At 41.8% G+C, this 72,089-nt stretch overlaps 1 pseudogene; it reads right to left on the bottom strand.

Annotated features, from left to right (window-relative positions):
- Nucleotides 1–35,283: 35,283 nt before the first annotated feature.
- On the bottom strand, nt 35,284–36,740 carry LOC123408440 (annotated as a pseudogene).
- Between the last annotated feature and the right edge of the window lie 35,349 nt (nt 36,741–72,089).

Below are 72,089 nucleotides of genomic sequence, written 5' to 3'. Positions count from 1 at the left end.
TCCCCGAAAAGATTTTTTCCGTAACGGAAGAAGATCAGGAGACTTGAGAGCCAAGGCAGGGGGTCCCCAGGGGCCCCACAAGCCCCCACCCCGCGGCCAGGGGGGAGGCCGTGGCCCTCAGGATTGTGGGACCCCTGGACCTCCTTTTCCCTGGGTTTTGCGCCTATATATGCCTAAAAATTCCACAAAAAACTCAGGAGATCATCGAAAGTACTTTTCCGCCGCCGCAAGCTTCTATCTCTGCAAGATCCCATCTAGGGCACGTTCTGGTGCCCTCCCGGAGGGGGGATTCGGATACGGAGGGCTTCTTCATCAACACCATGACCTCTCCGATGATGCGTGAGTAGTCCACCATAGACCTACGGGTCCATAGCTAGTAACTAGATGGCTTCTTCTCTCTCTTGGATCTTCAATACAAAGTTCTCCATGATCTTCATGGAGATCTATCCGATGTAATCTTATTTTGCGGTGTGTTTGTCGAGATCCGATGAATTGTGGATTTATGATCAAATTATCTATGAATCTTATTTGAGTTTCTCCTGATCTCTCTTATGCATGATTTCATATCCTTGTAATTCTCTTCGAGTTGTGGGTTTTGTCTGGCCAACTAGATCTATGATTCTTGCAATGGGAGAAGTGATTGGTTTTGGGTTCATACTGTGCGGTGACCTCACCCAGTGGCAGAAGGGGCAGCGAGGCACGTATCATGTTGTTGCCATCAAGGGTAAAAAGATGGGGTTTTCATCATTGGTTTGAGATTATCCCTCTACATCATGTCATCTTGCTTAAGGCGTTACTCTGTTCGTCATGAACTCAATACACTAGATGCATGCCGGATAGCGGTCGATGTGTGGAGTAATAGTAGTAGATGCAGAAAGTATCGGTCTACTTGTCTCGGACGTGATGCCTATATGTATGATCATTCCCTTAGATATCGTCATGACTTTGCGCGGTTCTATCAATTGCTCGACAATAATTTGTTCACCCACCGTAATACTTGCTATTTTGAGAGAAGCCTCTAGTGAACACTATGGCCCCAAGGGTCTACTCGACACCATATTTTCAGCCTTACACTTTTTACTTCGTTGCACTTTCCGCCTTCAGATCTCACTTTGCAAACAATCTTGAAGGGATTAAAAACCCCTTTATAGTGTTGGGTGCAAGCTCTTTTGTGTTTGTGCAGGTACTCTGGACTTGACGAGATTTTCCTACTGTATTGATACCTTAGTTCTCAAACTGAGGGAAATACTTACCGCTCCTGTGCTGCATCACCCTTTCCTCTTCAAGGGAAAAACCAACGCAAGCTCAAGAGACGACAGAAGGATCTCTGGCACCATTGCCAGGGAAGTACTTTTGTTGACGTAGCACAAGGATTTCTGGCGCCGTTGTCGGGGAGGAGGATCAAGTCAAGAATAGTCTCCCCTCAACGTGCCAATTTCAGGTGCCGTTGCCGGGGAGGATCAAGTCAAGAACTCATCCAAGTAGGTGTCGCAAACTCATCTCTTGCATTTACTTTGTTTGTCAGTTGCCTCTCGTTTTCCTCTCCCCCACTTCACCAATTTGCCTTTTTCGTTTGCCTTTTTTGTTTGCCTTTTCGTTCGCCTTTTTCTCTTGCTCTTTGTTCGCTTGTGTGCTTGCTTGCTTGCCTAAGTCACCATGAATGAAAACACCAAACTTTGTGACTTCTCGAATACTAATAATAATGATTTTATTAGTACTCCGATTGCTCCCGCCACTAGTGCGGAGTCATATGAAATCAATGCCGCTTTGCTGAATCTTGTTATGAAAGAGCAATTCTCCGGCCTTCCTAGTGAAGATGTCGCAACCCATCTCAATACCTTCATTGAGCTTTGCTATATGCAAAAGAAGAAATATGTGGATAATGACGTGATTAAATTGAAGCTTTTTTCCTTTCTCGTTGCGAGATCGCGCAAAAACTTGGTTTTCTTCTTTGCCCAAAAATAGTATCGATTCTTGGGATAAGTGCAAAGATGCTTATATATCCAAGTATTTTCCGTCGGCTAAGATTATCTCTCTCCGTATTGATATCATGAATTTCAAGAAACTTGATCAAGAACATGTTGCATAATCTTGGGAGAGAATGAAATTAATGATTAGAAATTGTCCCGCTCATGGCTTGAGTCTTTGGATGGTTATAGAAATCTTTTACGCTGGCTTGAATTTCGCTTCTAGAAATATCTTGGACTCCACCTCAGGTGGAACGTTCATGGAAATCACATTAGGGGAGGCCACAAAACTCCTAGACAATATCATGACGAACTACTTTCAGTGGTACACTGGAAGGTCACCTACTAGTAAGAAGGTACACGCTATAGAAGAAATTAACTCGTTGAGTGCTCAGATGGATGAGTAAATGAATTTGGTTGCTAGTAGAAGTGCTCCTTTAGATCCTAATGATATGCCCTTGTCTTCTTTGATTGAGAGTAGCAACGCTAGCTTGGACGTTAATTTTGTTGGTAGGAACAATTTGGCAACAATAATGCTTTTAGAGGAAACTATGTTCCTAGGCCTTTTCCTAGAAACTCCTCTAATAACTTTGGCAACTCCTACAACAATGTGACGGCCCGATGCCGACGTTCCAGAAGATTCCCCTTCTATTCCGTTTCCTTCATGTGATTATTTTTATTTGCCGCGTCATCATCGCATCATGCGCATCATCCGCATTGCATCGGCATCTCCGTTGCCGCCAATTTTCAAAACTTGCATCCGTTGTTAGTTGCCGGTTCTCGTCGTTGTCCATTATGAGCCCGACGACACTCGCACGCGCCCGCGGCATCGTCGAAATCTTGTTTTCTAAAGTGTGTATAAGACTTTCTCCGATTGGGTTGGAACTTGGCGTGCGGTCTTAATTAGTGGTAGCTAGGCCGCCTGTCAAATTTCGTCGCAATCGGAGTCCGTTTGGTAACCGAACGGTCGACCGTAGCAGCACCGTATTCGGTCTATCGTCGGACGTTTGTCAGTATTTAAAAAAAAACCCGATGCCGGGCTGCCCGTTTTCCCCTCTCTTTCCTGCCTAGCCCCTCTACACACTGCACCGACCTGCGCACAGACTAGTTCGAAAACCTCTCGGAACCCGGACCGGGCGGTCGTGACCGTTGGGTCCGGATCAACCCCGTTTTACCGCAAACAGTCATCAGTTTGTCCATTGGACTCCCTAGCCTATTCGTTCTCGACCGTCCGATTTATATCAGAGGGTTCAAATAACCCCTAATCTAACCCTAGCCAAAACAGTCAAGCCCTGAATTCTAGGAGATTTGTCCCCCTGCCGCCGCCGAGTCACTCTTCTTCCTCGGGATCCTTTCCTCCCTCCGTTTCAACCACCAGCCGATCCCCAGATCCACTGCAGCCAGACGAAGCCAGCCACCCAAATCCATCCATCCATCCAAGCGTCGGCCTCCCGTGCTCGACCTCGTCTCCAAGCCTCCTCCCATGCTTCAATCCATGGGGATCGGGAGCAGCAGTTGGAGGTCCTCCCGTGCCCGAGCTCCATGCCCGAAGCCACCTCCTTATCAGCCACCGGAGCTCCAGTTCGTCCCAGGCTCATCTCGTGCGTCTAGCGTGGCACCGGCATGCAGCAACATTAGCGCATCCAGGCCAGTGCCCCGCCATGCTGTTCTCTCCTCCTTCCTCCTTTTCTTTCCTATGCTCTGAAACTCCTCTTGCTGGTTTCCTGTTTGTCAACAGCCCATGTGTTGGTGCGCAAGCTGTGGCCGCCGGAGCTTTGTTGAGCGCCCCCAGCACCGGGAACGGGACTCCCTCGCCATCCCTCTCCTCACGTGCTCTCGTCTCTCCCTCTGGTTCTCACCCTCTCTCTCTCTTGTTTCCTCTCGCAGGGAATCGACCATGGCCTTAGCGTCTCCACCAGGAGGAGCTCGTCGACAGGCCGGATAGGCCCCTCCTCGACCGGATCCGGACTCCGGTGCTTGTCCCGAAGGAGCCCCACGACATCCCCTACCTCCAGCCTCGCCATGCGCCTCGTCCCCGTAAGGAAATCGCGCCGCCTTAACCTGCATCCCCGGCCTGGCAGCTCTGTTTTGTGTTTCAGGTTCGTCAGATTCGCCAGGGGGTATAGTTCATCTTGTGCAAACCCTTTCTTTTTTGCATCACTGTTCGTTTGTATCCCAATGGTCAGCGCGCTCGGTAGCAACCGTGAGGTCCAGGGATCAAATCCCGCCGGCGCCCCCTTTTGTTTATTTCGTTTTCCCCCCTGTTGCAGTAGCAGTAGAGTTAGTTTAGCTATGTTGGAGTTGTGCATAGGGTACCCTAGGTTCAGGGTTCGATTCCCCTGCACCCCATTTTATTTTTTCTTTTAGGTGTGTGCTGCAGTAATTGGGGTGTGTGTGTATTGTGGGGGTATGGCCCACTTGCATACACCCATTAGGGGCCCTGGTGAGTATGACCAGTGGGACCCCCTGTTTTTTGTATGATTTTTGTTTTGTGTAGTTTTGAGAAGAGGAATATGCCAAATCTGGCATATCAAGAACATCCCCTGTTCTTGTTATTAGCGTAGTTTGATCGTGTGTAGTTTTTCCTTTGCTGTTTCTGGTGTTTTTCCGCACGCATTTATAGCAGTGTTATATATGGATTTGGGGTAGAAGAACCCAATGAATCCAATGGTGGCACTGGATTCCAGTTGTGAGCAGTTACGCAGAAGTGTCACTTTGTGATGAGGTGGCACTTGTTGACCTCGTAGGTTGGTGTAAGTGCATAGTTAGGGATTGAGCATACATGCGTCATTTTAGGTAGTGCTTCGTGTTGTGCATGTCTATGGAAACGTAGCTCCGTTCTAAGTCCCGTGTGTTAAACGACTAGGATAACTTGTAGAATCACCGCTTCACCCCTTGCCATGTGAAACAACATTTAATATTGCCGTGTAAATTAACGGGAGTGAACTAAACAATTAAATGTGGAGTTTCGTCGATATGCAACTCGTTGCATATCGAGCTTCACTTAATGTGTAGTGTTTGTGTGAGGTGAATTGTCATGCCATGTCGTGCATATTTGATCTGATCATGCATCATATTAGGTTGTGCTTCATGTCATGCATTTGTCGTGGTGAATACGTGTGTTGATGCTTGTTTTTGGTTTGCTTCGTCTCGATAGAGTTCCGACCGCTTCGGAGTGTGAGGATACGTTCGACTACTTCGGTTCGTCTGCTTCACGGAGTCATTCTTCTTCCAAGCGGGATCTCAGGCAAGAAGACCATTTCCCTAGATACCATTGCTATCATTGCCATGCTAGTATTATCGTTTTTATCGTTATGTCTCGTTGCCTACCACATGTTAACTATTAGCCTCCCAACATTGCCATGAAAACCTTCAACCTGTTCAACCTAGCAAACCACTGAATGGCTATGTTACCGCTTGCTTAACCACGTTGTTAGCATTGCTAGTTGCAGGTGCAGTTGCTTCCATGTGATAACATGGGTTCCTTGATATATCACCCTATTAAATGATATTTATTTTAATGCACCTATATACTTGGTAAAAGGTGGAAGGCTCGGCCTTTCTAGCCTGGTGTTTTGTTCCACCTTTGCCCCCTTAGTTTCGGCTACCGGTGTTATGTTCCATAAATGAGCGCTCCTAACATGATCGGGGTTGTTATGGGGACCCCCTTGATAGTTCGTTTTAGATTAAAGCTGGTCCGGAAAGGCCCAACATTGGTTTGACATTTGTATAATAACCTAATAAAATTGCATAGGGACTTTCCGGACCCCAAGGATAATTAATCAACCCCTGGGCGAGTGCTCCTCATGAGTGTTGGTCCCACCTAAGCGATGTCCGGCGCCCCTCTAGTCACCCAGAGGTTTAACGATCCCGACGTCTAGCTCATCCGTCGTGTCCTGAGAACGAGATACGCGGCTCCTATCGGAATCATTGACACGTCGGGCGGCCTTGCTGGATTAGTTTTACCTTTGACGGATTATCTTGTGCATCGGGATTCCGGTGATGCTTTGGGTAATCTCAGAGTTGAGGTTTCCCACTAAGCAATCCGACGAGATCGCGAGTGTCGTGATCGAGGTTTCCATGCGGCTTGTGGTAATTTGGATGGACTAGTTGGAGCACCCCTGCAGGGTTAAATCTTTTCGAAAAGCCGTGCCCGCGGTTATGTGGCAACGTGGAAACTTTGTTTAACACTGGTTCTAGATAACTTGAAGTTAACTTGTTTAAAATATGCCTACTGTGTGCGTAACCGTGACTGTCTCTTTCGTGAGTTCCTTCTCCGATCGAGGACACGGTGGGGTTATGTCTGACGTAGGTAGGTGTTCAGGATCATTCATTTGATCAACCGTAGTTCACGTCCGCTATGCGTAGATCTTTCCCCCTCTTATTTCTTGTACTCGTAAGTTTAGCCACCAAATATATGCTTAGCCGCTGCTGCAGCCTCACCACTTAACCTTGTCTCACCTATTAAGCTTTGCTAGTCTTGATACCTTTGGAAATGAGATTGCTGAGTCCCCTGTGGCTCACAGATTACTACAACACCAGTTGCAGGTACAGGTAAAGGTTACTTGACGCGAGCGCGTGGATTGTTCATTTGGAGTTGCTTCTTGTTCTTCTTCTTCTTCTTCTTCATCATCATCATCGATCTAGGATGGGTTCCAGGCCGACAACCTGGGATAGCAAGGATGGACGTCGTTCTTCTTTTCTCGTTTGTTTTCGTCCGTAGTTGGACCCTGCTCTTCTTCTTGATGATTATGTATTGTACTGTTGTGACTCTGATGTAGCTTGTGGCGAGTGTAAGCCAATTCTATATATATCTCTCTTCTTTTGAGTACATGTATTTGTAGCGATATCCATTCTCGCGGCACGACGAGATGCGCTTCTATCCCTGAGGAGGCCCTCGTGCCAAATTGAGGATAGGGTCGCATCTTGGGCGTGACAAGTTGGTATCAGAGCAGTACCGACCTAGGAGCCCCCTTTATTGATCAAACTTGGCCGAGTCGAGTCTAGTGAAAAATTGCTTTGAGTCTAGTTATATATCGGAGAGTAGGATTCTTTTTTCTCCTCTTCTATGCTCTGGTGAGGAATCTTGACGTAATATTTTAATTCTACTCCTCTTCTCACTCAATTTTTTTTTAGGATCACGCGGATATTTTTGGAATCTATATGATGTCGATGTGATGGAGTTCTGTCTTGGTGCCTCCTGTCTGACTTGATTTCTTCCGGGGAGTTGAGCTCCAGGGGATTCTCGAGCACATCGTCATCATTCAGATTTCTTAGTATCTCAGAACGAAGGATGTTCGTAATTGCTTCAATACTAGTAGTGGCGAGATAACCCCGATGTCCCCAATACTAGTGCAGATTGTTCGGGAGTACTGCCATACTTTGTATCGTTGTGATCATGAGGGTCTGTTGTAGATGAAGGTCCGAGATTCTGGTTGTGTGTTGACGGATGTGATACAGTTGACGGGTTAGTATAGGAGTTGTGTGATATTACTCCTTGTATCCGTGTACCAGATTGCATGACCAGATATTTTGGGAATTCTTAGGTGGGAATTCAAGTAGTTACTTATAGGACATTCTTCCAACAAATGCATAATGTTAGGTTGGGGTTCGACATCTAGTGGATTCATTTGTTGACGGTCGACTTACAGCGGTTCTCGTTGGCTCTTAAAGAGTCCTTGTATCTTGCTATGACTCGGGGACGCTTCGTATGTCGGGTGCACTGCCTTGCACTTGATGGCTACTATAAGATCGAGCCCGTGCGATCCCGTCCACGAAAATATCGGACGAAATCTTTCTCATGAGTTTGTTCTGGCTTGTTTCATAAGCCTCATCCCTTTGTTTTGTTGAATATGGTAATTCAAGTTGCTTGGATGTCAAATGGTGATTTCATATCTTTTCTAAGACGTGTTCTCATATTCTTATGAGGATGCAAATTCTGTTGCTCAAATCAACTTGTCTTTTAATTTCTTGTCAACCGGAGTTGTCATATTAATTCTTTTTCAACCGGTGTGCTTCTCTTCAAGTTATTCTATCCTCTCCAATTTTTGCAAGGCCAATCATCATTTCTTTCCGGAGTTTGTCTCATCTGTCCCATGTTGTCTTTGTTTTCCCCGCCCTCCCGCCCTTTTTCTTCAGTGATTGGATTTCATCCAAGCGCATTTCATTTCATTGCTGCTTCCGCTATTTTTTCTTCCGTGTCCTATCCAGTGATTCATTGTGAAGATTCTCAGGAGCTTCATGTTCATCCTTATTCAGTCTTGTTATCTTTTCCGGTGAATTCAATTTAGTTGTCCGTGTTCATTATATCCTATTCATCCTTGTAATTCTTTCCTATGTTGGGAATTGTTATCAGCCTATCCTGTTATTCATTCATCTCATTCCTATCCGGAGTGCTGAAGATATCTCTGAGTTTCGTGTTTTCAATTCTTTTAATTATTTCGAGGTGCCAACCTCATGTGGTTCTCTTCATACCGGTGCAATACCTCTCTTCTAATCAATCCTTTCTAATGGTGGTTTCTTTGAGTGGGCCCATAACCCACAGGTTCTTTCCGAGGATCTTTCCTGGCTCTTTTAATATTTTCTCGGAGATCATTAATTCTTTTCAACTATGACGTAAGTATGATTTCCATCAGTCATATTACTTCTTCAAGATCTATCTGAATTAACTCTCATATTGGCTCAACCTTTCATTCTTCTTTATTCCAGAGTGCCTCGGTATTCTTGGTGTTGTTTCTCGTCATCTTTTTCAGCTTGGAAGACCGAAGGAGTGTTTCTCTCAAATCTTGGTCCATTCTCTTGGAGAGTCGTCATTTCAGCTTTGTGCGTCATCTGGATTTGTTCCTAATCATGAGTAATTCCTTTCTTGCTATCCGGTGCATTCTGAGTTGTTTTCATTCTCGATCCTCCGAAGGCCATCATTTCAGAAGATTCTTCGGTCTCAGCTTTCAGCTTTCATCCTCAATTCTTCTCAATTGTTGTCTCTTCGTTCGTCTCTCGATTATCCGGTGCCTTGTGCTAGTGTTCTCTCAAGTGGCTCATGATCTCTTCATTTTCATGTATGTCCATTAATTCTTGGTATTCCCATTCTATTGTGAATTCTTACCGGTGCTTCCTTCAATTTTGCTTCAAGTGGTGCTTATCTTTTTGTCTCTTCAAGATTCTTTCTAGAAGAATAAGTGCTACGCTAAATCCATTGCTTGTCATCAATTAAACTTGATGAAGGATGAGCATAACATAATTCTTATTCCTGTTTCATAGTGATTTCAATCTTTCTTCGAGAGTGCCTCATGATATCAATTCCTTTTTCTCAAAGTGTTCTTATCTTTTCTTTTCCGAAGTTCCAAGTTTTCTCAAGTATCTCTTCGTGAAGCTTCATCGAAGTCTTTGCAAGGCTTCAATCTTATTCTTTCATCCTTCATATCTTGCATAATCCTTTTGATATAGAGGCTCGTCTTGGTGGTTCTTCAAGGATGTGATTTTTTCTCAAAGTGTTCTTCAAGATTCCTGTTGGAGTACCTCAAGTATTATTTCTCTTGCATTTCCAATGCGTTTGTTCTCCTTTATCCTTTGAGGTGGTATTAGAGCATTCTTGTTAGTGTAGGAGCCTCGAAGAGTTTTCCTTTCAAGAATAAGATAATTAAATCCACCAATTCTTTGATCATGAGATATTTTAACCCATGATTTCTTCATTGAGCTATCTTGGTTTGGACTTGACCTAAAGCTTTTCCTATGGATTGTTGCTATCATGGTGCTTGTCATTAATTCTAGTTCTGAAGGTATCCTCTTGGGGTAAGAAGTTTTGCTTATCTTGTTGCTCCCAAACTATCCTTGTTTATTTTAGTGGTTGGTTGTCACCTCATAAATGTTGAGATGATTTTCATAAGTCCACTACTATCTTGTTTTTTTCGTTGTTGGTTTTCCAACTACTACGTCAATTCTTCTGTCCGGAGGCTCTTCAATTCTATTGTGATAGTAGTTGTCATTCTTTTCTTCGTTCTCTTCTTCCGCTTGAGCTAGTTCATATTCTCTGGTTCCGAAGGCATTGTGATGTTGCTCTTTTGGGTCTAGCTTCTTGTTCTGTCAAGATCATGGTGTTCCCTTGTTCTATTTAGTTGTTTGTTATGAATATTGTCTAATTCTTCCATCTTATCGAATTTTTTTGTCCCATTTTCCTACCGAAGTGCTGCCGAAATTTTCCGTGAATTCTTGCTTGTTTCTCATATCATTCCTCATCACTTTGCAACCTTCAAGGATCGTTGGTTTCACTCGTTTGTCAAAGAAGCGACTAAGTTTTTACCTCTTCTTCTTTCTCATCCTCTCCCCCTTTCACTCTTGGATCTCGGGGCGAGATCCTCTTGTAGTGTAGGAGAGTTGTGACAGCCCGGTGCCGACGTTACAGAATATTCCCCTTCTATTCCGTTTCCGTCGTGTGATTATTTTTATTTGTCGCATCATCATCGCATCATGCGCATCATCCGCATTGCATTGGCATCTCCGTTGCCGCCAGTTTTCAAAACTTGCATCCGTTGTTAGTTGCCGGTTCTCGTCGTTGTCCGTTCTGAGCCCGACCACACTCGCATGCGCCCGCGACATCGTCGAAATCTTGTTTTCTAAAGTGTGTATAAAACTTTCTCCGATAGGGTTGGAACTTGGCGTGCGGTCTTAATTAGTGGTAGCTAGGCCGCCTGTCAAATTTCTCGCAATCGGAATCCATCTGGTAACCGAACGATCGACCGTAGCGGCACCGTATTCGGTCTATCGTCGGACGTTTGTTGGTGTTTTAAAAAAAAACCAATGCCAGGCTGCCCGTTTTTCCCTCTCTTTCCTGGCTAGCCCCTCTACACACTGCACCGACCTGCGCGCAGACTAGTTCGAAAACCTCTCGGAACCTGGACCGGGCAGTCGTGACCGTTGGGTCCGGATCAACCCCGTTTTACCGCAAAGAGTCATCAGTTTGTCCATTGGACTCCCTAGCCTATTCGTTCTCGACCGTCCGATTTATATCGGAGGGTCCAAATAACCCCTAATCTAACCCTAGCCAAAACAGTCAAGCCGTGAATTCTAGGAGATTTGTCCCCTGCCGCCGCCGAGTCACTCTTCTTCCTCGGGATCCTTTCCTCCCTCAGTTTCAACCACCAGCCAATCCCCAGATCCACTGCAGCCAGACGAAGCCAGCCACCCAAATCCATCCATCCATCGAAGTGTCGGCCTCCCGCGCTCGACCTCGTCTCCAAGCCTCCTCCCGTGCTTCAATCCACGGGGATCGGGAGCAGCAGTTGGAGGTCCTCCCGTGCCCGAGCTCCATGCCCCAAGCCACCTCCTTCTCAGCCACCGGAGCTCGAGTTCGTCCCAGGCTCATCTCGTGCGTCTAGCGTGGCGCCGGCATGCAGCACCATCAGCGCATCCAGGCGAGTGCCCCGCCATGCTGTTCTCTCCTCCTTCCTCCTTTTCTTTCCTCTGCTCTGAAACTCCTCTTGTTGGTTTCCTGTTTGTCAGCAGCCCATGTGTTGGTGCGCAAGTTGTGGCCGCCGGAGCTTCGTTGAGCGCCCCCAGCACCGGGAACGGGACTCCCTCGCCATCCCTCTCCTCACGTGCTCTCGTCTCTCCCTCTGGTTCTCACCCTCTCTCTCTCTCTTGTTTCCTCTCGCAGGGAATCGACCATCGCCTTTGCGTCTCTACCAGGAGGAGCTCGTCGGCAGTCCGGATCGGCCCCTCCTCGACCGGATCCGGACTCCGGTGCTTGTCCCGAAGGAGCCCCACGACATCCGCTACCTCCAGCCTCGCCATGCGCCTCGTCCCTGTAAGGAAATCGCGCCGCCGCAACCTGCATCCCCGGCCTGGCAGCTCTGTTTCGTGTTTCAGGTTCGTCAGATTCACCAGGGGGTATAGTTCATCTTGTGCAAACCCTTTATTTTTTGCATCACTGTTCGCTTGTATCCCAATGGTCAGCGTGCTCGGTAGCAACCGTGAGGTCCAGGGATCAAATCCCGCCGGCGCCCCCTTTTGTTTATTTCGTTTCCCCCCTGTTGCAGTAGTAGTTGAGTTAGTTTAGCTATGTTAAGTCCCCATCTATGGTCAGCTGCACTGCAGTAGCGTAGTGGTGTGGAGTTGTGCATAGGGTACCCTAGGTTCAGGGTTCGATTCCCCTGCACCCCATTTTATTTTTTCTTTTAGGTGTGTGGTGCAGTAGTTGGGGTGTGTGTGTATTGTGGGGGTATGGCCCACTTGCATACACCCATTAGGGGCCCTGGTGAGTATGACTAGTGGTACCCCCTGATGTTTATATGATTTTTGTTTTGTTTAGTTTTGTGATGTATTTCCAAATCTGGGATATTCCAGAAGAGGAATATGCCAAATCTGGCATATCAAGAACAACCCCTGTTCTTGTTATTAGCGTAGTTTGATCGTGTGTAGTTTTTCCTTTGCTGTTTCTGGTGTTTTTCAGCACGCATTTATAGCAATGTTATATATGGATTTGGGGTAGAAGAACCCAATGAATCCAATGGTCGCACTGGATTCCAGTTGTGAGCAGTTATGCAGAAGTGTCACTTTGTGATGTGGTGGCACTTGTTGACCTCGTAGGTTAGTGTAAGTGCATAGTTAGGGATTGAGCATACATGCATCATTTTAGTTAGTGCTTCGTGTTGTGCATGTCTCTGGAAACGTAGCCCCGTTCTAAGTCCCGTGTGTTAAGCGACTAGGATGACTTGTAGAATCACCGCTTCACCCCTTGCCATGTGAAACAACATTTAATATTGCCGTGTAAGTTAACGGGAATGAACTAAACAATTAAATGTGGAGTTTCGTCGATATGCAACTCGTTACTTATCGAGCTTCACTTAATGTGTAGTTTTTGTGTGAGGTGAATTGTCATGCCATGCCGTGCATATTTGATCTGATCATGCATCATATTAGGTTGTGCTTCATGTCGTGCAGTTGCCGTGGTGAATACCTGTGTTGATGCTTGTTTTCGGTTTGCTTCGTCTCGATAGAGTTCCGACCGCTTCGGAGTGTGAGGATACATTTGACTACTTTGGTTCGTCTGCTTCACGGAGTCATTCTTCTTCCAAGCGGATCTCAGGCAAGATGACCATTTACCTAGATACCATTGCTATCATTGCCATGCTAGTATTATCGTTTCTATCGTTATGTCTCGTTGCCTACCACATGTTAAATATTAGCCTCCCAACATTGCCATGAAAACCTTCAACCTGTTCAACCTAGCAAATCACTAATTGGCTATGTTACCGCTTGCTTAACCACGTTGTTAGCATTGCTAGTTGCAGGTGCAGTTGCTTCCATGTGATAACATGGGTTCCTTGATATATCACCCTATTAAATGATATTTATTTTAATGCACCTATATACTTGGTAAAAGGTGGAAGGCTCGGCCTTTCTAGCCTGGTGTTTTGTTCCACCTTTGCCCCCTTAGTTTCGGCTACCGGTGTTATGTTCCATAAATGAGCGCTCCTAACATGATCGGGGTTGTTATGGGGACCCCCTTGATAGTTCGTTTTAGATTAAAGCTGGTCCGGAAAGGCCCAACATTGGTTTGACATTTGTATAATAACCTAATAAAATTGCATAGGGACTTTCCGGACCCCAAGGATAATTAATCAACCCCTGGGCGAGTGCTCCTCATGAGTGTTGGTCCCACCTAAGCGATGTCCGGCGCCCCTCTAGTCACCCAGAGGTTTAACGATCCCGACGTCTAGCTCATCCGTCGTGTCCTGAGAACGAGATACGCGGCTCCTATCGGAATCATTGACACGTCGGGCGGCCTTGCTGGATTAGTTTTACCTTTGACGGATTATCTTGTGCATCGGGATTCCGGTGATGCTTTGGGTAATCTCAGAGTTGAGGTTTCCCACTAAGCAATCCGACGAGATCGCGAGTGTCGTGATCGAGGTTTCCATGCGGCTTGTGGTAATTTGGATGGACTAGTTGGAGCACCCCTGCAGGGTTAAATCTTTTCGAAAAGCCGTGCCCGCGGTTATGTGGCAACGTGGAAACTTTGTTTAACACTGGTTCTAGATAACTTGAAGTTAACTTGTTTAAAATATGCCTACTGTGTGCGTAACCGTGACTGTCTCTTTCGTGAGTTCCTTCTCCGATCGAGGACACGGTGGGGTTATGTCTGACGTAGGTAGGTGTTCAGGATCATTCATTTGATCAACCGTAGTTCACGTCCGCTATGCGTAGATCTTTCCCCCTCTTATTTCTTGTACTCGTAAGTTTAGCCACCAAATATATGCTTAGCCGCTGCTGCAGCCTCACCACTTAACCTTGTCTCACCTATTAAGCTTTGCTAGTCTTGATACCTTTGGAAATGAGATTGCCGAGTCCCCTGTGGCTCACGGATTACTACAACACCAGTTGCAGGTACAGGTAAAGGTTACTTGACGCGAGCGCGTTAATTGTTCATTTGGAGTTGCTTCTTCTTGTTCTTCATCGATCTAGGATGGGTTCCAGGCCTACAGCCTGGGATAGCAAGGATGGACGTCGGTCTTCTTTTCTCGTTTGTTTTCCTCCGTAGTCGGACCCTGCTCTTCTTCTTGATGATTATGTATTGTACTGCTGTGACTCTGATGTAGCTTGTGGCGAATGTAAGCCAATTCTATATATATCTCTCTCTTCTTTTCAGTACATGTACTTGTAGCAATATCCATTCTTGCGACACGACGAGATGCGCTTCTATCCCTGACGAGGCCCTCGTGCCAAATTGAGGATAGGGTCGCATCTTGGGCGTGACAAACAATACTCATGGAAATTACAATAGATTACGCTCTGATCTAGAGAGTAATATCAAAGAGTTTATCAACTCACAAAAAAATTTCAATGCGTCCATAGAGGAAAAACTACTCAAAATTGATGATTTGGCTAAGAGCGTTGATAGAATGTCTAGTGATGTTGATGCTTTGAAAGTTAGATGTGCTCCTCCCAAGATCAACATGGATGAAACTTTGAAAGCTATGCGTGTTTCTATGATTGAGAGCCAAGAAAGAACCGCCCAAATTCATGCTAGACATGAATCTCCCCTAATAATAAAGCGCGCAGCGCTTCTGCCGTCCGTCATGGCGTTTTGGCAAAAAAGCCCCTGACATTTTGTGTATTTAACCCGCACTCCCTTTTTAAGTTGAAAAGCGAAAAACGGTTCGTTGTAATTTGGTATATATAAAGTCCCGTCTCAATTTGATCACATTATTGGACCTAGCTCAGTGGCAGACGCTCCGACGCCTTACTGCACCACTAGCAAGAGACGTGAGTTCGACCCCGGCTCTTGCCTTATTTTTTTTATTGCTTCATTTTTTGTGTAAATTCAAATGCTTTTAAAACATTCATATCTTTTAAATCCTAACTCCAAATCTAACATGTTATATATGAAAATCGCTCAAAAAAGTGAAGATTTCAAATATGCTATTATTTTGCATGTTACTTTCTACAATAAAATTTATTGTGTAATATTAATTAATACCTTTTTTTGTGTAAATTCTAATGCTTTTAAAACATTCATATCTTTTAAATCCTAACTCCAAATCTAACATGTTATATATGAAAATCGCTCAGAAAAAAGTGAAGATTTCAAATATGCTATTACTTTGCATGTTAATTTCTACAATAAAGCTTATTGTGCAATATTAATTAATAACTTTTCTATATTGGTTATTTTGGAAATGCCTATTACACATGTTTCTTGTCCCATTTAACTTGAGTAGATATAACAGTTTAATGCTCTCATAAAAGATAGAGTTGACACTATAACGGATGTTGATTCCTACTAGCTACCGTATGCTAAAGGTTACAATATGTACATAGTCATCGTATTTTCCATCATGCACAATAGCCAATCAATATACGATGATGTATACTAAACTGTTGATACGAGGTTTATGTAAACAAGTGAATGAATGTTGACCTTCATATTTATTTAAATCGTGCTCATAAAGATTTTTAAAAACAAATTGAGTACACTAAAAAATTATGCAGTCATTACATTTTTATGTAACACTATTCATCATGTTGTTTATTGTCAAAGAGTTTACAAATATCGTCCAATATGTATAAGGGGGTGATTTTTTTTCCGTTGCAACGCACGGGCATATTTGCTAGTGGCTTAAAAAGGCATGTTCCCATGATAAGAATCACGAAGATCTTAATGTGCTTGGTGTGACTCCCATTGAATCTTTGTTTTCTTGTGTCAAACCTAATGATTATGGGGCTGGATATGAATCCACTTTGGTTGAAAGTGCCCCAATGATTTGGAGTCCATCTATCTTGATGCTAAAAGCATTGAAAGCGGAGTAGAAGATGTTAAAACTTTGAGTAGTAATGAAATTACTACCGTGGATTTCAAGGAATTCAATTATGATAGTTGCTCCTTGATTGAATGAATTTCTTTGATGCAATCCATGTTAAACTCTCCACACGCTTATAGCCAAAACAAGGCCTTTACCGATCATATTGTCAAAGCTATGATAAAATCTCTTGAAGAGAAACTTGAATTGGAAGTCTCTATCCCTAGAAAGCTTCATGATGAGTGGGAACCTACCATCAAAATCAAAATCAAAAACTATGAATGCAATTCTTTGTGTGATTTGGGTGCTAGTGTTTCTGCGATTCCAAAGTCTTTATGTGATGTTCTGGGTTTTAATGAGATTGAAGAGTGTTCTCTTAATTTGCATCTTGCTGATTCTACTATCAAGAAACCCATGGGAAGGATCAATGATGTTCTTATTATTGCAAATAGGAACTATGTACCCGTCGATTTCATTGTGCTTGACATTGATTGCAATCCTACATGCCCTATTATTCTTGGTAGACCTTTCCTAAGGACTATCGGTGCTATCATTGATATGAAGGAAGGAAATATTAGATTTCAATTTCCTTTAAGGAAGGGCATGGAACACTTTCCTAGAAAGAAAATAATATTGCCTTATGAATCCATGATGAGGGCCACTTATGGTTTGAGCACCAAAGACGATGATGCGTGATTCTATCGCTTTTATGCCTAGCTAAGGGCGTTAAACAATAGCGCTTGTTGGGAGGCAATGCAATGAATTTATCTTTTTATTTCTATTTTGTTGCGTCCACACCATCACAGTTCTGTTGTGATTGTGTTTTTTTGTGTTTATTTTTATGTTTGAGCCAAGCAAAACCTTTATGACTAGTCTTGGTAATGGTTGTTTGATCCTGTTGGAAAAAGACAGAAATGTTTCTCTCACGAGATGATTTTTCATTTTTATTGAGAAAGAGATTTTGAGTTGATTCTTTTTTTTGCTGGTTTATATGCCTTTTTCCAAGGCCGTCGTAATTTTTCAGATTTTTTGAGGTACCATAAGTATACGAAGTATACATATTGCTACAAACTGGTCTGTTTTTGACAGATTCTGCTTTTGTTGAGTTGGTTGCTTGTTTTGATGAAACTATGGTTAGTATCGGGGGGGTACTAGCCATGGAAAAGTGAGAATACAGTAGCCCAACACCAATATAGATAGAATTCAAGTTTTCCACAGTACCAAAAGAAGTGGTAGTTTGTTTTCTTGTGCTAATGTTATCACGAGTTTCTGTTTTAGTTTTGTGTTGTGAAGTTTTCAAGTTTTGGGTGATGTTCTCATTGACAAAGAGATAAGGAGTGGAAAGAGCTCAAGCTTGGGGATGCCCAAGGCATCCCAAGCCAAATTCAAGGACACCAAAAAGCCTAAGCTTGGGGATGCCCCAGGAAGGCATCCCCTTTTTCATCTTCAATCCATCGGTAACATTACTTGGAGCTATAGTTTTATTCACCACATGATGTGTGTTTTGCTTGGAGCGTCTTGTATCGTAGGAGTCTTTTCTTTTTGTTGTGTCACAATCATCCTTTCTGCACACCTTTTTGAGAGAGAGAGACATGCACTCATCGTGATTTTATGCTAGAATGCTCATAGTGCTTCACTTATATCTTTTGAGCTAGATACTTTTGCTCTATGTGCTTCACTTATATCTTTTAGAGCACGGCGGTGCATGACTTGGTAGTTGGCTTATGCTATGAAAGTAGTCCCAAAGGTGATAGGTACCCAAAGAGGATACAAAAACCTCCATCTTCATGTGCATTGAGTAGAAAGAGAAGTCTTGATTCCTCTCAATTAGTTTTGAGACGTGGATTTGGTAATATTAAGAGCTATGTTAGTAGGGTGTTGTGAATCTAGAAATACTTTTGTTGAAGTTAGTGATTCCCGTAGCATGCACGTATGGTGAACCGCTATGTTAGGAAGTCGGAGCATAATTGATCTATTGATTGTCATCCTTTGTGTTGAGGTCGGGATCGCGCGATGGTTAACACCTACCAACCCTTCCCCTAGGAGTATGCGTTTAGCACTTTGTTTCGATTACTAGTAAAAACTTTCGCAACAAGTATGTGAGTTCTTCATGACTAATGGGAGTCCATGGTATAGATTCACTTTCACCTTCCACCTTTGCTAGCCTCTCTAGTGCCGCGCAATTCTCGCCGGTGCACAAACCCACCATATGTCTCCCTCAAAACAGCCACCATACCTACCTACTATGGCATTTTCATAGCCATTCCGAAATATATTGCCATGCAACTCGCACCGTTCCATCTCATGACTTGTGTCGTCACTCTCATATTTCCATTGCAGGATCGTAATATAGCTAGCGAGATGTTTCAACGTCTACTCCATGCTAGATCGTTGCACATCCCGGTACACTGCCGGAGGCATTTCCTATAGAGTCATCATCATTTTGAGCTTCGAGCTGTGAGTAAATAAAAGTGTGATGATCATCATTATTAGAGCATTCTCCCATGTGAGGAAATAAAAAAAAGAGGCCAAAGAGCCCAAAAATAATAAAAAATAAATAAATAAAGGGAGAAAAAAGAGAGGCCTAAGTGCCCAAATGAAAAAAGGGGAAAAGAGAGAAAAAGAGAGAAGGGACAATGCTACTATCTTTTTCCACACTCGTGCTTCATAATAGCACCATGTTCTTCATGATTGAGAGCTTCTTGCTTTGTCACTACCATATGCTAGTGGGAATCTTCATTATATAACTTGGCTTGTATATTCCAATGATGGGCTTCCTCAAAATTGCCCTAGGTCTTCGTGAGCAAGCAAGTTGGATGCACACCCACTAGTTTTCCTTTTGAGCTTTCACATACTTATAGCTCTAGTGCATCTCTTGTATGGCAATCCCTACTGATTCACATTGATATCTATTAATGGGCATCTCAATAGCCTTTTGATACGCCGAGTCAATGTGACCATCTCCTCCTTTTTGTCTCACAACCACCACCACACTCTATTCCACATATAGTGCTATATCCATGGCTCACGCTCATGTATTGCGTGATAGTTATAAAAAGTTTGAGAAAGTAAGAGTGCGAAAACAATTACTTGGCCAATACCGGGGTTGTGCATGATTTACATTAGTTGTGTGAGGATGATGGAGCATAGCCAGACTATATGATTCTGTAGGGATAACTTTCCTTGGCCTTGTTATTTTGAAAGTTCATGATTACTTTCCTAGTTTGCTTGAAGTATTATCGTTTTCATGTTGATAGCAAACTATTGTTTCGAATCTTACGGATCTGAATATTCATGTCACGTGAAAGAAGTTGCAAAGGACAACTATGCTAGGTAGCATTCCACATCAAAAATTCATTCTTTATCACTTCCTCCTCGAGGACGAGCAGGAGTTAAGCTTGGGGATGCTTGATACGTCTCCAACGTATCTATAATTTTTGATGGTTTCATGCTATTATCTTGTCAAACTTCGGATGTTTTGCATGCCTTTTATATATTTTTTGGGACTAACTTATTAACTCAGTGCCAAGTGCAAGTTCCTGTTTTTTCCATGTTTTTGACACCTTTCAGAGGAGATTTTGAAACGGAGTCCAAACGGAATAAAATCCCCGAAAAGATTTTTCCGTAACGGAAGAAGATTAGGAGACTTGAGAGACAAGGCAGGGGGTCCCCAAGGGCCCCACAAGCCCCCACCCCGCGGCCAGGGGGAGGCCGCAACCCTCAGGCTTGTGGGCTCCCTGGCCACCTCTGCCCTAGGTTTTGCGCCTATATATTCCCTAAAATCCCAAAAAAAATCATGAGATCATCGAAAGTACTTTTTCGCCGCTGCAAGGTTGTGTCTCCGTAAGATCCCATCTGGGGCACGTACTGGTGCCCTGCCGGAGGGGGGATTCGGACACGGAGGGCTTCTTCATCAATGCCATGACCTCTCCGATGATGTGTGAGTATTTCACCATAGACCTACGGGTCCATAGCTAGTAACTAGATGGCTTCTTCTCTCTCTTGGATCTTCAATACAAAGTTCTCCATGATCTTCATGGAGATCTATCCGATCTAATCTTCTTTTGCGGTGTGTTTGTCGAGATCCAATGAATTGTGGATTTATGATCATATTATCTATGAATCTTATTTGAGTTTCTCCTGATCTCTCTTATGCATGATTTCATATCCTTGTAATTCTCTTCGAGTTGTGGGTTTTGTCTGGCCAACTAGATCTATGATTCTTGCAATGGGAGAAGTGCTTGGTTTTGGGTTCATACCGTGCGGTGACCTCACCCAGTGACAGAAGGGGTAGCGAGGCACGCATCGTGTTGTTGCCATCAAGGGTAAAAAGATGGGGTTTTCATCATTGGTTTGAGATTATCCCTCTACATCATGTCATCTTGCTTAACGCGTTACTCTGTTCGTCATGAACTCAATACACTAGATGCATGCTGGATAGCGGTCGATGTGTGGAGTAATAGTAGTAGATGCAGAAAGTATCGGTCTACTTGTCTCGGACATGATGCCTATATGTATGATCATTGCCTTAGATATCGTCATGACTTTGCGCGGTTCTATCAATTTCTCGACAATAATTTGTTCACCCGCCGTAATATTTGCTATTTTGAGAGAAGCCTCCTGTGAAAACTATGGCCCCCGGGTCTACTCCACACCATATTTTCAGCCTTACACTTTTTCTTCGTTGCACTTTCCGCCTTCAGATCTCACTTTGCAATCAATCTTGAAGGGATTGACAACCCCTTTAAAGCGTTGGGTGCAATCTCTTTTGTGTTTGCGCAGGTACTCTGGACTTGATGAGATTCTCCTACTGGATTGATACCTTGGTTCTCAAACTGAGGGAAATACTTACTGCTCCTGTGCTGCATGACCCTTTCCTCTTCAAGGGAAAAACCAACACAAGCTCAAGAGACGACAGAAGGATCTCTGGTACCATTGCGAGGGAAGGACTTTTGTTGCCGTAGCAACCGACAATAACCCTTAGAAACTATACCAGCTCATATCAATGGCATAATCAACTAGCAAGAAATAATAAGATAACTCAAATGCCAACACTTGGTCAAAACAATAATGATATAATATGACAACAATGGTATCTCGAAAGCCTTTTATGAGACCACAAAACATAAATGTAGGGCACCTCCAAAGTTCAAGCAGCGACTAGACTTGTACTTCATGGTAAAAGAGATCCAGTCATGCTGCAAACAACGACTAACTAGACACAAAGCATGAGGATGACAACAATGCTCTCAGGTATGGCACTTATTTGAGAAAGTGGTGACTCAAAGTAAAAATAAAATTAGTGAGAGCATACTGTCATCCTCAAAATACCATGAATCTCGGCGGGATCAGATGTAGCTCCTTGTTGCACGGGAGAAGTTCCGATTAATTTGGCAATGTGAAAATCATCGCCGGGAGATCCGGGAGATGAAACTTGGCGAGAAACTGCTGGAGGAGGATGGGAACCTGAAGCGGCCCCGGAAGCACCTGCTGCTGATCCTGTTCAGGATCAAGAGTCTATGGTGATTGATCAACCGAGTCCTTCTTCCCCGGATTCGGTTCATGAGCTCGTGGACCTTGACCCTCAGCCGCAGGGTGACATGGAGGGGGAACTTGCTGCTCAAGAATCACCGCTGGCTAATCCTGATGCCCCTGATGGTGACATGCCAATGGCTGCCCCGGACAATGATGTTGAGCCAGAGGAAGATGTGCCTTTGATGGAAGAGGCGCATGATGACAATCCTCTGGCAATTGTTCTCTACAAACCCCCCCTCATTCAGACTAACAACATGTTTGATGGGGCTGCTAGGGTTGTGTATGGGCCTCCTCTGCCGCCTGTGATGTCCTGGGCACGCACCTTTGATGCTCTTATGGGGGCTGCTACTGCTATGCACGTACCTCGTCAACTACAGATGCCAATTCTGGAGCCCATTATGATCCCCAAGCGATCCTGGGCAGTGGCATTCGACACTGATGCTCCAGAACCTTCTCTATCAGAGCTTGCTAGTACCTCTATCTCAATGCAGGAGGTAATCCCTCTTAGTCCTTCTTCATCTAGAGAGGACTTATCTTTTCGTTCTCCTGCTCCATCCAGGAAGGGGACCCGCAAGAAGGCCACTCGAGTGGTTGACTCCTCGGTCCGTCGGTGTACTCGCGGCTCCATCAAGCGAGACGGCTTCAAGCCAATTCTGCAGGAGCTGCCGGCGCATGTCCCCAAGAAGAGGAAGCCCAAGGCCAAGCCAATGCCCTCTACATCGCAGGAGACTGAGGATGTTCAAATACCTCCTGCCACTCCTATCCCAGTGATTCAGGAGGTGGGACAGTCACTCGGCATAGCTCCTGAGAAGCTCACGGTGGATCGACTTATGGAAGATCCTCCTGATTCTGCGCCATCGTATTCTGATGTTTAATCCATCTATGTTTATCTGTTACTGTACTGGCTCTATGTACTGTCAAACTTCTGCTTGCTATCTTTTGGTTTTCGGAACCTTGGTTGCACTGGCTATTACATAGCCTTGCTTTTGCTATATATATGATCTGTAATGGATAGTCGTTCTACGAGAAGTTGGCGTGTGCTGTATTGGAATGTGCGTGGCCTAAATTCGGATCATAGGCAGCGGGCGGTCCGTAACAAGATTGATGAGAGCCTAGCTGTTGTGGTCTGCTTACAGGAAACAAAAATGCAGTCAATAGAGTTTTGTGCAGTTAAAGGTTTCTGCCCCAAACGCTTTGATCAGTTTGCTTACTCTCCTTCTAGGGGTGCATCAGGAGGGCTTATCACCCTTTGGAACTCTTCCATTCTTACTGGTCAATTAGTGGAATGCACACCCTACGGATTGATCATCTCCTTTACCTCAAATCACACGGGTGAATCATGGACTTTAGTTAATGTCTATGGGCCATGTCAAGGAGAGGCCCGTAATCTTTTTGTTAGGTGGCTTTACAATCTTAATATTCCCACTGGGGCTAATTGGTTGCTTCTTGGAGATTTTAATTTCATTAGATCTCCTCACAACAGAAACCTTCCTGGGGCTGATGTGAATGACATGTTCATGTTCAATGAAATTATTGGGCATCTGGGATTGCTGGAACTACCCATTAAAGGCAGATCTTACACTTGGTCCAATATGCAGGATTCCCCTCTTCTGGAGCAGCTTGACTGGTTTTTTACATCTGTCAACTGGATCTCCTCATATCCTCTTACTCAAGTGCTACCCCTGGCAAAGACTGCTTCTGATCATGTTCCTTGTGTGGTCACTGTTAACACTTCCATCCCTAAATGCAACCTATTTTGCTTTGAAAACTACTGGGTTGAAATGGAAGGCTTCATGGAATGTGTACAATAGTCCTGGCTCATTCCTTCAAGAAAGACACACATTACTGCTGTTATTATGGATAAGATGAAGCATCTTCGGCAGGCTTTGAAGAAATGGCAGACGTCTCTGTCACAGTTAATTTTTTTATTTTCAGATGTAATCAAGTGGTGCTATGTTGGATGAGCTTGAGGAGTTGAGGTCACTTTTCAGACCAGAAGCTAATTTCAGGAAAATTATCAAATTACATTTGGAACATCTTCTGCATCTTCAGTGCTTGTACTGGAAGAAGAGAGCCACTATCAGATTTGTTAAGGTTGGTGAGGAAAACAATAAATTCTTCCATGTTATGGCCACTGAGAGATATAGGAGGAATTCCATTGCATCTCTCAAGTTAAATGATGGTTCTACCATCTCTGATCATGATCAAATTGCTGCATGTTTTTGGGCATCTTTCAAGGATAGAATGGGAACTTCTCTTGGCATTAACATGGCATTTGATTTACAATCCATGCTGACTGAGGTGGAGGATCTAGACATTCTCACAGAACCTTTTTCCAAGTCTCAAATGGACAAGACTGTTCAGGATATGCCCATTGACAAAGCTCCAGGGCCTGATGGTTTCAATGGTCTTTTCTTCAAGAAATGCTGGCACATTATCTCCCCTGAGTTTTACCATCTTGCTGCTGATTTCCATGCTGGACAGGCCCAGCTTGTGAACATGAATTCATCCTATATTACACTGATTCCAAAGAAGAGATCACCTGGACATGTGGGAGATTACAGACCAATATCACTTACTGGAATGGGTCTGAAATTTCTGTCCAAAATGCTTGCTAATAGGCTTCAGTTGCAGATTGTGAAGTGTCTTCACAAGAACCAGTATGGTTTTATCAAATCTAGAACCATTCAAGATTGTGTGGGATGGACTCTAGAGTACCTGCACCAATGTCATCAATCCAAGAAGCCTATAGTTATTCTTAAGCTGGATTTTGAAAAGGCATTTGATTCTGTGGAACATGAGTTCATCTTCCAGATTCTTAAGCACAAGGGCTTCAATGACAAATGGATCCTTTGGGTTAGGCAGCTCCTAACTTCTGGATCATCTTCAGTTCTGATCAATGGTGTGCCTGGAAAGAAGTTCATGTGCAAGAAAGGTGTCAGGCAGGGAGATCCTATGTCTCCACTGCCTTTTGCTATTGCTGCTGATTTTTTACAAACTCTGGTTAACCAATTGCTGGTGGAGAGGCTGATACAGCTGCCTATACCTTGTCATGATAAGGATTACCCTATAGTGCAATATGCTGATGATACTCTTATCATCTTACCTGCTGATAAATCCCAGTTATTGCAGTTCAAGAAAATGCTCTTTCTTTTCTCCCAGTCCAGTGGATTACAGGTGAATTACCACAAATATGCACTTCTACCTGTTAACACTTCTCCTCAGCATCTACAGGATCTGGCAGGCTCCATTGGTTGCAGAGTGGGATCTTTACCCTTCACATATCTTGGCCTTCCTGTTGGGACAACTAAACCAAGAATCATTGATCTCATGCCTCTGGTTGATAACATGGAAAGAAGACTCAGTGCTAGTTCATCTTTTCTTGCTCAGGGGGGAAGGCTGCAGTATTTAAACTCAGCCCTGTCTTCTGTACCTATCTTCTTTCTATGCAGTCTGGATATCCCACCAGGTATACTGAAGTAGTTGGAGAGGATTCAAAGGCAATGTCTATGGAGAAGAAATGGGAATGATCATGCACCCTCTCTTGCTGCTTGGCCTCTGGTGTGCAAGCCTAAAAATAAAGGGGGGCTAGGGATTATGAACCTAGCAGTACAGAATGAAGCACTCCTGCTCAAACATGCTGATAAGTTCCTCAATCATGCTGATATCCCTTGGGTTCATCTGATTTGGAACACTTATTATCATAACACTGTACCTCAGGGAACTGCACTTTGTGGTTCCTTTTGGTGGAAGGATATCTATAAACGGCTTGACAAATTCAGATGAGTTACATATGTCCTGCCAAACAAGGGTGATTCCTTTCTGTTTTGGTCTGACTCCTCGTTGATTGGAAACTCCATTATGCCACTGGCGGCCAGATTCCAAAGACTGTTCTCTTTTGTCGTTGACCCTTTCTGCACAGCTCAAGAGGTCTTTACTGCCTTTTATGATGACAACATGCTCTCCATGTTTCACTTACCACTGTCTGCTCAAGTTTATCAGGAACTGCTTTCGGTCCAATCTTTGCTTCAGGACCTGGATCTTAATCATCAGGCCTCTGACAGATGGGTATGGGGAAAGGATGCTAAGGTCTACACAGCCAAGAGATACTATGCTCATATTCACACCAGCATTGTACCAAACCCTTTACTTAACTGGATCTGGAGAAGCTGTTGTACTATGAAGATTAAGATGTTTGCCTGGATTCTCATCATGGACAGGCTAAACACTCAAGATATACTAGAATGGCGTCACTGGAAGGTCTCTGATTCCAACCTTTGTGTTCTATGCCACGCTCGAGTCAAGGAGAACAAAGATCATTTATTCTTCAACTGTCTTTTCAGTACCAGGGTCTGGAATTACCTGCAGATCACATGGCAGGGTTCATCTATGTGGAGTGCTGCTGTTGCGGCTAGAAAGGACTTTCATAACCCTTTCTTTGCTGAGGTGGTTTTCACCGCATGTTGGAACATCTGGATTATCAGAAATGCAAAGGTCTTCAACCAGGAGCAGCCAAAGTTCAGAAAATGGAGATCTGGATTCATTCAGGATATTTCTCTGTTAGCTCATAGAATTAAGGCTAGTTTCAGGGATGATCTCCTTAAATGGATTTCCTTTTTGCCTCCTTGAGGTTTGTAATCCTTTGCTCTTATTCCCCTTGTACATTCTAAATCTCCTCTTGTACATACTGCTCTCATTTATGGGAATAAAGGAAAATGGCTGTGGGGGGTTTTCCCTACAGTAGCCGGTCAAAAAAAAACAAGAAAGTAAATAGAAAGTCCCTTCACACAGGGAAGCAGGGATTTGCAGTGGCGCTAGAGCTCAAAAGTGAAAATTAGAGATAAATTATTTTGGGAGGTACACCCTTCCTGTTAACATTACGACCAGGAGTTAACGGTATCTTCCATGCTAAACAAATTAGCGGAGGTTCCCAAGTGGTAAAAGTAAAGGTTTACTCCCCCTCCACCAACAAACACACTCCACGACTAACTGAATCCATGGCCATCATCCATACCAACAACAATCAAGGGGGAGTTTTGTTTAGTTATTTGCGATTTATGATTTTGGGATTGGGAGTCCCTTTTTACGATCCCCTCTCGTGCAAGGACGACTGAGTAAACACTCATCATAAGAATAACCCGCTTAGCATGGAAGATACTGACCGCCCCCTGTCACTCCATGAGCGTCTAGGCACACAAAACAAAAGTTCATTTGAAATATTAGAGGTGGCACATGCAAATTTACTTGGAACGACAGGGTAATACCTGATACGTCTCCGTCGTATCTACTTTTCCAAACTCTTTTGTCCTTGTTATGGACTCTAATTTGCATGATTTGAATGGAACTAACTCGGACTGACGCTGTTTTCAGCAGAATTGCCATGGTGTTGTTTTTGTGCAGAAATAAAAGTTCTCGGAATGTCCTGAGAATTTACGGAGAATTTTTCTGGAATAAAAGAAAAATACCTGCGCAAAGATCCACCGGAGGAGGTGTGCCAGTGGGCCACAAGCCCACAGGCCGCGACCACCCCCCTGGCCGCGCCGTGAGGGCTTGTGGGGCCCACGTGGCACCACCGCCCCCAAACTCAGCTCTATATCTTCCGTCTCGCCCGGAAAAAATCAGAGAGAAGGATTCATCGCGTTTGCGATACGGAGGCGCCGCGACCCCCTGTTCTTCATCTAGAGGGCAGATCTGGAGTCCGTTTTGGCCTCCGGAGAGGGGAAATTGTCGCCATCGTCATCATCAACCTTCCTCCGTCGACAATTCCATGATGCTCTTCATCATTCGTGAGTAATCTCATCGTAGGCTTGCTGGACGGTGATGAGTTGGATGAGATCTATCATGTAATCGAGTTAGTTTTGACGGGGATTGATCCCTAGTGTCCACTATGTTCTGAGATTGATGTTGCTACTACTTTGCCATGCTTAATGCTTGTCACTAGGGCCCGAGTGCCATGCTTTCAGATCTGAACCTATTATGTTGTCGCCAATATATGTGTGTTTTAGATCCTATCTTGCAAGTTGTAGTCACCTACTATGTGTTATGACCCGGCAACCCCGGAGTGACAATAGCCGGAACCACTCCCAGAGATGACCATAGTATGAGGAGTTCATGTATTCACCAAGTGTTAATGCGTTGGTCCGGTTCTTTATTAAAAGGAGAACCTTAATATCCCATAGTTTCCATTAGGACCCCGCTGCCACGGGAGGGATGGACAATACATGTCATGAAAGTTCTTTTCCCTAAGCACGTATGACTACATACGGAATACATGCCTACATTAGATTGAGGAACGGGAGCTAGTTACATATCTCTCCGTGTTATAGCTGTTACATGATGAATCACATCCTTCATACTCATCCATCACAGATCCACTGCCTACGAGTCTTTTACTACTGGTCCTTGCTATGTTACTTTGTCGAGGCTTGTCCCTTGCTACAAAATGGACTGGGCCACTTTGCTGCTACTGTTGTCGCTACTGCTGTTACTGCTGCTGCTGTTACTCTGCTGCTACTGCTGTTCCTTGCTACTTTGCTATTACTTGTTGCAAGACCCTTTTTCGACACTGTTGCCGGGGAAGTATAGTTCCCCGTCCACGTGCAACTTACTGGCGCCATTGATACAACAGTTAGGAATAGTCTACCGTCAATAGATCTTTTCTGACACCGTTGCTATCATACTACTTTGCTACTGATACTTTGCTTGCAGACACTAATCTTTCAGGTGTGGTTGAATCTGACAAACTCAGCTTCTAATACTTGAGAATATTCTTTCGCTTCCCCTTGTGGCGAATCAATAAATTTGGGTTGAATACTCTACCCTCGAAAACTATTGCGATCCCCTACACTTGTGGGTTATCAATACCGCATATAGGTAGATGTACTAGATTCATCTGGAATAACTTTGTTTCAAGGATTTTGATGCACAAGAAGTATACCCGCTTAGTACAGGTGATGGCTAGCAAATAGGTTGGGAAGCGACCAACTAGAGAGCGAAAACGGTCATGAACATGCTTTATGAATAATTATCATTGCATACTAGCATGAGTAAGATATAAATACCATGAACATAAATATCATGGAGGCTATGTTGGTTTTGATTCAACTACATGCGTGGACATGTGCCAAGTCAAGCCACTCGAACATTTGGAGGAGGATACCATATCATCATACTACATCACAACCATTTTAATGCATGTTGACATCCAAGATAAATCATTATCCACTCCTAGCTACTTAAGCATGCCATGAACAACTATAATCTCTAATTGTCATTGCAAACATGTTTGGTCATAATACGCTAAATCATGGATAATGGTCTAAGCATATTTACAAAAACAAAAACAAGTTGAGTTCATACCCGCTTCTCTCTTCCATAGTCACTTCATCAAGTGCCGGCATTATTGCCTTCACTTGCATGACCGAATGATATGAAAATAATAATAATGCAAGAGTGTCGTGGACGAAGCTGGAATCTACACATTTTATTCAAAAGGCAAATACAAGGTAGCCTGGGCTCTTTATTAGATCAATAACAATGTATATGAGAGCCACTCAACATTTTCATCGTGGTCTTCCCCTTGGGTGTAACACAATAAAGGGAAAAGAAATTCAGTGGAACACACTAAAATATTTTCGGAGTTTTTAGTTTTTTCTAGAAGAAAGCTAATTAAAGAAGGTAAAACTAAAACGAGAAAACTATTTGCACGGGTAAGATACCAAAAAGTATAAGAAAAAAAGAGAAATACTTCTGGGTTTTCTTTTAATACTACAACTAAATTATGCTAGAAAGAAAAACTAAAAATAAAGGAGAAATATTTTTTGGATTTTCTACAAGTTTTTCAAACACACAAGAAGAAAGCAAGAGAATAAATCTAACATGGATAATATAGTGCAAGAGTGTGAACACCGACAACTAGAATATGTAAGCATGAATGTAAAGTCGGTCGAAACACATACTCCCCCAAGCTTAGGCTTTTGACCTAGCTTGGTAATTACCACCGGTAGTATCCGTCAGACCTCATTTCGAAGTGTTTAGGTGGTGGCACCAGAGAGTCCCACTCCCGGGGCTCCTTCCGGTAGGCAATAATGTCTTCAGGCATGATCATGTATTTGTTCCTCGTAATGGAATCAAACAAAGCAGGTGCAGGCAGCGAAATAATATCACGGGTAACCTCACTAAAAACTAAGTTATAAGGAATGTTACCCAAGGAATCATAACTGACAATAAATTGGTGATCAACCATAGACTGGCGATCTAGATAAGCTCGTGGTAAAACATAGTCATCATGACAAAAAGGGATGTTAAAGTGTTCCGCTAAGCGAGTGGCATAAATACCATCGTAGATTTTACCCTTAGATCTATTAGCGTGTAAACGCCGAGCAATAATAGCTCCCAAATTAAAGGTGTGATTGTTATGGATTGCTCGACGTACAATGGCAAGGTCGGGAGTGCTAAGTATACTACCCTTCTCCCTAGAAGTTACACACTTCATGATAAATAAAGCAAAGTAATGCACTGAAGGAAACTGCAGGCCAGTGGCAGTGGCTTTTGACAGGCCTTTTGTCTCACCGACTGTTAAAGTGAACAGGAAATCCTCAAAGGTTCTCTTAACTCCCCATGAGAGGGAACTAAACATATCTCACAAAATTCAGTAAGCGACATTTGGGGGGTTTCAACATATAGATTAAACCACACTGAAGGTGGATCATGCCTATTTAGAAAATAGAAATTTTGAACAAAAGAATTAGTGAGGGTATGGTATTGGTCACACTCATCTATGATGAAGTTAGTCAACCCAACATTTGCCATCAATTGTGCAAACTCATGGTGGAATCCGGCTTGTTCCATGAAGGGAGTGTGTGGCCATTCTCACGGCCGGACCTCCGTCAAGCGCGGGGTGTTGAGTCCAGCAGCAGAAGATTCACCAACAGCCCCCTTGGCATTCTTCTTGGATGAACTCCTCCTCAAGAGGTTCATTTTTTCAAGAACAAATTTCTGAATTTTTTTGGGTCACAAACTAAAGTTAATAAAACTTCACAAGAATGACAGAAACTACTCATAAGGACGCCTAGAGCCTAAAACAAGCATTCAAACTACTTGGAAATTCAAGAATTCAGCATGCAAGCTCATCTACAGCAGCACCTAGAGTAGCTTATTACTTCTAAGATAAACCACTAAAGGAAAAACTAATTGGAGGAGTGGGGGAGTTACATACAAAGGAGCAATCCCCCTAAATAGTTTCAGTAACAGAGTTTCGAGCAAAGAGATCGAAATCGATGGGTTTGAGAGCAAGAACACGAGAGAGAGAGAGAGAGCTACAGAGATTTTTTTTGTCGAGTTAAGGGAGACAGTGAGGTGAAGGAATAAGTGAGGGGCCCCCGAGTGGCCCACTATACACCTGGTCGCGCTTGGCGGTGGTGGAGCGCCCTGGTGTCTAGTGGCCACCTAGGACACTCCGTGCAGTGGTTTTAGTGCCAAATATTCTCAAATATTCAGAAAAAATTGTGTGAAAATTTCAAGTCATTTGGATATCTTTCATTTTTGGGCTCTTTTTTATAGCACGAAAAAAATAAAAAAAAGATAATCATGACATTTATTGCATTTAAATAAAAGAACAGAAAAAATAAAATGGGTACACAGAGTTGTGCCTACTAAATTCATCGACCTCATGCCTCTTGAAAATGATTCATTAACAAGGTTGATCAAGTCTTATTAACAACCACTTCCAATTAGCACGATCCCGAAGAATTTTGATAAAACACTAAGTTACCTCAATGGGGATGTGCATATCCCCAACAAAAAGTATCTCATATTTATTTTTGGTAGTAGCTAGAGGTAGTTGAAAACTTCCATTGGTGATAGTTGGAGATTTTTCAATAACATTAACACCATTCACTTGAATTTGTTTCCTCGGAAAATGCACCATATGTTCTTTACCATTGACGTGAAAAGTGACCTTGATTTCGTTACAATCAATAACAACCCTACAGTATTTTAGAAATGTCTACCAAGGGTATTTGACATGTTCTCATCCTCGGGCATATCAAGTATAACAAAGTTCGTCAAGATAGTAACATTTGCAATAACAACGGGTACATCCTCACAAATACCAATAGGTATGGCAGTTGATTTGTGATCCATTTGAAATGAAATTTCAATAGTTATGAGTCTATTGAACTCAAATCTTTTGTATAAAGAGAAAGGAATAACACTAACACCAGCTCCTAGATCACATAAAGCAGTTTTCACATAGTTACTTTTGATGGAACATGGTATAGTTGGTATTCCTGGATCTCCTAGCTTATTAGGTACTCCATCCTTAAAAGAATAACGAGATCATGAAAGGCGTGCGTTGCTGCACCTATCTATTATGAATTTAGGATGAAATTATTATTGATATATTTGTATAACAGTAATTATTTTCTTATGGTTTGCGATCTTTATTTTGTTGCATTTTATTTATTTTATTTTTTTTGAAAAATTTCTGGTGTTATGGGCCACATAATAGTAAATTTCTTATTTGTGTGTAATATTTAAATTAGGCTGATAGGGGCCTGTATAGGTATTAATACTTTTGCAGCAACATTTTTTGTGTATTGATGTGTATGCTGAACGTTTTTAGTGAGGGTTTAATTCTGTATATTTATGTAGGATCGTAATCGCTTAAGATATAGTTGTATTACATTAATTATTTTCTTGTGGTTTGCGATCTTTATTTTGATGCAATTTTTTTGTTTTATTTTTTGGAAAATTTGGGGTGTTATGGGCCACATAGTAGTAATTTTGTAATTTGTGTGTAATATTGTAATTGGGTTGATATGTGCTTGTTTAGGTATTAATACTTTTGCGTCAGCATTTTTTGTGTATTGATGTGTATGTTGAACGTTTTTAGTGAGGCATTAATTTGGTATTTATCTAGGATAGGAATGGCTGTAAGTTTTGCATTAGCATTTGTAACTTTGTTGACCTTTGTATTTATGAACAGTAGTTATAAGTAGAGGGACGTTAGTAGCTTACTTGCTCTATATATATACCATCCTTTGTGTTTGTTTCGATGTTGGTGTATGCAGTTCTTAGTTTGTGAGGTGGACTTAATTCTTTTTTAGTTGTGTTGGTTGTAGGTACGATTATATTTCTTAAACTTTGTTGTCTTTAATTCTTTATTTTTTTGAATAATGAGTAATAGTTGTATGTTAAATTTGTTGAAATTTATTGTGTATTGTAGGTTTGTTGTTCGAATAAAGTTAGCGTGAATGGATGGTGTTGAAACATGTAATATAAATTTATTTGTTTAATTATGTATGTTTCATTTGTGTAGTTGCATATATTTTGTAGATAACGTATGGAAAATATGAATTTTTTATGATGTAGATAATCGTTTTGTAATTCGCATTCCACGAAAGATTTTGTTGGACGAAGTTATTAAAAAGCTTGGTGGTAGAAAAGCAGAGTATAGTATTTTGTTGCGTGGAAGAATGTTTGAATGCATTGTAAGGACTCTTATCAGGATAAATAAAGAAAATACATCTGGTAAATTAGAGCAAGCTATTGGGCAGTTAGCAAACAATATAGCTGATGCAGAGGAGTCAGCAGCAGTTGCTTTGCTTTGGTTGATGTGTTGAAGGTGAGATATAAATTTGAAAAGATGAAGAATGAGTTATGCAAATATAATTTAGAGAAAGAACTGGTTGTGGTTAAGAATTCAGAAGAGAGACAAGCTAAGGGTATGAAATTGTTGAAGAAAGGCTGGGGTATGGTTATTGATGATATGGAATTTGTTCACCAAGCTGTTAAAGATATGTGTGGAAGTGCACTTGCTGTGTTACGTGAAGTGAATCGTTCTGTTTGTGAAACTAAATTCATTTCTTCAGCGTCATATTTGGATGATTGGTTGGAGGGGAAAATATGTGAGAGTAGGTCTTATTTTGTGGATACGAACAATGACGCCGAGTAGCGGTTTTAAAGTCATTTGTCTAATGAAGTTAATATAAGCGTTTTGTAATATTTTAATAATTTTATTATTATTGATTATGTTGGAATAAAGTGAAATATTGGTTTATTATTTTTGCAATTTAATTTTTTATTAGTACGTGAATTTATTGAGATGAAACCGAAGTTATTTAATTTGTGCTCATAATTGTAATTAAAACTGTATTTGAAATGGCTAATTAGTATGGAATAATGGGAATTCACTACTGGCCACACGGGTACTTGATGGCAATTAGCATCCTATCTCTATATAAAGGTGTGTATGCCTTTTCCTTCTTTTCATATTATAACAGTACGCAGAGTAGAAACCAGTTCCTGTAGCTTTTTAGTACTTCTTGGTGAGAAAGTTGTGGAGCGATATGGGAAAGATTTTTTCTTGTTGCAAGGAAGTTCGTGTGGTTCAGCGTACAAAGCTGATCCGTGTGCTGTTATTCACGAGCCGTCCAAACAGGGCGGAGGTTGTCGGGCATTTTCTACTGACGTTGTTTGATCGTAGGACGTTCCGTATATTTGTTGGTCATGATGGCGCAATCTTCTTGCAGTTCTTCTGTTTTGAACAAGTTGAGTTCCTCAAGGACCATGCTTGGAGTTCCGACGGAGTTTACATGTCGTTCGTGTCTGTTAATTTGAGTGATTTTTGGTTGATGCCGCTTCACCCGAATGTTTTTGTTCGTGTCATGTGAGTTTGAAGTTTGGATGGTGCAGTTTGTTAGAATAAATGTCGTTCTAATTTCGGTTAGGTTGTTTGAGTCTTTATATCATTTAGGTTTTTGTCGTTGAGTCTATGTAAGGAATCTTATTCACATGATTCTTTTGAAGATGCAGGGCACACGGGGCACCTTTGCGTGCCATGGTGCTCAATAACTGCATATGGTGCTCCAATCCGTAACACCTTAGTACCAGCCCGGAGAAACAATGCTTCTATTCCTCTATCTGGAACAAATCTCCTTAAATAAAATTCTATTTCAGAAGCCCTATGGATCCCTTTACCTCGCAGCAAATTTTGGAGCAGCTGCTGGTATTGTTGCAAGGGTGCAAACGTAGGGAAGGCATCCGTGGGAGGCAAGCTTGTGGGCGAATACGGCATGGGGATGAATTAGTGAGTCACATGCGTACAAGGTAACCGTGATCCTCGTTATCCTGATCACGCCTTGACGCACTTCGTAGTGGTAGGTCAAAAGCAGGCGGGATGTCGTGCACCAAGTAATTTTCAGTCTAGAAATAAATTTTGGTGGTTGTACACCACGTCAGTACATGCTACAGCCTAAATTTGGAACAAATACTCACCTCATAGAGCGAGTTGAGCAGCAGCAGAGAAGACTCCTATGATAGTATGCTGCTCATGCATATGTCGACTGAGCAAAGCTTGTAGCGATGGGAGCAAGCAAGCACCCCTGCTGAGGCAAAAATGAAAAGCAAAGCAGTTATGAACCTCCGTGTCAAATTGAAAATACGATGGTACACAAGCAGAACAATGTCTGGCTTTCATTAGCTCATTTCAACCTAGTCAAAAATTCAACGAAAAAAGACAGCTGAATGTTGAACCTTTCAGTTTTCATGTTGACCGAAGGTATGAAGTCATGCGCGTTCGCCATTTTCTGCACCCGCAAGTTATTCAGGTCCTGCTGTCCTGACTCCTGAGAGATATGCTTAAGAATAGTTCCAAAATTCAGTTACTCACAGCCGCGTTCTCAACGTTGGCGGAGCTCGCTTTGCCCTCCAATCCATAAGGAATGTTCTCTTCAATGGGCAGTTGAAGAGTGTAGGCTCCTGGCTAACTATGCTTACCTGAAATCATTTGGTTCAGAAAAAAATTGAACATCTGAGGGAGGAAAAAATAATTCTGAAGCCAGAGATACAATTATAGAAAAAGTTTTAAAAAATATTGTATAGAAAAGAGTTGGACGACACTAATACCATTTGGTGGAGATATTGATGTGAAATTTCTACCAGAGGCACTCCATTTAGCAAGATCCTTCCCTTTATAGGGTCATAGAACCTTTCAATCAAATATGCAATTGTAGTCTGCAGCAGAATGTAGAAACCCGGAAGTTATGATTGAGAGTCGCAAGTGAGAAACGATTCATATTGTGTAACACCAAAACTTAGGAGCTTACATTTCCACCACCACTTGGCCCAACAAGTGCAACCTTTGAGCCTGAAGCTAGCTTCAATGTGATTCCCTGAAATATTGATGACACCGATATAAAATCTAATTGAGATCCGTCATGTATGCTTACTGAAAGTGTGTTTCAGTAAGTCATCCAAGTTATCCCAAACACAGTACAAATTCATAGGAAAGAGCACCAGAGATGAGCATGAAAGAGTATATTTACCTTAAGAATCAGATGAGAAGGACGAGAAGGTTATGCAAACCAGACATCGTCTAACTCAACTTCCCCATCATTTTCACTAAAATGGAAAATAATGTAAGGTTACTGCAGTACTACATAGGTAGAATCAACCAAGAAAGCTATACAATGAAACTCACGGTAAAATGGAAGGAAATGACAATAATAAAAGGTAGGTATAGCATGCAACCTTTTCTAAAAAAGGTATAACATGCAACATAGGCATAATCAACGAAGAAAGGTGATGGGCAGTGAAACTCACTTTTTTGGACATTTGTTCCCTGATTTTTTCATCGAGGAAATACGGTCAAGAAGTTGAAAAACTCTATGGCTTGAACCTGATGCCTTCATTGCAAAGTTGTATAATCCGGACAAGGCAGAGACTGACGAGCCAACTGCATACTCAAGATATGGATGAATTGTTCAAAAAGGTCAGCATACACATAATCGTGACAATGAAAACAGAGGTTCCCCTTAGAAACTCTCTGAATCTTACCTGTAAGGCTGTATAAGATGAATGACGTAAGAGCACCGGTTGTCATGTGACCATTGATGGTTAATCTAGCTCCATAAATAACAACAATAACAACCGACAGGGTTGATGCAACATTAAGCCCTCCGGAAAATAGGCCATCAAATTTCTACACACACAAAAAAACTTAGTCCGATCATTATGCAAAATTGTTCCATTTTTGTTACATGAGCATTACAGTACACACAACTTGCTTGAGACCAAGTTTCAGTGTTTCGTTTACTATCTTTTCTTCCGGTTAACAATTTTCATTTCCCCACCATTGTTAATTAATGTTCCAGTAACATAGAGCTCACGTGTACAAACTATCAAGTATCAGGATGCTTACACGTTTTGAGCAAAAACGCGAGTGGAAGGGTGACTCGTCATGCATTGTTTAAGATCCCTCACATCCGCATCCGCATCGTGACTATTGTCCTGTTAAAAAAGACTCTGTCTATTAGCACTAATCAAATATGTACATCAAATATCATGGAAATCAAATCTAGTTCCTAATTATTGGTTTATTTTTCCAGTGGCCTTCCTTCAGCTCTACTAAATCGCATCATTACAAAACAATCATGGACACAGATCTATGATTAAGAAAGTCATGACATGCACAAGCCGGACATAATGTTTTTTGGAAGTACCTTCAGTTCAGAGTATAATATCTTTATCATAAGCTAATTATCAGGCAGGAGACATCCTACATAGTTGCTAAAGGTGAAGAAGTCAAGTGTCGAGCAGAATGTGACTGCTTGTAAAACATATTCTGTCTGTGAAGCAACTTGACAGATAATTTTGACAAAACACTCCCAGTAAGCAGTTTATATAGTCACAACATTCCAAGTATTATAATACAATGTGTGTTACATGGAAAAAGAGATGAAGGATTATAATGTAAGAAGTAGTCACAACATCATTATTTGTGATAAATAAGGAAGGTTTGTGTTATATCATTTATGTGGGAACAATGGTCCTCACATAACATATTAAGCAGAAGTGGCAAACTAAAGATTATAACGACCTAAAGTGGGTAAAAATTGTCGACGCAGACGACTTAATTATTAACAAAACATAAAACTTGCAGAAAGTATGGGTCCTTACAGAATGGATAAACCAGAAGTTGCATATTAAAGATTATGATCACCTAAGTTGGAATTCGAAATAAATGTCGCACACAGACGACATAATTATTAACAAAACATAATACATCCAGAAAGGATGGACGCACGCAAAACTCCTGCCTTTATGTAGTAGCTTCAAAATTGATGAAGCATGGTCTCTTCAGTCAAGGTGCAGTTTCTTCCTCGAGGTAGAAATCTTCACTGTGTCGGTTGATGTCCTGTAAATCATGTGAAGATAGCTGTTAATATATATGTTGGATGAAACGAACCTGCAAGAGAGATTTATAATGTTGACACGTACCTTTTTGGATTTTTTGATCGTGTTAGTAGTAGTGTTTGTGAGAGGTCCAGTTTGATCATTTGGTGTCTCTTTAGTGGCAGTTAGTGTTGTTTCCTTAGTTTCGCTGGTGCTATGGTCCTCCTGATTGCTATTGTTTCCCGGTCATAGGACGTAAGAAACTTAGTTGTTTTTAGATATACGAACTAATTTTTTTGCGAGCTATTGTTGCAAGAATTTGATATACCGTCGCATTCAGTTCAGGGGATTCAGTAACTATTGCTGCGGTTTGCATTTCATTTCTCTCATTCTCTTTGCTGCCATCTATCTGGGTAGCATTGTTCTCCTGTTAAGCGAGCATTATATGGGTTAGTCAATTAAATTGCAATTTCTAATTGTATTGAATGTAGGCACAAGGTCACCAAAAATGTCAAAATTACTGCATACCTTACTATTTTCTCCAGATTCCTGAGTTGATGTGCTACTTGATCCAGAGCTAAGTTTGTTGAATTCAAAAACATTTGTCTTCTTGTGGGTTGTTGTTACACTATTAACTTGGAAACATAGTTGTCCATACTGCAGGCCCCTCTCATTCACAGTGTAGTTGAAAGTTAGTTTCTGTGATATGAGGGCTGATATTTCCGCTGGCACAATCGATGGACCAGCATTGCGCATAACAAATTCAAGCCTTTTCCCAATAATTTGTTCAGCTACTGTTGGAAAGAATACAAACTCGACTTCACCTGTCTTGTCAGCGCCAATAACACGCACCTTGTACCTTTTAAAGATAAAACGGTAATAAATAGCTGAATTAAAATTGGAATTTATGCTGCAATTATATAATATAGCATACCTTGGTGTTGTTGTAGTAGAGTTGCATCTCTTATTGCTGCAAACAAATGCAATTGTAGCTTGAAATGCTTTCTTATGGCATAATTGGCAAGAAAGGAACCACTAGTGTTCTGAAGCTAGCCTTATTATTGTGACAGTGCTTTTCATATTTTTGCCCTATCATATCAACCACCATAAAGAATTAGTATTTGTCTTTGATATTTTGATAGTTGTCATGAACTTACTAAGTTGGGTAAGCAAGTTAGAAGTTAACTGACCAGGAATTTGTTAGGATCACTGGAATTCAAGAACGCCACATCTACAGTTTCAGGATCATCCTTGTTGTACGCTGCATTGTATTGATCATCGTTCCCTGACGTATGTCGGAGAGCTGGCATTTGTTCACCAAGACTGCATATAAAGGCATGAAGAAAGTCCTTATTAGTACAAATACATGTATATTTCTTCTTTTGTGCACATTTTTTTTGTTAGAAATAAGTTTACCGGTCACAATATTCCATCTTCTGAGGGATTTCAGGATTGATATAAATCTTTGCGGCATCTCTGCAACTTATTGTTGGACACCCTATATGTTGGGGAACGTCGCATGGGAAACAAAAATTTTCCTACGCGCACGAAGACCTATCATGGTGATGTCCATCTACGAGAGGGGATGAGTGATCTACGTACCCTTGTAGATCGTACAGCAGAAGCGTTAGAGAACGCGGTTGATGTAGTGGAACGTCCTCACGTCCCTCGATCCGCCCCGCGAACAATCCCGCGATCAGTCCCACGATCCAGTACCGAACGGACGGCACCTCCGCGTTCAGCACACGTACAGCTCGACGATGATCTCGGCCTTCTTGATCCAGCAAGAGAGACGGAGAGGTAGAAGAGTTCTCCGGCAGCGTGACGGCGCTCCGGAGGTTGGTGATGATGTTGTCTCAGCAGGGCTCCGCCCGAGCTCCGCAGAAACGCGATCTAGAGGAAAAACTATGGAGGTATGTGGTCGGGCAACCGTGAGAAAGTCGTCTCAAATCAGCCCTAATTGCTCCATATATATAGGAGGAGGGAGGGGGACCTTGCCTTGGGGTCCAAGGGACCCTCAAGGGGTCGGCCGAGCCAAGGGGGGGAGGACTCCCCCCCAAACCGAGTTGGACTTGGTTTGGTGGGAGGAGTCCCCCTCCCTTCCCACTTCCTCCCTCTTTTTTTTTTCTTTTCCTTTGATTTCCTTTTCTTGGCGCATAGGCCCCCTTGGGGCTGTCCCACCAGCCCACTAAGGGCTGGTGTGTCTCCCCAAAGCCTATGGGCTTCCCCGGGGTGGGTTGCCCCCCCCGGTGAACTCCCGGAACCCATTCGTCATTCCCGGTACATTCCCGGTAACTCCGAAAACCTTCCGGTAATCAAATGAGGTCATCCTATATATCAATCTTCATTTCCGGACCATTCCGGAAACCCTCGTGACGTCTGTGATCTCATTCGGGACTCCGAACAACATTCGGTAACCAACCATATAACTCAAATACGCATAAAACAACGTCGAACCTTAAGTGTGCAGACCCTGCGGGTTCGAGAACTATGTAGACATGACCCGAGACACTCCTCGGTCAATATCCAATAGCGGGACCTGGATGCCCATATTGGATCCTACATATTCTACGAAGATCTTATTGTTTGAACCTCAGTGCCAAGGATTCGTATAATCCCGTATGTCATTCCCTTTGTCCTTCGGTATGTTACTTGCCCGAGATTCGATCGTCAGTATCCGCATACCTATTTCAATCTCGTTTACCGGCAAGTCTCTTTACTCGTTCCGAAATACAAGATCCCGCAACTTACACTAAGTTACATTGCTTGCAAGGCTTGTGTGTGATGTTGTATTACCGAGTGGGCCCTGAGATACCTCTCCGTCACACGGAGTGACAAATCCCAGTCTTGATCCATACTAACTCAACTAACACCTTCGGAGATACCTGTAGAGCATCTTTATAGTCACCCAGGTACGTTGCGACGTTTGATACACACAAAGCATTCCTCCGGTGTCAGTGAGTTATATGATCTCATGGTCATAGGAATAAATACTTGACACGCAGAAAACAGTAGCAACAAAATGACACGATCAACATGCTACGTCTATTAGTTTGGGTCTAGTCCATCACATGATTCTCCTAATGATGTGATCCCGTCATCAAGTGACAACACTTGCCTATGGCCAGGAAACCTTGACCATCTTTGATCAACGAGCTAGTCAACTAGAGGCTTACTAGGGACAGTGTTTTGTCTATGTATCCACACAAGTATTGTGTTTCCAATTAATACAATTATAGCATGGATAATAAACGATTATCATGAACCAAGAAATATAATAATAACTAATTTATTATTGCCTCTAGGGCATATTTCCAACAGTCTCCCACTTGCACTAGAGTCAATAATCTAGTTCACATCACCATGTGATTCCAACGAATCCAACACCCATATAGTTATGGGGTTTGATCACGTCTTGCTCGTGAGAGAGGTTTTAGTCAACGGTTCTGAAACTTTCAGATCCGTGCGTTCTTCACAAATCTTTATGTCATCTTATAGATGCTGCTACTACGTGCTATTCGGAAATGCTCCAAATATATATACTCTACTATACGAATCCGTTTCACTACTCATAGTTATTCGGATTAGTGTCAAAGCTTGCATCGACGTAACCCTTTATGACGAACTCTTTAACCACCTCCATAATCGAGAAAAATTCCTTAGTCCATTAGTTTCTAAGGATAAATTTTGACCGCTGCTAGTGATTCAATCATGGATCACTCTCTGCACCTCTCAACAGATTTTGAGCCAAGGCACACATCAGGTGCGGTACACAGCATGGCATACTTTAGATTCTATGGCTAAGGCATAGAAGACGACCTTCTTCTATTCTCTTTATTCTGCCGTGGTCGGGTTTTGAGTCTTACTCAAATTCACACCTTACAACGCAACCAAGAACTCCTTCTTTGCTGATCTATTTTTGAACTCTTTCAAAAACTTGTCAAGGCATGCATCTTGTTGAAACTTCTATTAAGCGCTTTTGATCTATCTCCATAGATCTTTGATGCTCAACGTTCAAGTAGCGTAATCCAGGCACTCCTTTGAAAACTTCTTTCAAACAACCTTGTATGCTTTACAGGAATTCTACATTACTTCTGATCTACAATATGTCAACCACATATACCTATCAGAAATTCTATAGTTCTCCCACTCACTTCTTTGGAAATACAAGTTTCTCATAAACCTTGTACAAACCCAAAAATCTTTGATCATCTCATAAAAGTGTATATTCCAACTCCGAGATGCTTGCACCAGTCCATTGAAGGATCACTGGAGCTTGCATACTTGCTAGTATCTTTAGGATCGACAGAACCTTCTGGTTGTATCACATACAATGTTTGCTCAAGGAAACCGTCGAGAAAACAATGTTTTGACATCCTACGTGCAATATTTCACAATTACTGCATCAACAACTAACATAATTCTAACAGACCTTTTAGCATCGCTACGAGTGAGAAAGTCTCATCATAGTCAACTATTTGATCTTTGTCGAAAACATCTTTTGCGACAAGTCGAGCTTTTCTTAATAGTGATTTATCACCATCATTGTCTGTCTTCCTTTTAGAGATCCATCTTTACTCAATAGTCTTATGACCATCAAGTAGTTCTTTCAAAGTCTACACTTTGTTTTCATACATGGATCCTCTCTCGGATTTCATGGCTTCCAACCATTTGTCGGAATCTGGGCCCACCATCGCTTTCTCCATAACTCGTAGGTTCACTGTTGCTCAACAACATGACCTCCAAGACAGGGTTACCGTACCACTCTGTAGTAGTATGCGGCCTTGTCAACCTACGAGGCTTGTAGTAACTTGATCCAATGCTTGATGATCACCATCATCAGCTTCCACTTCAATTGGTGTAGTCGCCACAGGAACAACTTCCTGCGCCCTACTACACACTGGTTGAGGTGATGGTTCAATAACCTCATCAAGTTCTACTACCCTCCCACTCAATTCTTTCGAGAGAAACCTTTCCTCGAGAAAGGATCCGTTTCTAGAAACAAACACTTTGCTTTCGGATCTGAGATAGGAGATGTACCCAACTGTTTTGGATATCTTATGAAGATGCATTTATCCGCTTTGGGTTCGAGCTTATCGGACTGAAACTTTTTCACATAAGTGTCGAAGCCCCAAACTTTCAAGAAACGACAGTTTAGATTTCTCTAAACCTCAGTCTATACTGTGTCATCTCAACGGAAATACGCGGTGCCCTATTTAAAGTGAGTGCGGTTGTCTCTAATGCATAACCCATAAACGATAGTGGTAATTCGATAAGAGACATCATAGTATGCACCATAGTGCGTGGCTATGACGTTCAGACACATCATCACACTATGATGTTCCAGGTGGCATGAACTGCGAAACAATTTCCACATTGTCTTAACCGCGTACCAAAACTCGTAACTCAGATATTCATTTCCATGATCATATCGTAGACAGTTTATCCTCTTGTTACGACGAACTTCACTCTGAAACGGAATTGAACTTTTCAACATTTCAGACTTGTGATTCATTAAGTAAATACTCCTGTATCTACTCAAATCGTCAGTGAAGTAAGAACATAATGATATCCACTACGTGCCTCAGCACCCATTGGACTGCATACATCAAAATGTATCACTTCCAACAAGTTACTATCTTATTTCATCTCAATGAAAACAAGGCCTTGCTCATGTGGTATGATTTGCATGTCACTAGTGATTCGAAATCAGGTGAGTACAAAGATCCATCAACATGGAGCCTCTTCATGCAATTTATACTTAACATGACTCAAGCGGCAGTACCGCAAGTAAGTGGTACTATCATCATTAACTCGTATCTTTTGGCACCAATATCATGAACATGTGTAACACTACGATCGAGATTCAATAAACCATTGAAGGTGAATATTCAAGAAAATAGAGTAACCATTATTCTCCTTAAATGAATAATCGTATTGCAATAAACACGATCCAATCATGTTCATGCTTAACGCAAGCACCAAATAACAATTATTTAGGTTTAACACCAATCCCGATGGCAGAGGGAGCGTGCGATGTTTGATCATATCAACCTTGGAAACACTTCCAACACGTATCGTCACCTCGCCTTTAGCTAGTCTCCGTTTATGCCGTAGCTTTTATTTCGTGTTACTAATCACTTAGCAACCGAACAGGTATCCAATACCCTCATGCTACTAGGAGTACTAGTAAAGTACACGTTAACATCATGTATATCAAATACACTTCTTTCGACTTTCGCCAGCCTTCTTATCTACCAAGTATCTAGAGTTGCTCCGCCTCAGTGACTGTTCCCCTCATTACAGAAGCACTTAGTCTCGGGTTTGGGTTTAATCTTGGGTCTCTTCATTAGCGCAGCAACTGTTTTGCCGTTTCACGAAGTATCCTTTCTAGCCCTCGCCTTTCTTGAAACTTAGTGGTTTTACTAACCATCAACTATTGATGCTCCTTCTTGATTTCTACTTTCGCACTATCAAACATCGCGAATCGCTCAAGGATCATTGTATCTATCCTTGATATGTTATAGTTCATCACGAAGCTCTCATAGCTTGCTGGCAGTGACTTTGGAGAACCATCACTATCTCATGTGGAAGATTAACTCCCACTTGATTCAAGTGATTGTCGTACTCAGACAATCTGAGCACACGCTCAACGATTGAGCTTTTCTCCTTTACTTTGTGGACAAAGAATCTTGTTGGAGGTCTCGTACCTCTTAACAAGGGCACAAGCATGAAATCACAATTTCATCTCTTTAGAACATCACTTATGTTCCGTGACGTTTTACAACATTTTCGGCGCCTTGCTTCTAAGACATTAAGTATTTTGCACTGAACTATCGTGTAGTCATCAGAAACGTGTATGTCGGATGTTCATAGCATCCACAGACGATGCTCGAGGTGCAGCACACCGAGTGGTGCATTAAGGACATAAGCCTTCTGCGTAGCAACGAGGACAATCCTCGGTTTTACAGACTCAGTCTGCAAAGTTTGCTACTATCAATTTTCAACTAAATTTTCTCTAGGAACATATAAAAATAGTATATCTATAGCGCAAGCTACATCGTAATTCACAAAGACCATTAGACTATGTTCATGACAATTAGTTCAATTAATCATATTACTTAAGAACTCCCACTCAAAAAGTACATCTCTCTAGTCATTTGAGTGGTACATGATCCAAATCCACTATCTCAAGTCCGATCATCACGTGAGTCGAGAATAGTTTCAGTGGTAAGCATCTCTATGCTAATCATATCAACTATACGATTCATGCTCGACCTTTCGGTCTCATGTGTTCCGAGGCCATGTCTGCACATGCTAGGCTCGTCAAGCTTAACCCGAGTGTTCCGCGTGCGCAACTGTTTTGCACCCGTTGTATGTGAACGTTGAGTCTATCACACCCGATCATCACGTGGTGTCTCGAAACGACGAACTGTAGCAACGGTGCACAGTCGGGGAGAACACAATTTCGTCTTGAAATTTTAGTGAGAGATCACCTCATAATGCTACCGTCGTTCTAAGCAAAATAAGGTGCATAAAAGGATTAACATCACATGCAATTCATAAGTGACATGATATGGCCATCATCACGTGCTTCTTGATCTCCATCACCAAAGCACCGGCATGATCTTCTTGTCACCGGCGCCACACCATGATCATCCATCAACGTGTTGCCATCGAGGTTGTCGTGCTACTTATGCTATTACTACTAAAGCTACATCCTAGCAAAATAGTAAACGCATCTGCAAGCACATATGTTAGTATAAAGACAACCCTATGGCTCCTGCCGGTTGCCGTACCATCGACGTGCAAGTCGATATTTCTATTACAACATGATCATCTCATACATCCAATATATCACATCACATCGTTGGCCATATCACATCACAATCATACCCTGCAAAAACAAGTTAGACGTCCTCTAATTTTGTTGTTGCATGTTTTACGTGGTGACCAAGGGTATCTAGTAGGATCGCATCTTACTTACGCAAACACCACAACGGAGATATATGAGTTGCTATTTAACCTCATCCAAGGACCTCCTCGGTCAAATCCAATTCAACTAAAGTTGGAGAAACCGACACTTGCCAGTCATCTTTGAGCAAAAGGGGGTTACTCGTAACGATGAAACCAGTCTCTCGTAAGCGTACGAGTAATGTCGGTCCAAGCCGCTTCAATCCAACAATACCGCGGAATCAAGAAAAGACTAAGGAGGGCAGAAAAACGCACATCACCGCCCACAAAAACTTTTGTGTTCTACTTGAGAAGACATCTACGCATGAACCTAGCTCATGATGCCACTGTTGGGGAACGTCGCATGGGAAACAAAAATTTTCCTACGCGCACGAAGACCTATCATGGTGATGTCCATCTACGAGAGGGGATGAGTGATATACGTACCCTTGTAGATTGTACAGCAGAAGCGTTAGAGAACGTGGTTGATGTAGTGGAACGTCCTCACGTCCTTCGATCCGCCCCGCGAACAATCCCGCGATCAGTCCCACGATCTAGTACCGAACGGACGGCACCTCCGCGTTCAGCACACGTACAACTCGACGATGATCTCGACCTTCTTGATCCAGCAAGAGAGACGGAGAGGTAGAAGATTTCTCCGGCAGCGTGACGGTGCTCCGGAGGTTGGTGATGATCTTGTCTCAGCAGGGCTCCACCCGAGCTCCGCAGAAACGCGATCTAGAGGAAAAACTATCTAGGTATGTGGTCGGGCAGCCGTGAGAAAGTCGTCTCAAATCAGCCCTAATTGCTCCATATATATAGGAGGAGGGAGGGGGACCTTGCCTTGGGGTCCAAGGGACCCTCAAGGGGTCGGCCGAGCCAAGGGGGGGAGGACTCCCCCCCCCAAACCGAGTTGGACTTGGTTTGGTGGGAGGAGTCCCCCTCCCTTCCCACTTCCTCCCTCTTTTTTTTTTCTTTTCCTTTGATTTCCTTTTCTTGGCGCATAGGCCCCCTTGGGGCTGTCCCACCAGCCCACTAAGGGCTGGTGTGTCTCCCCAAAGCCTATGGGCTTCCCCGGGGTGGGTTGCCCCCCCGGTGAACTCCCGGAACCCATTCGTCATTCCCGGTACATTCCCGGTAACTCCGAAAACCTTCCGGTAATCAAATGAGGTCATCCTATATAGCAATCTTCGTTTCCGGACCATTCCAGAAACCCTCATGACGTCCGTGATCTCATCCGGGACTCCGAACAACATTCGGTAACCAACCATATAACTCAAATACGCATAAAACAACGTCAAACCTTAAGTGTGCAGACCCTGCGGGTTCGAGAACTATGTAGACATGACCCGAGAGACTCCTTGGTCAATATCCAATAGCGGGACCTGGATGCCCATATTGGATCCTACATATTCTACGAAGATCTTATCGTTTGAACCTCAGTGCCAAGGATTCGTATAATCCCGTATGTCATTCCCTTTGTCCTTCGGTATGTTACTTGCCCGAGATTCGATCGTCAGTATCCGCATACCTATTTCAATCTCGTTTACCGGCAAGTCTCTTTAGTCGTTCCGTAATACAAGATCCCGCAACTTACACTAAGTTACATTGCTTGCAAGGCTTGTGTGTGATGTTGTATTACCGAGTGGGCCCTGAGATACCTCTCCGTCACACGGAGTGACAAATCCCAGTCTTGATCCATACTAACTCAACTAACACCTTCGGAGATACCTGTAGAGCATCTTTATAGTCACCCAGGTACGTTGCGACGTTTGATACACACAAAGCATTCCTCCGGTGTCAGTGAGTTATATGATCTCATGGTCATAGGAATAAATACTTGACACGTAGAAAACAGTAGCAACAAAATGACACGATCAACATGCTACGTCTATTAGTTTGGGTCTAGTCCATCACATGATTCTCCTAATGATGTGATCCCGTCATCAAGTGACAACACTTGCCTATGGCCAGGAAACCTTGACCATCTTTGATCAACGAGCTAGTCAACTAGAGGCTTACTAGGGACAGTGTTTTGTCTATGTATCCACACAAGTATTGTGTTTCCAATTAATACAATTATAGCATGGATAATAAACGATTATCATGAACCAAGAAATATAATAATAACTAATTTATTATTGCCTCTAGGGCATATTTCCAACACTATATTAGTTCTATGGTGTCAGAATTTATAGTAACGTAAATCAGAGTTGTTTAGATAGTATTATCGTGGAAGCATATACTTGGGGAAACATACCTAGGTAGATTTTCATGAGAGTACCAACAAAAAACATTATAATAGGCTTCCTCTGGCCACGGTCATACAGATCGTCGGCTTGAAGGGCAGTTGCATGGTCCCCCCATAGTGCAACATCCATAATATTCCCACTTCATGATTTATCTTTTAATTAGTACGTGTAAGAGTTATAGAATAATAGATACCATGTTTTGTTACATGAGAAGGCTTACTCAATATATGTTATCTGGAGGTTTCTCTTATGAGAATCTTGGCCTCGAGCATGTAGGCGAACCTTTAAGAGATCTGAGATTGCTGAGAGTATTCCAATTACATCTGTACATCAAAAAGTAGAGTATTGTAATTTCTGAAAATATAGTAACACATGAATCCATAAGAGGTAAAGGAATTTGTATGCATTTACAATAGTATAATTTCCTTACCTATAAAGGAGTCTGTTTTCCCAACCATAGATGGCAGAAGCTTAAAATCGGTCAGTGAATACGCATAGCGAGGATAATCTTCAGGCACATCTTGTTGAACTTCAACTTTTGACCATGGAGTTATTTTCATCATGAAACTTCCTTCTACAACCTTGTAATTGTTCTTTGTTTTGTTAACAAAGAAATCCTTGATGAGACAAACATTACCCTCTTTTAGTTTTCTCTGAATATCTCTCATGCATGGCCTGTATTTCACCATACATCTGGTTTCCCTGTATCAAAAATCAGTATAAATCATAGGTACAATATATTATGTAGACTATAATTGACTCCATTTAATTTTTTTATACCTGCTCATCGACAAAGACGATGTCAACATGCGCTAATTGATTGTCCTTGTGAAATTCCCATACACGAGCAACGCGTGCACGCACGGTTACACACCTTAGTGATGTGTTCAAATCAGACAAAAGGATGACCTACAATTTGAGCAATTGTATAGTTAGGTCAAGCACAAATATTAAACAACATTCATTATGAAGGTGAGACCAAACCTGAGCAGAAGCAAGTGCGGTGCTAACATTTATTTGTAATATACATATGATATGACCTTCATTTGGTACTAAATATAACTGAGTAGGAAGACATATTTGTAGAAAGAACATTTTATTTGTTGTATTGATATAAAAAAGTTTATGTATAGTGTACATTGATAATTTTTACAATATTGTTATTGTGTAGCAGAAAGTACTTCATGGTATACAACATTTGATGTAATATCATTTGAGTCATCATTATTGCTATTAATTAGTATTTTTAGACCTTTTCTTGATGTGACTCTTGAAATTGCCACATACAATTGTCCATGTGTGAAAACTGGTTTTTCCAAATAAATACCAACAGATTCAAGAGTCTGTCCTTGACTTTTGTTAATTGTCATTACATAGCAGAGGCGTAGAGGATACTATCGTCTCTCAAGAACAAAAGGATATTTTGATTTCTTAGACATCAACGTAATCCTAGGAATGTAAATTGTTCGGCCAATATGAGATCCTATCATTATAGTAGCTTCTACTATTCGAGTTGCCAATCGTGTAATGATTAGTCTTGTTCCGTTACATAGGCCAATGGTCTGGTCAATGTTCCTAAGCAGCATGACAGGACATCCAACCTTAAGGACCAATCTATGGTGTGGGAAATTGCTTATTTTAATAGCATTCAGATACTCAATATTATAGAGTTCATCAAAGTCACCTAGCTTGTCATTTACTTTTGAAATAGAATCACATCTTAAATATTCAAAAGGTTCAGTTGGTACCATCTCTAGTACAAGCAGATTTATGTCGTCAACTGTTTCATTGTTTGGACAAACTATAGCGCGGTTTTGTAAATATTGTTGATCACAAAATTTTGTTTCTATACCTCCATACACAGCATTGATAATGGCAGACATTTTGTCATCACCACCCTTTATAAGTAAGTCATGAGGTATCTTAATTTTGTCTTCACCTGTACTACTATTACTTTTTTCTCACAAGCCGTACCATCCCCAACAGCTAAAACCCATTTAATAATTCTTCCAATTCTTTCTGCTGGGAAGGAAGTAAATTCGGATTGGATAGCCTCATGTTAACATGCAACTTTAAGATGTGAATATATTTCCACAAAGGTGAGTTTATTATTGTTGCAGATACAATTTCAGAATGTGATCCGCCCTCTATAAGAGGTAATATCTGTCTAAAGTCACCTCCTAGGACAACTGAATACCACCAAATGGAGTTGTTGCTGCTATTTCACTTGTTGGTGTTAGAATATCTCGTAACGTTCTATCTAGTATTTCAAAACAATGTCTATGTGTCATAGGAGCTTCATCCCAGATAATAAGAGAGCATTCTTTCATTAGGTTGGCAAGGTTTTTCCCCCTTTTTAGGTCACATAAGGTGGTCTCATCAATATCTATTGGAATTTTGAATCGCGAGTGGGTCGTTCTTCCACCTTGTAAGAGAAGGGAAGCTACACCTGAAGATGCAACTGCTAGAACTATTTTTCCCATAGAGCGCAAGTACGATATTATCGACTTCCATACAAATGTTTTTCCTGTGCCACCATGCCCAGAAAGAAAGAAAAAACCGGGCCTTTCATTCATCACACATCCGATAATTTCATCATATGCTTTCCTTTGATCCAAATTTAGTTTTGATGATAATCCAACAAATGTTTCTTTAAGTTGAGCTAAATCATATGAGCGTTCGTCCTGAATTAATCTATTTATTGTATTTCCATCATTATTTGCACGAGGCTGTGGCAATTTGAAATTTGCAATTGATGATCCATTTCGCAAAAAACACTTCATTTAATTCATCTATTAGCATATCTTGCAGCTGGTCAGGAGGCAATTGAAAAGATGGGTTATTTAGCATAACACGGAATTTGTGTTGTATATCATCAGACAAGTGGGCAGCAAATTTGTTGTAGAACAATCGTTCATTTTCAATATTGCAAAACAAAATCATTGTAACGAGTAAATTCCTAAGCTGGGATGACGTTGCCCATATTAAAGCCTCCTCAAATGCGGCATACCACTCTGTATCATCACCTAACAATCCCCGGGCTGAAAATGCCTCTTTAAATGTATCATATGTGATACCATTGTATGTTCGTAAATCCTCAAAACTACATGCACCTTTTACAATCATGAGTAGGATCCTAAGGTAGAAACACTCACCACTTGATGGATGTACATAGTATATGCGACCAATTTTATCACCATTTTTTTTTCTTTTTCTTCCATATGGCATCTTTACTATCCCATGTCCAGCTAATTGGGAAATCGACATAAGTAAGTTCATGAGCTTCTATATCTTGCTGGTTTGCAATGAACCATTCAGTGAGCATAGTTTTCGTAAACATTTTTGCATTTGACGTGATGCTCTTCAGATTTGTTTTTGATTTATAAGTGACATTATTCATACCAGGTAAATGGATATCCAAGCATTCTACAGAGGGCATTTTATAGTGCAAAGGAAATTCAAATAAACGCCAATTTGTTTCATGTGGAACTAAATGCCTACAATCTAAGTATTCTTTTATCTCATCAATTTATTTTATATTTTGACTGCCAGGTTCATTTCCTTTACCTTTGTCACCAGTACATGTTGATTTCCTCCCCTTAATAGTTTCAAAAACAATACGTGATCGATCTTTGCCCTTTATGACATATTTGAAAAGGTATTTAACCACTCTAGTTTTGTTGCACCATTCAACATTGATATGGGCCTGGTATTTTTTAAGAAGGAACATATTATAGGGCACCACATATCGATTGTCAAGACGGTGTTCATTTTTTATAACGCAACGACCATTGTCACGCCGCCTATAAACCGCAAAACCTTATGAGTCAATTGAAGTTCCATTGTGGAAAGATTTAGGGTAGTGCTTAGAACAGGCATTATTCTTCATGCATGGGCATTTTCTATTCATATCACCGCATGGCCCATGCATCATGAATTCAGAAACAAGCGCATATCCTAAAGGGTCTGTATTGACGTCAGGTATTTCAAATTATGTAGGTATGCTACTTGTATGCCATACATTCATACAAACTTCATTTGTGCTATACTGCATATTTTAGCAACAATACCCACAGGTTTGTAGTTGTACCATGGATTGCAGAAGCTGACATATAATAATTTGCCAATCAAACTATCATCAATATTTCTCTAGTCCAACTTTAACCTACAATTTAATTGTTACTACACGCCTGAAGTGTCTGAGAAAAGTTAAATCTATCAAAAATTTGCATGTCCCAGTCAAATTTGAATAACAGACCACTCGTAGTAGAGATCAGGCAATGGGAATACGGGAGGAAGGGGGGAAGGTGGAGGGTGGAGGACCTTGTCGAACTGGAACCACTCATAGTAGGGCGGGTCGAAGATGCCGTCGACGTCGGACTTGCCCATGTTCCAGCCTGCAAGTGCAAAGTGAAAACACATCAGAAAACAATATATTTTCACTAAGCAGTGTAACCATCCTAAAAGATAATTACATCGAGAAAAATAGACAGCTACTATAGATGGTATGCGACATCAAGAGAAGTAAATTTGTCCAAAAACTCATAACTCAGAAGTTATAAGGTTGTTTCAGAATTTCTTGGTACCAGCATACGTTATTCTATATCTCTAATTAACTCAACCAAATCATAGATTATTACTAGTGTTGCCATGTGCACCAGCTGCACAGAGTGAATGCACCTGACAATCCACTTACAACAAACGGATCGAACACGGCGCTAGAAAGGCAAGGAAATTACAGATTTGTTAATATGAAGGCGATTTATGACTGTAAATTGGCACTTCCTAGTGTATAAACTTAGATGTGGCTATGTGAGAGATCAGACCATAAGCTCATCTTATGAAAAAAATCGTTAGCGAAAGAACGTCAAAACTGGGGGACCCGCTGAATGCTGATGCACTCTTCCCTGGCTAGATGCTCGTATTTTCGTTTCAGAATGGTCAATTTCTTCACAACCGTTCTAGCAACTGTTCGTGTTTATTTCCCACCACTTGCACCACTTCAATCAGCGTTGAAGAACAGAGTTTGTCCCGACAGAGACCGACAGCTTGAGAAAAGAAATGATGGCATAACCCTGACGGGAACTCGGATGAAACAACGGACGCAATCCAAATGGATCACTAGCATGCCTAGCAATGGGAAACGAATCTCAGTTTTGTGGTACAAGGCCACTTCATAGATTGGTACTGAAACTGAAAAGATAAGATTAATTCAGAGCCCAAGCGTGGGAGCAGCATCACCCAGAGCAGGCCCTGATCAATACTTGTAGATAGATATTACTAGTACGTTAATAGCCAAAAGAAACAAACAGAGCAGGGATGTAGACATGCAGCGCGTAGTAGCACACCCATTATTTGTACATTAGTGGTAGGGGCGCGCCCTTGGCGCGCCTCGTTGGCGTATCTGGGCGTACTAATCTAGTTGATGGATTTGTATACATATCTATGCAGTCCAAATAAACACCAGTTGTTAAAGAATAAACATAATAAAACTGCAACAACAAAATATTCACTCATGAAACAGAGCAAGCAAAGCAAGGTATCATGGTTCAACTTATGAAACTACCAACATCTGTTTTATTGAAACAATAGAAACTTCAGACTACAACAGCATCAAGAAAGCATCATGATTTAGGCTTCACAACTACCAAAATGTTATCTCGTGCAAAAAAGGACAACAAATTGTTCGGGTTACCATCATGTTTCAGGTTACACAACCACAAAAATATCAGGCTAAGCCATTGTCTTATAGTTTTAGGAAAAGGGATTACAAGAAAGTTCATCCATTAATGTGATTCAGATTCATCCTACCATAAGATCATAGAAGTTAATTGTCGACCGTGTTGGCTTCATCTGATGCACTGTTTTGCTCATGCGACACTGGCTCTTTATCCAGTTTCTCTATATGGACTTATGGAGTTGTGAAGTTGTACCTACGGAAATCACAAATTCTCCTGGATCAAACAATTGGCAGCCAAAAGTATGAGCAAAAGCATGAATCGATCGAAACCTCCCTGAAAATAACATATGGAGTTGAGCACACATGCATCCATTCGAGCTATTTGTTTTCTAGGTAGTGTAGAGTATTCTGACAGTTAACAAAAGTTTACGTGGAATAATAGTAGACCATAACTTAAGGGATAATAAGCTGGTAGTTCTTAAACTACTAGTAGTTAGTTGTATAGTTCACAATAGGAAATCAAGCATGTGAGCAGTTCACAGGAGAAAACCAAGCATGCGAGCCAATCATCTTTCTAGGGAAATAACACACCATGCACCTAAAAAACATCTATGACAAAGACATGAGAAAAAAGGAGGAAGAATATAGGACAATGCTTCATTTTCTAGTCCCACAAAAGAATCATCAAGAACCAAGCTTAAACCAATTCAATCATATAATACTACTTTCAGGCGAAAAACCTGCACCAACCTGTGAAGTATCTAAGAGATGGGAAGGATGGGAGGAAACCTGCAGCAACTCTTACACAACTACTGAAACCTTGTCTGCTAATGCTGGTCATTGTCATCGCCAGTAAAACAACCTCAACATCTGATCCGATGCAAGGTCTAAAGTTTTCATTCTAAACATAATTAATTCAGCACACCAAACTAAATTAGTTTTCACAAATAACAAAGTACAATCAACTAAAACTATATCTACCTGATTACAATTGTCATTTTAATCAACTAGGAAAGCATGAACCAGTTTACGGATTATGAGGTTAATTTGCTACTACCTATAAATTCTATACCACAAGGATAAATCCCATCTTAGCCTTGATCACACTTTCTCGATGATTCCTCCGTGAATTGCTAGCTTAATCGTTTGCTCGAGCGCACTCATCTTGGACGAGCATGGGGTTCTGTCCAGTGAGACGCTACAAAGCCTCGAGCTGCAAACAACTCAGTTTAAAAAAAGTTCAGTAACATTCACTTGTTACAGAGATTTCACCGTCTATTTTACATTTTCTGCATATTTATGTACAGCAGAAGCATTTCACTCTAAGACCCATTTACTACGAACCACACACTAATCCTTTTCCTAAATGCACACACTTCCTTTTGAGGTTCTCTTGAATGCCTCAAACAGCTAAATCATTGGTTATGCGTTCCCAGAATTATTCTAGTTCCTACCTGCTTGTTAAAATTTAGCTTCAGGAGTAACAAACAGCATGGCATTTAGTTCAACTCACCTAAAATCCAAACTACAAATATTACAACATCAATTCTTGAGAGGAAACATATACATGAAAATTTCAATAGAATAGGAATTTGTTCTTGAATGAAGATATAGAACTCTTTGTTTTTCCATTGAACAAACTAAATTAATTTTTGCAACCAGATGTTGTAGAACTTGTTACTACATTCAATTGTGTTTTATTAAACAACAATTGTTAGATGTTATCCATGAAATAATTGTTGACCTGACCAAATTAACACCCAGAAGATCAGTACCAAAGCAACATGAAGGCCGGTGCATCCTAGAAATAAATAACCATATCGTATTATGTGGAATTGCATTAGTTTGCCTTGATTAAATTATGTGCAACGGTGCAAGAGAGTTAGATCCACAACGTCAAGCTCACATGTTCATCTCATCAATTGAATCCACATCTAAACTGAACAAAAACACGATTTGTAATTAGATTGCAAGTATCATCAGATTTTGGTGTAGGGGGGAGAGGTCAGGAAGTCACCACGCTAGGAGGGGAGGACGCGGCCATCGGTCAACATATCCATATGCTGGACTTGCTGCTCCACCTAATCCAGCAAATAGAGCTCGTAAGGGACGATCGCGTCAAGGAGCATGTCCTGTACCCCGCTGGATGTGAGGAGAAGGTGGTACAGGGGTGGGGTGTGCTTGAGATGTACCGGCGCTCCTACTTGGAGGTCGAGGACAAGAAGGACCACCGGCGTTCACCGCCCCCGTCGTCGAGCAGGTCAAGGCTGCCGTGCCCGCCCTCGTTCTGGACCAGCGGCTGCAGGATCCGCCGCATTCGTGGATCCTACGGGAGGAGGTCCTCCGTGCCGCGTTTCTCGAGGTGGACCATCAGAAGGCGATGGCGCGTGTGGGAGCGCTGTACACGACGGTGAAGAGGGGTGAGAGCGTGCCGGAAATGCACCAACGACGAAGACGGAGGCCAAAACCTAGCACGGGTGTGGCTTTTGGGCGAGCTGTAGAGGTTGAGAGGGGAAAATCTTGCACGAGGGGAGGATAGATCCGAGCGACACGAGCTCGGTGGTGAGCTCCTCACCGGCGATAGCCGCCGGAATCACCGGAATCGGGAGCGGGGTAGTTGTGGCGGCTGAGGGGAACGGAAGAGGTTGAGGATTAGGGTTAGATGGGTGTGGAAGTGGGTGGCCGCATCGTTGGCGGAATAGTCGAGTGCCCCCGCGCGCTGCGACGACATCAACGCCGCGCCAGAGAAGTAGGAGGCGGTGGCGGCCATGGATGGTCGATGGCTCCGCGTCGGCGTGGGTTGGGGCGGCTTCGGTGGAGGAACCGAAAATGGATCGGGGGGACGGAGATCGGGGAGAGGGCTAGGGTTCCTGTGCGAGAGAGAGAGATGGATGGATGGATGGGGATGGACATATACCTGGCCAAACGGGCCGGCCCGACACGGCACGACCCGGCCCACCGTAAACGTGCTAGGCACGGCACGACCCTCCTGGGCCGATTAATATACGGGCCATGCCGTGCTGGCCCGCGTGCCTGGCAGCCAGGCCCAAGCACGGCACGGCTGGGTAAACGGGCCGGCCCGAGGCACGATTAGCACGCTCGGCCTGATTTTTTAAAGCATATGGGCTTATTTTTGGGCCTATTGGGCCATATTCTTGCATATGTATATATATATATATATATATAATCTGAAAATATATATAAAAAAATAAATGGGTCATGCCGTGCCGGCCCGCGTGCTCCGGCAGCGAGTGGAGGGCCTGCATCATGGTGGTGGGGAGCAACAGGTCTGTGTCTATGACCGGACCACCGGGGCCGAGGGCGGGGGCAGCGGCGACACGTACTGGCGCGTGCTATGGCAGCGAGTGCAGGGGTTGCGTCGCGGTGGTGGGGAGCAGCAGGTCCGTGTCCATGAATAATGGCGTGCGTCCCCACGGCTGCCTTGCCGATTCTTCTCCACGCGCCACCGCCTCCCTTGCCAGGTCGCCGCCTCTCGACGACCATGCAGGTGGAGGCCATCGTTAGGATACACAACCTGTTAATGCAAGATGCTAGCCGACGGTTCCTTTTCCTGAAATAACTGTTGCTTTTTGTTATGTATATCTGCAGTTCTGAATTCATGTAGTGTGTGCTCCTGGTTCATCAATCATCTCGACCAGGACGATACGTGCGTCCAACTGATGGAGTGAGGATGTTCTGTTCGCTTTGAATTCCCCTACTATGTTTTTGCATGCCATATGAAGCTATGATATCCACGCCCCGACGACCCGTACCTCCTCCATAGCACCGCCTACGGCCGCTACCTCGGCGTCACGTTCAAGCAGTCGCGCTCGGCCACCACGGCTGCTGCACCGAGCAGCACGACTACGACGACGAGCGGGACTTGATGGCCGTCATGTGGTGGGCCGCCGGGGCGGACATCCGGGGCGTCGTCCTGCTCCGCCGCGCCTCCGGCCGCTTCCTCCACGCCAAGGGTAGGTACCTCCCTTGGACCGCATTTTGAAACAGGCATGAAAAATTCAAAAACAAATTCAAAAAATTGAAAAACCTTCGCACTATGTCATTATATGTGACCAAGTTACCAGGAAAAATAATAAAGTTGTAATATGGCAATTATTTAAAAAAGTGTTCTCAAAAATGGGCTATCATGTGTGAAGATTCATGGCTTTCAAGCCAAATGATCAATCTTATGGCCACATTCATGACATAGTTTGTTCAAATAATCTAATATTGTGCACAAGGGTGTGTATTGGAATAGCAAACAATGTTGCTTAAGGAAGTTTTCATTTTCCTTGTATGAAAAATTCATTTTCCATTTTTCAAGTGTCCAAAATGAGTTTTTTGTGAAGGACCTACCATATATTTGTAACAAAATTGGACCAAATCATTTTTCTAACATACTAGGACATATTTAATGTACAATTTACCAAATGGTTGGGTGTTAAAGGATTTTATCGACCTCTTGTGAAAAAGACAAATTTTCTTTGAATCAGCTGAAAGCGGGTCAAATTTGAACTTCAGCTACATTATAGTTTGCTCTTTATATTTCCTAAATATCATTTCTAGGTACACAAGTATATATTTAATCATAGAAACACCAAAATATTTTCAAGATTCAAAAAATGGAAAACCATTGCATTGTGTCGTTATATGTGACAAAGTTACCAGGAAAAATAATAAACTAGTAAAGCGACAATTATTTTAAATAAGTGTTCTTAGAAATTGGCTATGATATGTCAAGATTCATGGCTTTCAAGCCAAATGATCAATCTTATGGCCACATTCATGACATAGTTTGTTGAAATGATATAATATTATGCACAAGGGTGCATATTGGAATGGCAAACAATGTTGATTAAGGAATTTTTCATTTTCCTTGTATGAAAAATTCATTTTCCATATTTCAAGTGACCAAAATGAGTTTTTTTGTGAAGGACCTACCATATATGTGTTCCAAAATTGGAGCAAATCATTTTTATAAAATACTAGTCCATATTTAATATACAATTGACAAAATGGTTGGGTGTTAAAATCTTTTATCCACCTCTCGTGAAAAAGACAAATTTATATCGATTCAATTCAAAGCGGGTTAAATTTGAACTGCAGTTGCATTATAGTTTGCTCTTTATTTTTCCCAAAAATAATTTATAGGTATATAAGTATCTATTTAATCAAAAATACATGGTGTGGTGCCTTGACGTTGATGTTTGGATGGTGGTCGAGGGCCCCAACTCCAGAGCGCGTGAACTTGCATGCCAGCCGCACGGTCACCGCCTGACTGTTGCGTTGCCACGCGTTCTAGGTGGAATAGGCATGTCTGGTGGGTTGGACAATCCCTCGGTAGGTGTTAGCAAGAAAAATACAATAGAAGAATCTCACGAGGAGACTGAACTAAGCTCAAACATGAATTAACAGCCAAGTGTTTGATTAGCGGTGCGGGTAATTCACATAGACAATGAGACTAAATTTTGGCTGAGGATGATCATCTACTAAGGGGACTCTCTTGGCATTTTTTTAGCTCAAATGGATGAATCTAGGCGGCACTTGCTTTGCAAAGTAAGACACTGTGCAGAAATATGGATGTTGAAGCTGGGATCAAATGAATGAATGGATTGAGCTGAAATTTGGTGTATGATGTTAATTTGGGAATATGAAGGCACTGTATAAAAATTATACCATTTGGACATGCCAAAGTGACACTTCCTTCACAATGTGCCAATCTAGACAGAAAATAGTAATGGAAACTGGGCTCACATAGATGATTGGATTGAGCTGAAATTTGGAGGAGGATGATAATTTGGGCACATTAAGGTACTCTAAAATTTTCATAAAATTTGGATAAACAAAAATTGTACTTCCTTCACAATGCTCTCTACTGAACAGATTATTGGGAAAAATATTGAGGGAAACTGGCTGAATTAAAATGAGCTAAAATTTGGTGGAGTGAGGTTATATGGTCAGTGTCATCGTGTGGTAAATTTTCATCAACTATAAAGCAATAGAAAATCTAGTTGCTTCACAAAATGAAAATATTACCAGAAATAAAGATTGGATGATGAGCTCACATCGATTGTTAGATGTGGCTAAAATTTTATGGAGAGCTATGTTTTGGGCACATAGATGATGTGGAAAAAATTCAACTCATCGGGATATTCCTATCTAGTACTTCCTTCACAAAGTTGTTAGCTGAACACAAACTTTGGAAATTTGCTGAGAAAGATTTACTAGGCAAATCGTTACGAAAGTTTCCATGAGGCACTGATTTGGATAGGAAAGAGTGCCCAAAAAATATGAGGGTAATCAAAGAAATAGAAATAACACTTCCTTCACAAAGTGCTATTTTGAACAGAATAGGAAAATGAATATTGCCGAATTATTTTTAAACTATGGAAGGAAGGGTTTTCACATATTTGAGAAATATATGATCCAAAGTATTTATGAGAATTTTTCAAGAATTTTTGGAATGACAGAATAGTAGGTTGCTTCACAAACTAGGATGAGGTGGGATAGAATGGACCCACGAGTGACATGTAAACATAGTTAGAACGTGTTACGACATTTTTACAATCATCATAAAAGTTATGACGATCTCATCTTATGCGGTTACGACATTTTTGACTCACATCGTCGTAATTTATATGTAGATTTGGTCCCCTCAAACGGTTTACGACGATCTCAGATGAAATCGTCATAGATTTATGACGAATTCATCAACGACATCTTAAAAACGTCATGTATGAGCATATTTCTTGTAGTGATACCAACCTTATGTGGGTGGCGATACTATAGTATTGATTGAACTTTATGAATGTGTGGACTTGAGTTTTGATACATTGTGTGTTGAGTTGTTCGTACTTTCCCTCTCTCTCTTACCCATCTAATCCCCAAATCCTTGGACCCAATAGATGGCGTATGAAACTGGACTAGTAATCTCCGGTCCAATGACCCAGCTTGAGGCAGAAATATGGATTCAGAATATAGAGAACCATTTCGGGAGCAATTCGATTTCAAGGAAATATGAAGTGACACACGTTCTTCAGTACTTTACCCAAAGTGCCGCTATCTGGTGGAAAATGCATCACGCCATACAAGGATTTAGTGGAGCAGAAACTTGGGACGATTTCAAGAAGACTATGTTAAGATCCCATCTCATTCAGAAGTGCTATGATAACCCTAATAAAAAGCTTTGTGCATGCATGATCTCTAGAGAAATAGGACACACCCAGGAAGAACACAAGGATGCATGTCCTCATTGTGAAAGAAAATCACCCAGCTGAGGAGTGCCCAAGTAGTCAGGTGACTTGTTTCTTGTGTGAAGGAACCACTCACTACCCAGCTCAGTGTCACATTTACCCCAAGGTGCAACAAGTTGTCAAGCAGCAGAAAGAAGAAATGAAGGAAACCCTCAAGAAGAAGATTCTAGAAGAACATGTGATGAAGGAAAATATAGAAGACCCTGATGGACAAAGCCTAACCAGATTTTTCACTAATGCCTGCCACTCATGTGGAGAAGAAGGACATTTTTCACAGGAGTGCATGAAGGAAAGCCAAGAGTGTCTAGGAAACTTCCCGACAGAAAAAGTAGAGTTTGATCCACTTGAAATAGGAGAATTGGCCAGAATGAAGAAGTCCATAAAGAAGAGAAAGTACACCAGGAAGAGCCAAATCCCTGCAGATAAGGACTTGAGTCATATCCCATGTTTTAAATGCAAGACGTTAGGTCACTATGCCAATAAGTGCCTAGCAAGGAAGCAGGAAACCCAAGGAGAAAAAACAAGCACCAAGAAGCCTCGAGACAGGTCGGAAGTCATTTGTTTTTGTTGCAAGGAAGCATGACATTATGCTAGTAAATGTCCACATGAGAAGAAAGCTAAAATGGAGTAGTTAAGTCTTGACAATGGCAATAAGTGTAACATAAAGCACTCTTGTTTTCATGAGATTATGGAGTTAAGTTTTGTAACAGAAGTCTCTGAGATTGTAATAACTTCTTGGATCAATGGAATTTATTGGGTCATACCTTCCTATGTTTAAATTGTATGAGTTGTTTGTCTATGAACAAAGATCTCTGACCATTTTCGAAGATATGAGAAAATATGGTCCATGCAGGCATGCGTATCTTTTATTTTAAGTGTGGTAATAATCGGTAAAACCACGGGATCCGAGGAATAGGAATGTACCATGCATACCAAGGAGCCAAATCCACTGAATACTGTTGAAGGAAATGTTGGACCATATCAAACTATGTGGGTGACAACATTTGTAACAAAGTACTTTTGAAGTTGGAAATTCGAGAATAGAATGTGGATGAAATGAAGGAATTGTTATGAGGAACTAATACCTAAGGATAAGCAGACCAATGGAAAGGAAAATCAGTTCAAAGAGTAGAATCTGTACCAAGGGTGCATCCCAATATTTTCATAAAGGTGATCCCAAGAGCATGAATGAATAAGCTATGACAAGTCAGCAAATGTGTTGTTAGGAGGATACGAAAACCCCGAGAGTTGTGAAGAAACAATAGATGTTTGTTCAGCTTGCATAATTAATGGATTTATCCGAACTTCGTTCATGGACAAGAGAAATTCTGCAACGCTTGTGAGGATGCCCGAGTGTTAGAAAATGAGATTCCCTAAACTTATACAGAGTAATGATTTGGGTGCGGAATGGATTGATCACCATGACGACTTACTCTTATCATTCTCTTGTTATTCGGGATGGTAAATCTGAGAGACTTACCCATAGTGAGAGATGGCGTTCTTTGAAGCTTTTGTTTAAGCCGTAGAATGGTATGATGAAAGCCCATGTACATGGCAATTGTTGTCATGCGTAGGAAATTTTACGGTGAGGATGAAGCCAAGACCCTTTTCACTACAGGATAACCACAAATGGTAGACCACCATGAGAATCATCGATAGGTTATCTAGAATGGTCACGAGACTTGTAAGTTAAGAAGACACACGGACTGAAGAAGCTTATATCAATGAAAGAACACCGAATTTTGAGGGACCGATAACCTTCATTTTAAGTGTGGTAGCACCCCACTTTGCAAGAAAATGGATTTGTTAGAAGACCCCAAACCCTAACCTTTTCCTTCTAGCCTCTTCGAATCTCGAGGACGAGATTCATTTTAAGTGTGGTAGGTTCGTAACATCCCAAACTTTGGAATGTTATATTAATAATTGAATGATTGATTGTTTGAATGAATTTGAGTGAAATTTGAAACTTTTTGAAACTTTTGAATGAGAGGGAATAAAATGACTTTCCCTTTTGATTTTGAATTTCAATTTCATCCAATCCAAACCATTGAGAGAAGATGACATGAATTCTTCAAAATAAAGGATTTGAAAAGTGGAATTGAAAACTATTGAAAAATTTCTATTTATTACTTGGCCCTGTTTTAAAGTTTAAATGAATTAAAATTCCCTTGCACAAATTCAAAATCTTGAGAGGAGCAATATTACACTCCAAACCAGGGGCCATTTGAATTATATTAAAACTTATAAAACTCACAAGACTATTTTGAAAATATTTCTTATTAGGTTTCAAAAGCAATTTTTCAAATGGTTTAAAAAAAATATTTTTTCTCCAAAAATAAAATACATGGAAAATAGGGTAAAATGATTCCCTTCAATATAAAAATGGAGAGAAATGAATTTGAGACCATTTTGGTATTTTCAAAATGATTTCTTCGCATTTTATTTATAAAGTAGTACTGTTTGGATTATTAGAATTTGTGAGAATTTCGTTTGGCCTTGAAAATATGTTCATCTTGTGGGAAATCTTTTTATGCAAAGTTTTTTTGACCAACTACTGTAGGGTAATCACCCCATAGCCTTTTCTTTTATTCCATCATAATACAAGAGGTTTATGTACATGAAAGGAATAGAATAACAAGTGTGTGGGGGGGGGGGGACAGTGTGGGGGTGTACAAACCTCATGGAGGTAAAAAGGAAATCCACTTAAGAAGATCATCCTTAAATCTAGCCTTAATCCTATAAGCTAAAAGAGAAATATTATGAATGAAGTTAGACTTCCATCTGTTGAATCTCGGACGCTCATTGTTGAATACCCTTGCATTTTTATGGTCCAAATATACCATCATGCAGTAAAAACTACTTCAGAGAAGAAAGAATGCTGGAAATCTCTCCTTGCTATTCGAGAAATGTCCCACATGGAGTTGCCCTGCCATGAAATTTGAAGGTAGTTCCAAACCCTCGTGCTGAACATGCAATTAAAGAAGAGGTGATACTTGTCCTCCTTGACATTTTCATGACATAGGACACACAAGTTGGATTCTGAAACATTCCAATGGCGTCTCTAAAGCATATATTGAGTGTTCAGCCTGTCCATAATGAGCATCCAGGCAAACATCATAATTTTCATGGTGCAAAAACTTTTCCACATCCAAGTGAGGAGAGGGTTGGGAATAATGGGTTGATGGACATCCATGTAATACTTCTTTGCAGAGTAACCCTTACTGTGCCCACTCCAAAGCCGGACATCATTGCTTGACTACTCTCTTTGCAGGTTTTGAAGAAGGCAGTGAACTGTTTGCAACTCCTGGAATGCTCTGTCAGAAAGTGGCAAGTTAAACAGACTAGTCGTGGAGCTTGTCTCAAATGCTGTGAAAACCTCCTCAGAATATGTCTATATAAAAGTATTATTGTTTCTCTTCTATTCTAATTTTTTAAACAACTAGGAAAAGGCCCCGGCCCACTAGCGTCAATGGCCCAGCCCTAGCATGCACCGACCCCGAGCCCCTTCCATTCAGGCGTGTGACCTCTTTCCTTCTCCCCCTCTCGCTATGGACCCGGCCCCACCACCCGACCCAAATCCTGCCCGGTCATCTCCTTCCTCCCCTCCACCTTCCTTCATTGGAGCCGGCCATAGATCATCGCCGGATCTCCTCGATGCCTCTCCTTCCCTCGCCCTGACCCAGTGGCTATAAAGCCCAAATCCCCCGCACCCATTTCCACCCTGTACCCCCTCACCCGACCCTCCCACACCCTCGCAAACACTCATCGGAGCCAAGGAGCTCCGCCGACAGCCACGAGCTCGCCGTGCTCGACCCCGACCACCTATACGCTCCTTACCCCCACCAGACGCTCCGCCCTGGTCCCCTACATCGCCTGAGCGGATCGCTGTCACAGGAGACCCCTTGGAACCGCTGTCCCCATCAACCTCGCCGCCTCGGCCATCACCGGAGCCATCGCATGAGACCTCTCTCCTTTGTTGTAAGTCACCCGAACTAGCCCCTCCGTTAGATCTAGATCCCACGGCCAGGATTATAAGATTTAAAACATGAATCGTTTTTCATTATAAGTCGGCCGTCCACTCGTTTAGCACCCCCCAGCTCACGCACGTAGCCAATCAGAAGTTGCCACGTGGCCCTGTCAGTTAGTTAGATTTTTCTGTTTTTGTTTTAAAAAACACAATAGTTCTGTTTTTGTTTTGTTTATAACGTTTATGCTTTAATTCCAAATTAGATGATTCTTTTTGCATCACGTCAAAAATTTTATGTAGTTTATGTAGATATAGAGTTTGACTATGTTTGAATATTTTAAATTTGAATTCAAATCTTGTTTTGTGAATATCTTGAGTTTAAAAATATGTTTTGAGTTGATTCTTTTTGCTACTCGTCACATGCGAACTTATTTATTGGTAGGTATAATTTCAGAATTTTTAGAATATTTTAAATTAGGGTTTTAAGCAAAACAAATTCTGTTTTAGTTATTTTTTAGGAGCTTTGCTATTTCTTTTGTTTTAATTGTTTAATTTGTTTTCTTTGGTACTTGTGACAAGTTATATTTTTGTTTCTTGGTAGTTAAAAGTAGATTTTCAACAACAACAAAATCTTATTTTATTTATTTGTATTTGATAGCATGTAATCAATTCTAGTTCTATAATAACTTGCAAATTGATTTAATTCCTAGTTTGATTTCCTATTTGAAAATACTTTCAAATAATATTGTCTTGTAAGTTTTACGTTTGTTAACTTTAGATTAGATCACAAGCAATTTGTATTAAATTTGAAATTGCTTTTGATTTAATTCAAGTTAACATTGTTTTGATCATAAATAGAGTTTGATGAAAGCTTTTCCATTAGTTCTTTTGCCAACAAAAGTTTTAGGAAAAATACTTTTTGTTATCTTAGTTGTTATATATTTTTGTTTTCTGTTATTTTACTATTTCAGTGTTTTATTTGGTGTTATTTTTAATTAGGACAAAAACTATTTTGTGATTGTTGTAGTAGAAGACTCCGTAGTTTTTCTTTGAAGTTTCTTTTGGATTCTTATTTGATCCTTCTTACTGATTTTTATTGCATCAATTTTTATTGCTGTTTGTTATATTGATTACTCGGATGATTGCTTATGTGAATACTATGTTTGATTATATAGATTTCATCGGCGAGTGACGAATAGTTCTATCAAGTTATTTCTTGTGAGCGATATTTATCTTCATCAACCTCGCCAGGCAAGTTCACATTGATCATCTTTTTTACCTATGGTTTTATTGCATGAGTTCAACCTTCTCCACCCATTGCATGCAAATTAGGTACTTGGAAATTTGGTTCTTGATGTAGTATCATGTGGTAGGCACCCATAAACCCTTGTTACGTTGGCCGTGCCGTTATTTTGCTATGCTTCTAGTAGAAGGGGTTTGGTTGAGTGTTTATCATGAGTGTTGTGAGAACTTAATAATCAAGACCTGCAGACTTCAAGACTTTCAAGACCTCATGATGCAATATACCTCTGGGTGAAGGATGGCTCAGATGGGCACCCTTGGGAAGCCAGTGGATGACCTGGGATGCATGGAGAAGCGCCATGACATCTTGCAGAAAGCTTCACCCAGGCACAAAGAGATGGGTGGATACTTCAAGACCCGAGGCTTACCTACACAGCCACAAGTCATTATGGGTTCTGACTTGGTTGGACATCGTGGTGACTCTAGACGGGCGGTGCTACGAGATGTAGAAGAACGGTAGGATTGGATAGGCACCGACAGTGTCTCAGAGGAACCCTTTGAAAGACCATGTTTTGATCATCCGGTTCTCAAACACCCTGAAGTGCGAGGACTTCAATGGAGGTGATCAAATCTTGTGGGGAACGTGTGCAAAAATCTGCAGAGTACTCAAACCTAATCGATTAGCCATGTCCACGGTCATGGACAACTTGAGGCAAAGAAACTGAAGCGATCAAGAATTCTCAACACCAATAACTTAATGTTGTGGGTGTTATTCATAACTTGGGTATGAGAAATGGTTGGTGGAACCTTCTCATTAACAACCAACAATGTAGTAAAATTTGATTTTACCCTCTCTCTTGTTGTAGGAAAAATTTGCTTTACGCAAAACTTAAACTACAGCCGCACCTGCCATATACGCATATAGTATAGATGATATTTTCACCCCTCTCTTTTGTGACTTACCGATATATTCAATATGCCGACCTACACGGCTATAACGTCTTATGTTGCAGATACTTTCTACATGAGTAAGAGTACGATTCAGGGTTAAGGTCTGCACTCAATCTGCCGTTGGTGTTTATTGGGACTCCACTCCCTTTGACTATTTCTGCTGAGATTTTGAGGTATATATTAGTTTTACGTTATTTACATGTGATTGCACTTTGATATATACATTGATGTATGATGACCCACAAGTATATGGGATCTATCGGAGTCCTGTCGATAAGTAAGAGTGTCGAACCCAACGAGGAGCAGAAGGATCTGACAAGTGGTTTTCAGCAAGGTAATATCTGCAAGCACTGAAATTATCGGTAACAAGTGATTGTGTGGTGAGATGATTCGCAGCAAGCAACAAGTAAAAAAATAGCAACGGTGCAGAAAAGTGGCCCAATCCCTTTTGTAGCAAGGGACAAGCTTGGACAAAGTCTTATAGGAGGAAAAACGCTCCTGAGGACACACGGGAATTTCTGTCATGCTAGTTTTCATCATGTTCATATGATTCGCGTTCGTTATTTTGATAGTTTGATATGTGGGTGGACCAGTGCTTGGGTCCGCCCTTACTTGGACAAGCATCCCACTTATGATTAACCCCTCTCGCAAGCATCCACAACTATGAAAGAAGAATTAAGACAAAGTCTAACTATAGCATTAAACTAGTGGATCCAAATCAGCCCCTTACGAAGCAACGCATAAACTAGGGTTTAAGCTTCTGTCACTCTAGCAACTCATCATCTACTTACTACTTCCCAATGCCTTACTCTAGGCCCAAATAATGGTGAAGTGTTATGTAGTCGATGTTCACATAACACCACTAGACTAAAAACAACATACAACACATCAAAATATCGAACGAATACCAAATTCACATGACTACTATTAGCATGACTTATCCCATGTCCTCAGGAACAAAAGTAACTACTCACAAAGCATAATTATATTCATGACCAAAGAGATAATGAGTAGCATCAAGGATCTGAACATAAACTCTTCCACCAAATAATCCAACTAGCATCAACTACAAAGTGTAATTAACACTACTAGCAACCTTACAAGTACCAATCGGAGTCGCGAGACGGAGATTGGTTACAAGAGATGAACTAGGGTTTGGAGATGAGATGGTGCTGATGAAGATGTTGATGGTGATGAGTCCCCTCCGATGAGAAGTTTCCCCGACAGGATTGTCTTGCTGGAGCTCTAGATTGGTTCTGCTCAAGTTCCGCCTCATGGCGGCGGCGAATCCTCCGAAAAGCCTCCTCCTGAATTTTTTCGGAACAAAACCCTTCATATAGCAGAAGAGGGGAGCCAGTTGGCCAGCATGGAGCCCACAAGCCTCCTAGGCGCGGCCAGGGGGGTGGTCGTGCCTAGCAGGCTTGTGGCTACCCGCTGGCGCCCCTCTGGCACTTCTTCGGCCCAGTATTTTTTATATATTCCCAAAAAAATCCACGTTGATTTTCACGGCTTTTGGAGTTGCGCAGAATAGGCATCTCAAACTTGCTCCTTTTTAGGCCAGAATTCCAACTGCAGGCATTCTCCCGCTTCATGTAAACCTTGCAAAATAAGAGAGAAAAGGCATAAGTATTGTACCATGAAGTGAAATAACAGCCCAAAAAGCAATAAATATCAACTCCCCCAAGCTTAGACCTCGCTTGTCCTCAAGCGAAAGCCGAGCTCAATAAATATGCCCACATGTTTAGGGAGAGAGGCGTCGAGAAAACAAGATAGGAACATACATGCATCATGATCATGATCAGAAGAGCAATACCAACATATAATCTCTCATGCTAAAGTGACAATTCCTTCACAAAGTAAAGTATGGATCAAGAACCTTACCAAGAATTGGCAACCGATAGCCTTTAGTCATTGAAGCAATTGCAATTTATCACAACATCGGAAAGAGTCAAATAAGAGCTTGTAAAGCAAATCCACATACTCAATCATATTTTCGTTCTCTACAATTGCTACAACTCACGTGGTACTCATGAGATCAAAGTTTCAGCTGAACACAGAGAAAGATAGGGGCTTATAGTTTTGCCTCCCAACTGCTTACCTCAAGGGTAATGTCAACAATAATAATTCATGAATTCTTACCTCCAAGTTGACATATGAATTTGGATCTTTCCCTAGAATATGACGTTAGCCAAGATAAAGGCGAAACAAGGAATTAGTGAAGATCACCATGACTCTTTCAAGGGCAAAAAGTAAAGGTACAAGATAGGCCCTTCGCAGAGGGAAGCAGGGGTTGTCATGTGCTTTTGAGGTTTGGATGCGTGTCCTCTTAGTGCGAAGGAACGTCACTTTATATTGCCTCATGTGATAAAGAACTTTATTATGCAGTCTGTCGCTTTTATGTCTTCCTCATCTCAGGTTCGTACAAAGCTTATTTTCCACACACTAATAGACCATACATATTAGGGAGCAATTTTTATTGCTTGCACCGATGACAACTTACTTGAGGGATCTTATTCAATCCAGAGGTAGCTATGGTGGACTTTCATAGCAAAACTGGGTTGAAGGTTTATTGATGCACGCAAGTAGTATCTCTACTTGGTGCGGGAGTTTTGGCTAATATGAGGTGGAAGCAATCGTCACATGCTAAGGGATCTCTAATCATATAACATTGTTCGGAACCAAGCAAACACAATTCATTATGTTGTCTTCCTTGTCCAACGTCTACTTCGAAGCATGCAATAGTTTAGTGAGTGTTCACAATCATAGATGGTGTCAAAGATGATGTATTTATATGTGAACCTCTCCTTATTTATCACTTCCTATTAATTGCAACAATGACCAAGGTCTACATTTGTCTACCCTCAACAAGTTTCAATCAACATTGTTTTTATATGTGAAGCCATCACTTCCCATAAGATCATTACATGATCTTTCATGCTTTTGTTCTTTTCTCACTCTTTTGATCGTGGCAAGAGGCAAAGCCCTCAACTAAGACACTCTTTATTATATGGCTCACGAGCTCGAATACATCGGGGGTGACACAAAGAAAAACTCAAACCTAAAATACTAAGACCTTTATTCTACTAGAGAAAGACAAAACTGAAAAGGAACAAACTAAAACAAAGGTAAAGGCAAAAGATGTGATGGTGATACGATACCGGGGCAACTCCGCCAAGCTTGGCACAAGCCAAGGGGATTGCCCATACCTATGCTTAGTTGTCTTCCTTTGGAGGTGATGGTGGTGGAGTTGTTGCGACATGGGTTTGATCCTCCGTCTTCGAAGGCATAGGTGCTCCATCATGGAAAGATGAACGAGTCTCCGGAATCCTCAAATCTGCAGCCAACCGTATTGATTTAAATCTATACTCATACTCACAGTTTTGGTTCTGCAAGTCATAGATCTGGGCCTGGAGGTGATCAATCCTGTCATAGAGCCTGGATAGGTGCTTCCCAATGTCATTGGCATCTATCCTGTGCTTGCTGGTGAACTCCGTGATCATCATGTGGTTGGCGTTGAGTCCACGCTCCACCATCCCTTGGCACTTGAAGACCTGTTGCTCCATTGCTTCGAGCCTCGCCTCCACACTTCCGGTCTTCTTGGGCCCCTCAACATCACGAATGTGCAACATCCCCTCACGCATCTCTATGGATTGAGGGTGTTGCAGCACCCCCGTAAGGTAGGGATTGATGACCTTCTCGAAGATCTTGTCCTTCGGAGCTTCTGGGGACGTCATAGCAATCTAGATCTGCAACATAAACAGGCTCGAAACGAAAACAAAGGAAATTCGCGTGATACGTGGGTCAGACCTTACGGGAGAATATATAATGATATTTCCAGACCAGAAGGAGTACTCCGCATGAAAACGGAGTCCGGGAGGCACACGAGGTGGCCACAAGCCCCCCAGGCGCGGCCAGGGGGGTGGCCCGTGCCTGGCAGGCTTGTCGCCTCCTCATGCGCTTTCTAGACTACTTTAAATTTTTCTATTTTTTCAAAAATTCCAAAATGGAGAAAAATTGCTACTGGAAAAGTTTTGGAGTCTGTTTTCTTACGAATCACATACCTCTTCGTTTTCGGAGTCCGAAACAGGCTGATAAATATCCCTTAGGTATTCTTCCGGAGTTATGGTATTGATGATATTGCTCTCAACATTTATGGGAGTACCTGAGATATAAAGCTTGATTCGCTGCCCATTTACAACTCTCGGACAATTACCTTTCTCAACAATATAGGGACCCTCCCATTTAGAGAGAAGCTTGCCTGCAAAAATTCTTAAACGAGAATTATATAGCAAGACATAATCACCTACATTGAACTCACGCTTTTGTATCCTCTTATCATGCAACATCTTAACCTTTTCTTTGAACAACTTGGCATTCTCATATGCCTGAGCTCTCCATTCATCAAGCGAGCTAATGTCAAATAACCTCTTCTCACCAGCAAGTTCGAAATCAAAGTTGAGCTCTTTGATTGCCCAATAAGCTTTATGCTCTAGCTCAAGAGGTAAATGACATGCTTTGCCGTACACCATTTTGTACGGAGACATGCCCATGGGATTCTTATAGGCAGTTTTATAAGCCCACAGTGCATCATCGAGCTTCTTAGACCAATACTTTCTAGACCTATTGACAGTCTTTTGCAGAATTAGTTTAATTTCTCTATTGCTTAGCTCTACTTGACCACTGGACCGAGGGTGATAGGGAGACGCAATTCTATGGTTGACATCGTACTTAGCAAGCGTTTTACGGAAAGCACCATGAATGAAATGTGAACCACCGTCGGTCATTAGATATCTAGGGACTCCAAATCTAGGGAAAA

This window comes from Hordeum vulgare, chromosome 7H (genome assembly GCF_904849725.1).
Source record: "Hordeum vulgare subsp. vulgare chromosome 7H, MorexV3_pseudomolecules_assembly, whole genome shotgun sequence".
Classification (NCBI taxonomy): domain Eukaryota; kingdom Viridiplantae; phylum Streptophyta; class Magnoliopsida; order Poales; family Poaceae; genus Hordeum; species Hordeum vulgare.
The sequence above is the reverse complement of the archived record's forward strand: the minus strand, read 5'-3'. Positions and strand labels throughout refer to the sequence as shown.